Consider the following 72,089-nt stretch of genomic DNA (forward strand, 5'->3'; position numbering starts at 1 on the left):
AGTGTGAAAGTTCATATGTGCCATCTCACGGTATTTATAGACATTCCATATGGCATATTCCTAGCATATTCCTGGCATATTCTTGGAATATTCCTAGCATATTCCTGGCATATTCCTGGAATATTCCTAGCATATTCCTAGCATATTCCTGGAATATTCCTAGCATATTCCTAGCATATTCCTGGAATATTCCTAGCATATTCCTGGCATATTCCTGGAATATTCCTAGCATATTCCTAGCATATTCCTGGTATATTCCTGGAATATTCCTAGCATATTCCTAGGTTTTCTGCGTTGTCTGCGTTTTGCAGTGTAAGCACTGTGTCGCGTAGGAACCCACGGTACGCGCTTAAACTTGAAAAATAACGTTTTTAAGCGTTTCAATTTATTTTTCAACACGAACCTGATTAAAATAAAATTTTAATCATAACAGAATATTTGTGGGATTAAATATTATCCGGGCGGCAACCAACGTTCGTTTCGCAGTTTTGTCGTAATTAGTTCTGCACTTAAAGTGTGTTTCGGGTGCCTTTTAGTGCGTGTTTTAGCTTTCGTAACGACCATAAATTAAACCCTGATATGTACTCTTGGGTTTTAATGTACCTTTGTCGTAGGACCTACACCTAGGCCTCAATTCTAATGTCTGACTGCTTTCTGCAGTTCCGTTGACACAGTGTGTCTTACCGGTGAGTTTACTAATATTTCTGACGCAACGCTCTCGTTTTTGCATAAAGCAATATTTTGTAGTATACAACGTGCATGAATTCACTTGCTTAGCTTCTAATCAGTCAATGTTGACATTTAAGCTCATAATTGCAGTCATTAAATAATTAAAATGTACGGAAGTTACCGGTTTTGTGCCAGTTGTCACACGCCATGTACGCGCAGCAAGGGCAAACCCTAGTGCAAGCACAACAAAGTCCAGCAGCAACATCGATGCCAAGACAACTGCATTACAACTCTCCTCATCATGAGCGCGCGCCGTTTCATGTCCCTTCTGAGCATACAGGTAGATACCAGCATCGCCATCGCCAAGGCGACAAAGTGTCCATACCACACGTGACACGCGCATGGACACATGGAGATATCATGAAAGTCAACAAACTCAGTCTCACAGGCGAACTCCGATAAGTAGCCGCTAGGCCGCACAATATGAATGAGGAGTGAGACACTCACATTGATGAGTCAGACCCATCATATCAAGAGGGCGACAGTTCTTCAGTGTTTAGCCGTCTCCCCAAGAATCATCAGGCGTATACGCCACGGGCGTGCGCTGTGTATAACCCGTCGGCTGAGTATGATTACAGCTTGGTTTACATGCCAACAACAGCAATGGAGCAATCTAAGTTAATCTGTGAGATTGCCTTAGCAGCTTTGGAGAAGGCGAAGTTACCACCCACAATCGGCAAGAACAATGGTTTGACTGACCAGATGACCATATGAGAGTTTTTACAAGTGTTGGTGTAGTAGGAGGTTGGTGTTAGAATTATTAACGTACGGAAAATGGTTGCACATGATTCTCACAAAAACAGAGTGTTTATTTTCATTGTTATTTATTTGCTTTCAAAAAATATAAAAATCCAAAAAGATTTTCTTTTTTCTTTAAAATTATTAACGTACGGAAAATGGTTGTTCATGGAGGAATTGTTACCAATAGGGGGAGCTGGTGTTAGAATTTGAGTTCTAAATTTTTACTACTTGTCGGTTCTAGTGTGTTGGGAAAAAGTTTTGAGAGTTTGGTGTTGAGTTGAAAAATTGCTTAATCTGTAATACAGTTTTCACATCTCTTGATTAATAATAATTTGTTAAATTGTGTTGAAAAATTCTTATGGTTTCTCAAGATGTTTGTCTTGTATACAGATAGTTGCAATTTGTTCCTGTGAAGAAAAGTGAAGCAAAGCAAAGTGATGAGTTGTTGTGAAGTTTAGTGAAGAGGAGTCTGATTGGATGCATGGTATAAACCTCCTTTCTACCTTGCGGACAAAGTTTGAAGAGTTTGAATATTGCTATGCAAATGCTGAACTAGAGTTTACTCTAATGCTAACGGTTTTGAAGATTTGGTGATTGGATGCATCAACTTAGGGGGAGTCTGTTGCTGACAGAAGCTATTGAAGCTGAAGTTATCCAAAGACCAAAGACGATGAAAAGATAACATGAAGAATGCAAGGTGACTGAAGACAAAGTTGTTTTACGAAGCTATTGTCAAGGGGGAGTCTGTTGGTGCGTGTTTGTGACAACAACTTTTAGATTTGGGTCTTTTGATATCTTGTAATTAGTGGAACGATAAATGGTTAACGAGTTTAGCTTTGTATTAGTTAATCAATAGTGATTGGGCCAAACCAAACCCATATTGGGGGTATGGAGGGCGAATTGGGCCTTGCCCAATTCGAAGCCCACGTGGTGGAAACCCTAGCCCATGTTGCAAACTTGTGTTATATAAACAAGTCTTTGCATTAGGGTTTAGGCTAATCAGCATATTCACTAGAGACTAGAGAGAGATTTCGTGAGAGCTAAAGCTTGGACGAATGTGTGAGGTTAGAGATGTTGATTATAATCGTTTGATAGATAATCAAAAAGATCGATTTGTTGGTGATTTTTGTTTCTACTTATTTCTGTGACAATGTGATCTAGAGGATTTCGTACTCTAGATTAGATAGACAATTCTATCAAGATCCATATGACTAAAGGGACCTACAACGAGAGATTTCATTCTCACGCTAATCGTTTTTCTAAAAATAATCATCCAATAACTGATATGGCAGGACTTTAAAAATATAAAAATTTGTATATCTAAAATATATTCTAAGTATGTTTATATATATTTTCAAAAAAAATATATTCAAGACTTGGGTATTATATAAATACCATTTTTCACACAAAATCGAAGATTTTCTAGAGTATTTAAAAAAGTGAAGTTTATGAAAATGATGTTTTTAAAATAATCAATTCACCAACTCTTGCGTTTACCATTTAAAACATAAATTTAAACCATAATTACTATCCAATGACAATCTAACACAACCATCACCACACTTAGTAATTTTCTTGCAAATTTAAAAATACACATTTCATGTATCAAATTTACCATTTCAACATGTTAACATATCCATCATCCTAAATCATCATAAAATATATAGGTAAGTATGTTCATGCTATTTTCATGTTACAAACATTATCCAACAAGACCCATCATACATCATACCATTTTAGGGTTTTTTTAACATACTTTCAAGTTCAAAATTTCCCCATCAAACACATACATGCGTACAGTTTTGTATTATTGTATACATATATATTCACACATTTTTAAGTGAAAACAACTATAGAAACATCCCTAACAAGTATGATGATCATCATCATCCAACATATAAACATATGTAGTGTTTTACAACACTTTGATCTTACAACATCATCAAATACATCCCACGGCTTGCATATACACACAAACATCCATTTTGTTTCCACTTTAACACTTGTTTTGCAAATGCACATGAAAACATCCCACTTGGTGATACATCTTGCACAATTTAGACACGTTTTCAAGAATTAACTAAAGGAGTGTTAGTGACTACCACTAGACTAGTTAGGGAAGATACACAAGTGAAATGAATGGGGTTTTCCTTGGATTTTAAGGTGTTAGTTCCTTGTTATGCTCCAAGCTCCCTAATGACACCTCAAAATAGGGAGATTTAAGCTTGTTTTTGTGTGTTTAAGTGTTTGAAAGGTGGTGATATGGTGGAGCCATAGGGTGGTAATGTAGGTAAGAAGAGAGAGTTTTATCGTTTATTAACATTACTACATCTGAGTTTCACGCGTTATTGTTCATTTTGTCGTTAATTAACAAAATTGTCATGCCTTGGGGATGCTACCCCATCCGGAGCATTGTACCATTACACTTAGTCTAAGAGGTTATAATTGTAGGTCACACCCCAAAAACGTCACAGCGGAATATAAAACGTAGTGGTGAAGGAAGTTGGTGCCCATTTATACCTTATCGGACGATGCACTCATTTGTTGGACATTTTGACATATTTTAAAACATAAGTATTAAACATTACATTTTAAAGTCACGACACAACTACGTAAGTTAAGTTGTTTTGATCCTCGCGGATCTTATTACAAACGTCCCAGATAGTTTAAAAGTTGTCCAACATATTTAAACAAAACAACATGCATCATCAAACACAAGATACGCCATGATTTCCCGAAGCCGAACTCAAGTACCTGTAGAACACGTTAAAATCAAGTGTCAACACAAAGGAAGGTGAGTTCACATATTCACTTACAGACAATTTTTATTCCAAGGAAAACTTTCTGTTTTAGGTGTTTATTTGAAAACATCCATATAATTTTGAAAGTCCGTTTTACTTCCTTAATATGGGCCTCCCGTCGTAGTTTCATGAACCCGACAATATTGTTACTGCCCATGTTTTGTATATTAAGTTATTGCGTCAATTTTCAGACTCGTATGTTAGCTAGACGATATGAACTATATATTAACCATGCAGGGATAATCAATGCTAGACAATAAACAGAATCAAAATTCGTCGCTTGACTTGACACGGGGCGACCGGTCACGACGGGGTTGTCAACCTGATAGATCTACCAACAATTCCTCGCGTACATTACTTAAATGATTAAACGACATCATGGGCGCATGGTCCTATCTCAATGAACCATATGATGTCTGCCTCACATACAATATATATATCCTACTAATATGACAATTTAATACACGATGTTGTACGAATTCCCCTGTCACTCTATTATTGAGACCCAGTTTGGAATTCGTCCCCAACTGTACGGTCGTGTTTCGCTTAGGAAATACCGTACTTTCAATATTCATTAATCAAAAACGTTTTACTTCGAAACGTATGACTTATCAAATTTCATATATTTTCAACGAAAATATATAGTATATATTAAAAGGTATGTTTTATTTCAAAAACATTATTAAACCCTTTTATTGACGTGTTCTACCCCCAAAATATATACAAAGCAGTAAAAAGAGGGGTTTAGTGACACTCACCTTTGGGTGCGTATTTTAAATAGCGCAATCCCAGTGATGGATTTCTACACGTCCTATTATATATATAGGAATGATTTTAAATTAATAACACAAAAATCCTAAGTTTCTCTGTTTTCTTAGAATTATCACATAACCTTGAGATTATCTCAAAAGGTTGTTATTTTTGGATCATGTTGGCACGTTAATATATACATGAGTCCATATATATATTTTATGATTTTGAGACTTGAACGATTTTATTGGTGACCATTATTGTGTAAATCCGTTAACTTTCCCGTTTATACGCAATATATCTACGATTTGCGCGTCGTAATATATATACATAAATGTTCATATAATTTAACACCGAAACACGCAAAATATTGCTAACTTATCTGTTTTGTCATTTTAAAGCAAATATATATATAATATCATATATGTATCAAATTTCATACTCGACAAACAAGTTTCACGTCTAACACAAAATTTTCAGTGTTTCTACCGCACAAAACGTACATGCATACATGCGTAATCTAGATTTCTAACATCATGTTAAAAACTTAACATATTTACATATTCTTATGTTTAAATCACATAACACATCTTAACACATAAGGTTTACCCAAAATTTTACCCACACTAGTGTGCGTTGAAAAATGCGTATTTTAGCGATTCGGTAACGTTTTCGGGCGTCGGAAGTCACGTATGACCAACCAAACACCAAGTAAACTTAAAATTAGTTAAAATACTTATTTTTAAACTAAAGACATCAGTTTATATACTGATCTAAATCAGTTTTACAAAAATCACTCGAAAAGCCGATTTTTGACCGTTTTAACGCATAGTTTTGCGTTAAACGTTACTATAATCATCCCAACTCGAAACAGCTTGATATTTTAACACAATACATGTTATTTACTGATTAAAATAATAGTTATAATCATATTAGTGAAGTTTTTGTATAAGTCACATAAATCATGCGATTTCACGTATTTTACAACTTTTAATGCACCATGTACAACATGTAAAACTAACAAACATTATGACAAAGTTATAAGTCACTAAACACTTTAAAATAACTCCATTTTAGTGTTTATAATCTGCTCATAACTGATTTTACTCAATCATATTTAAATCACCTTTTTAAGATCATATATCATCATGCATGTCTAAGTATATGCATCTAATATGTTCATGTCACAACTTTATCATCTAATATGATTTCAATACATCAAAATCCTACTAAAATCTTATTCTTTCAAATATTATACATAACACTTTAATCTTTCAATCATCCATGTTCATTCATACTCAGATCCTTCACTTTTATGATTACACAATAACTTTGACATACATGAATACATATATACATATATATACGGCTCACATCTACATACATATGAACTTCCAAAAGTTCACTTTTCATCATATTCATCATAAATCACATGACCATTTTTAGAACATTCTTATATGATACTTTTTCAACACATGCATGTACTTATCTTTCAAGATTCAACTCAAATCAATCAAAGATATTTAAACAAAAATCAAAACACAACTAAACACATACCCCTACATAACTTTCGGCCATATACACATACATACACATACCCCTTTTTTATTTTGTTCAAAACTCATTTGTTTGAAAATTTCAAGTTAATGTTTAAATTTCAAGAATCAAGAGAAACTTTTACTATCATCTTTATCAATATGAATCAAGAACAATGTTTAATGAAATATGTTATACCTTCAAGAATTTAGATGGGTTTTTGATAAAAGATAGTGATATGAGACTTGGTTTTGCTTGATACTTGCTTGAAATCACTTCCAAACCCTCTTACAAGCTTAAAATCACTTTGATTAGCTCTTGATTCATCATGTTTTTATTTTGAAAATGATATGGTAGTGTGGTAAGGGGGTGTTCGGCCGAGAGTTGTTCAAGAGAGGAGAGGGAATGAAAATTTTGAATTGTGATCTTGGAATGTGGATGTATAGATGCATGCATTCAAGGATTAATCATCACCTCCATTTTCAAGAATGGACAAGTGTCAAAGGTACAAGAATCAAGGCTATTTGGGCAGCCATGGTGCCGCCACACATGCCCCCTCTCACACTAATTATGTATACACACACTTATATATATAAATTTAGGATCAAAACAGGTATTTTACTGACTACAAGGTATTTTATCTAGCGTTTTGATCCCGTTTCAGTGCGTTTTAAATTATTTTTATTATTCTATAAAAATAATCACTTAAAATTATTACTGAAATAATTACCAGTTGCCTTGACTGGCTGCGTTTACAGTATTTTGTTTAATTCGCGTAGTATCGCGCAGTACGCGCTCAAACTCGAAAAATAGAGTTTCTTAGCGTTTTAAATTATTTTTCCACACAGATATGATTAAAATTATTATTCTAATCATAACAGGCTATTTTTAGGATTTTAACACTGATCGGGTGGTCACCGACGTTCGTTTCGCATTTTAAACGTTACGCGATAAGCGTTAATTTTCTTGTTGCCAACATAATTTTTATGCACATCTAAAATTATCAACACATCAAATATCATATATTAACATCACAGTCAGTCACAAATAGTCATGTTACATGTTTACTACACAGATTACTATTGTCCGGTACGGTCTGAGAGGCCGGGTGTCACATTGTACTTACTTATTACTATGAGTTTTATATATGATAAGATTTTTAGACTTGTGGCATGACTTTAGTTATAACTTGTAACTCATAATTTAGTTAACGACCCCTAGTATCCTAAATTTTAGTTATATATTAGGTAGATAGACAACCCATCATATTTCAGTTTTATGTTAGGGAGCTGGAGTACTTAAAATTTCAATCCTTTTTTTACCGAACATGTTTGCACGTGTGGGGTGGGTCCACAACAATTTCACTGTAACATTAACGACATGACATCGTAACTTAGTGATGGTAAGATTACGATGTCTCCATCGACACTTGATAAGTACATTTACCATGTTTGTGACAACCCGTACCCTAGACTTAGCTTGTGTAACGTTATATGCTCACGAGAACTACGTTACTTGAACGAATACATGATATGTTATGTGTTACATGATTATGTGATTATATTGATTGATTGAATGAATGTTGCATGTTACGTGACTTAATGTGATTTCATATGTTACTAATTGAACCGATTAGTAAAACCTTTACAAGAACCCACTCGGTCCATATGGTTGGACTCGAGACCATGAGGTAGCCCAAGTGGGGAGTTTCGGCCCACTTCTCTTATACGTATATACATGCACACATCCTTAGGGTTTTGTTTACACACTTTGGCAAATCATACACACACATAACCCTAGCTCCTCTATCTCGTCTCTCTCTCTCTCTCGGCTTGTTTAGGAACCGACGGCACAAGGCCATCCGATCACCCTCTTGTTCGGATCACATCTCGTTACTTGTAACCGGTTAGTATGAATTCATGTTCGATTATATGTGATGCCATGATTGCTATCATTCTGTTATGTGATGTAACTAGGGTGTATGTTAGTAAAATTGATTGGTTGTTGATGTTGGATGCGGGTACTTATAACAGTGATGTTTGTTAATCGGATAACATGTACGGTTACGTTATATGCTCGACTTATTGATTGATTCGAACCGGTTGGTGTATGGTTATGGGCTGTCTTGAAATTGTTAATCAACACGTTTCTGCATGATTCGGTTTAGGCTGTTTGATGATCCGATTGATTGTTATCTAGGCTGTTTTGTTTAAGCATAGGAACATGTTTGAAGATTGTCATGAAACTGGTAATTTCAGTGTTTGATCTGTTTCCGAAACTGTTTGATCTAATTGCTGATATTACGGGATGTTAGTTGGAAACTGATAATTGATTATGTATGATTGCATGAAACATGGAAACTTGTTACAAAATTGATAGCACACACGGTTACGACTCGGCACCTCCAGTTGCGAGTCGAGACCCCATCAGCATCAACCGGAATCACGGTTGCGAGTCATGATTTCGACTCGTAACGAGACCATGCCAAACCGAGACCATGGTTGCGAGTCCCGGTTGCGACTCGTAATCAAACCATGACGAGCCGAGACCAGTCGTTGCGACTCGTAACCCCGTTGCGACTCGAGACCTGACTCGAGACCACCTAGTCTCGAAGGATATGCGTCTGTCGAGATCTCCCTTGTTGCGACTCGTAATCTCTGTTGCGAGTCGGGACCATGCACGTGCACATGATTGGACTTGCACACTGACACGAGCCCAATTAATTGGGCCGGATAATTGGACTTGTTTACATCGCTGCTTATTGGACTGCTTATCTGGTTGGTCTATTATTGTCATTGGGCCGGGTTATGTTTGGGCCGAATACTTAGATTGTTATCGGATTGCTGATACGTGTACATGTTTACCGTGATCCTTGCATGCTTGCAACGTGTTAACCTATGTGATACAGTATGTGTGCTATATACGAACCTGACTTATGTGATAACCCTGTTAGGACGTGGTTGATCATTTACTTGCTACCTGTACTCTTTGTGCATCTGCCGAGCAAACCAAGGTGAGTTCACACAGCCAAGGCATGGGGTTCCCAGGGTGGGAATGGGATTGAATAAACTATACGTACATACTTAGTTAACAGAACATAATGATATGAGTCCTCAGGGTGAGGGTGGTGAATGATAAGATACGGCTAGACTAGTATACCAATTGAACTGATCTTCGCATACACGCCAGGGGTTGGCCGCGATATTATGACTGATCTTCGCACACATGCCTTGGAAAGGCCGCGAACTATAGATACTAAAACTTCGCACACATGCCAGGGTGGCCGCGATACAAATATACATAGTCTAGAATACTTGAGAACTTTCCCCAATCTTCGCATACATGCCGAAATGGCCCGCGATACGAACCAATACTATACATGAACAATGAACGAACTAAAACAAGGCATGATTAGATGAACGAACGCGATGCTTGCTATACCATTTCTATTACTGAACTTACTTTCTGTGAACTCGCTCAACTAGTTGTTGACTCTCTGCTGCATGCCTTGCAGGACCTTAGGTACATTATGGAGCTTGCACAGGGAGGAGCAGGTCGTTGTGGGCAAAGGATCGTGAATGATAATTCAACACTTATGATAAAACATACATACTATTGTTTGGGTTAATTAAATGCTTCCGCTGTATATTACATGTTCAATATGATTGGTGGTTAGGATCCTGGTCATGTCACGCCTCCAAGCGGTGATACTCCGCGTGTGGATTTTGGGGGTGTGACAGATTGGTATCAGAGCCATTGGTTATAGGGAACTAGGTTTTAATATGGGAAAACGTTTTTATTAAAACCAGACTATAACCAGAACAGTGCTCTCAACGATCCACAACGACGCTTCGCTCCACGTGCAAGACTCGACATCTTAGGTAATAAGGTTTATGTTATTGCCTGTTTGCTAGAACTGCTTAGATCCTTGCTCGCATTATGTTTAGATACACATGACTTTGATTACATGAGAACACCTATGTGCTTACACTTTTCTGTCATCGCCCTACTCGCGAACCACTCTTGCTTACGTTACTTTTACCATGAAGATCATGTCTGGACGAATCAACATGACTCAAGCCCAGCTAGAGGCTCTCGTCCAAGCTCAAGTTGCTGCGGCACTTGCAGCTGCTCAAGCAGGTCAACCAGCGCAGCAAGTTTGCACCTTTAAGAATTTCATGGACTGTCGTCCAAATTCCTTCAGCGGCACAGAGGGGGCAGTGGGACTCCTCCACTGGTTTGAGAAGCTAGAATCCGTATTCGAAATGTGCGAGTGCCCTGAGGCTCGCAAGGTCAAGTTTGCCACTGGCACGCTAGAGGGAATAGCACTGACTTGGTGGAACGCCCAAGTTCAAATCTTAGGGTTGGCAGCTGCTAACGCCACACCCTGGAACGACTTTAAGGAACTCATCAAGCGTGAGTATTGCACGCGTGAAGATATTCACAAGCTGGAAGACGAGTTGTATAATCTAAGGATGGTGGGCTCTGAGATCGAAGCGTATACCAAACGGTCGAATGAGTTGGCCGTTCTGTGTCCAACTATGGTGGACCCTCCATACAAGCGCATTGAGTTGTATCTCAAGGGATTGGCGCCAGAAATTCAGAGCCACGTGACTTCGGCTAATCTCGAAAACATCCAGGAAATCCAACGCCTCGCTCATCGCATCACCGACCAGGCAGTGGATCAGAATAAACTGCCTAAGCGTGTCAACGCTACTGCTACAGTCACCCCAGCTGCTACTTCTGCTACACCCAACGACAACAAACGGAAATGGGATGGGGATTCCGATCAGTCTCAAGCACAGCAGCGCAGAACGAACGACTACCAGAACCCGAGTCAGCAATCATCTGGCAGTCAGGAGCAGGGTGGATACAGGGGAGTACACCCACTATGTAACAAGTGTAACAAGCACCACAGTGGAAGGTGTCGCAAGGAACGTTGCCAGAGATGTTTCAAGATAGGGCACGAAGCCAAAGATTGCAGGAGCTCACGACCTGCAAACCAGAATCAGCAACTTCCACCACCAGTTCCTCAGAACCCACAGCAGCAGCAGCAGCCACAGCGTGGAAATCGGGGATGTTTCCAGTGTGGGGCAGAAGGTCATTACAAGCGCGATTGCCCACAGTTGAACCAGAATCTGAACAACAATAATAACCAGGGCAATGGGAACAACAACAACAACAATGGCAACGAGGCAAGGGGTCGAGCTTTCATGCTAGGACAAGGAGACGCTGTTTGAACTCATAACTCGTTTTGGGATTTTCTTTATTATGTCTCTGTTACTCAAACAAAGTTTGGTTTGAACCTGATTCGTACTGGGTTTTATGGACTATTTTAGTTACTATACTTTGTGTTTGATATGATGGATGGTTTGATATTGTTTGAACGTACCTGCCGTATTTAAGGACCTTATGAACAGGGTGTGCAAACCCTACCTAGACAAGTTCGTCATAGTATTCGTGAAGTCCACTTCTTAGGCCATATAGTGAGCAAGGATGGGATCCGTGTCGATCCATCCAAGGTAGACTCGACCAGAAATCAGGCCTACACCACATACTACAGACGGTTTATGCAGGGATTTCTCAGAGATTGCTCAGCCACTTACGCTACTGACACAGAAGGGTGTCACCTATTGCTGGGAGAGCCCCAGGAGACTGCTTTCAGCGCGACAAGGTTATCGCTTTTGCTTCACGTTAACTTAAGATTCATAGACGCAACTACACAACGTACGACTTAGAGCTGGGAGCTGTCGTTTTCGCGCTTAAGATATGGCGACACTACCTGTACGGTACCAGGTGCACGATTTACACCGATCACAGGAGTCTCGAGCATATCCTTAGGCAGAAGGATTTGAACATGCGTCAACGACGATGGGTTGAACTACTTAGCGACTACGAATGCGCCATCAAGTACCATTCAGGCAAGGCCAAGGTTGTGGCGGACGCCCTCAGTCGGAGGGACACTCTACCTCAGCGCGTGCGAGCGCTACAGCTTACGATCCAGACTAGCCTGCCAGCACAGATACGAACTGCTCAGATAGAAGCACGGAAGCCCGAAAACGTCAAGGCTGAATGCCTTACGCGGCTCAAGACAACGATTAGGACAGAAGGCAGACGGCGCCTACTATGTAACGGGGCGTATTTAGGTCCCACTTTATGGCGGTCTACGCGAACTTGTGATGGATGAAGCTCACAAGCCTTACCACTCAGTACATCCAGGGTCGGATAGAACGTACTACGACATCAGCACTACTTATTGGTGGCCTAGTATGAAGGCCCACATCGCTACGTACGTTGGAAAATGCTTGACCTGTGTGGGAGTCAAGGTTGAATATCGGAAACCAACGGGCCTACTTCAGCAGCTTAAGATACCTCAGTGGAAATGGGAAGAAATTTCCATGGATTTCGTTACAGGCCTACCTCGATCCCAGCATGGGAACGATACCATATGGGTGATCGTGGATCGACTCACCAAGTCTGCACACTTCCTACCGATTAAGGAAACGGACAAGTTCTCCACTCTCGCAGACATCTATCTTAAAGAAGTTGTTATGAGGCACGGGGTGCCCACGTCCATCATTACGGATCGCGATGCACGATTCACGTCAGAACTTTGGCAAGCAAGGCACAAACCATTCGACTCACGATTAAACATGAGCACAATAGCATACAAGCCACTCCATTCAAGGCATTGTACGGGCGTAAATGCCGGTCACCTCTCTGTTGGGCAGAGGTGGGGGATAGTCAGATTACGGGTCCAGAGATTTTATGGACGCCACGGAAAAAGATTGCACAGATACGACAACGCATGGCGGCAGCACGCGACCGTCAGAAGGCCTACGCGGGCAAGCGTAGAAAGCCATTGGAATTTCAGGTCGGGGACCATTCGAGATCATAGAACGTACAGGCAGGATAGCCTATAGATTGAACCTACCAGCTGAACTCGGGGCAGTTCACAATGTCTTTCAGGTATCGAACTATCGACGAGCGGTTGCAGTTCGTCGGGAAACCAGTTGAAATCACGGACCAGGATGTGAAGGTCCTCAAACACAAGAGAATCCCTCTTGTTCGAGTTCGTTGGAACCCCAACGTGGCCCAGAGTACACCTGGGAACGCGAAGACAGGATGACAGAAAAGTACCCCAGTTATTCGAAACAAATACAACCACTACTGAGGCTGAAGCTACTACTTCGGAATTTCGGGACGAAATTCCAGATCAACGGGGGGAGGATGTGACACCCCAGGAAAAACCAGTGAACGATTAAACTTACCTAGCTTCCTCAGTGAGTGCATACCAAATTTCGGGACGAAATTTCCAATTAGTTGGGGATAATGTGACAACCCGTACCCTAGACTTAGCTTGTGTAACGTTATATGCTCACGAGAACTACGTTACTTGAACGAATACATGATATGTTATGTGTTACATGATTATGTGATTATATTGATTGATTGAATGAATGTTGCATGTTACGTGACTTAATGTGATTTCATATGTTACTAATTGAACCGATTAGTAAAACCTTTACAAGAACCCACTCGGTCCATATGGTTGGACTCGAGACCATGAGGTAGCCCAAGTGGGGAGTTTCGGCCCACTTCTCTTATACGTATATACATGCACACATCCTTAGGGTTTTGTTTACACACTTTGGCAAATCATACACACACATAACCCTAGCTCCTCTATCTCGTCTCTCTCTCTCTCTCGGCTTGTTTAGGAACCGACGGCACAAGGCCATCCGATCACCCTCTTGTTCGGATCACATCTCGTTACTTGTAACCGGTTAGTATGAATTCATGTTCGATTATATGTGATGCCATGATTGCTATCATTCTGTTATGTGATGTAACTAGGGTGTATGTTAGTAAAATTGATTGGTTGTTGATGTTGGATGCGGGTACTTATAACAGTGATGTTTGTTAATCGGATAACATGTACGGTTACGTTATATGCTCGACTTATTGATTGATTCGAACCGGTTGGTGTATGGTTATGGGCTGTCTTGAAATTGTTAATCAACACGTTTCTGCATGATTCGGTTTAGGCTGTTTGATGATCCGATTGATTGTTATCTAGGCTGTTTTGTTTAAGCATAGGAACATGTTTGAAGATTGTCATGAAACTGGTAATTTCAGTGTTTGATCTGTTTCCGAAACTGTTTGATCTAATTGCTGATATTACGGGATGTTAGTTGGAAACTGATAATTGATTATGTATGATTGCATGAAACATGGAAACTTGTTACAAAATTGATAGCACACACGGTTACGACTCGGCACCTCCAGTTGCGAGTCGAGACCCCATCAGCATCAACCGGAATCACGGTTGCGAGTCATGATTTCGACTCGTAACGAGACCATGCCAAACCGAGACCATGGTTGCGAGTCCCGGTTGCGACTCGTAATCAAACCATGACGAGCCGAGACCAGTCGTTGCGACTCGTAACCCCGTTGCGACTCGAGACCTGACTCGAGACCACCTAGTCTCGAAGGATATGCGTCTGTCGAGATCTCCCTTGTTGCGACTCGTAATCTCTGTTGCGAGTCGGGACCATGCACGTGCACATGATTGGACTTGCACACTGACACGAGCCCAATTAATTGGGCCGGATAATTGGACTTGTTTACATCGCTGCTTATTGGACTGCTTATCTGGTTGGTCTATTATTGTCATTGGGCCGGGTTATGTTTGGGCCGAATACTTAGATTGTTATCGGATTGCTGATACGTGTACATGTTTACCGTGATCCTTGCATGCTTGCAACGTGTTAACCTATGTGATACAGTATGTGTGCTATATACGAACCTGACTTATGTGATAACCCTGTTAGGACGTGGTTGATCATTTACTTGCTACCTGTACTCTTTGTGCATCTGCCGAGCAAACCAAGGTGAGTTCACACAGCCAAGGCATGGGGTTCCCAGGGTGGGAATGGGATTGAATAAACTATACGTACATACTTAGTTAACAGAACATAATGATATGAGTCCTCAGGGTGAGGGTGGTGAATGATAAGATACGGCTAGACTAGTATACCAATTGAACTGATCTTCGCATACACGCCAGGGGTTGGCCGCGATATTATGACTGATCTTCGCACACATGCCTTGGAAAGGCCGCGAACTATAGATACTAAAACTTCGCACACATGCCAGGGTGGCCGCGATACAAATATACATAGTCTAGAATACTTGAGAACTTTCCCCAATCTTCGCATACATGCCGAAATGGCCCGCGATACGAACCAATACTATACATGAACAATGAACGAACTAAAACAAGGCATGATTAGATGAACGAACGCGATGCTTGCTATACCATTTCTATTACTGAACTTACTTTCTGTGAACTCGCTCAACTAGTTGTTGACTCTCTGCTGCATGCCTTGCAGGACCTTAGGTACATTATGGAGCTTGCACAGGGAGGAGCAGGTCGTTGTGGGCAAAGGATCGTGAATGATAATTCAACACTTATGATAAAACATACATACTATTGTTTGGGTTAATTAAATGCTTCCGCTGTATATTACATGTTCAATATGATTGGTGGTTAGGATCCTGGTCATGTCACGCCTCCAAGCGGTGATACTCCGCGTGTGGATTTTGGGGGTGTGACAATGTTATTTTAACATTGGGAGGCGTATAGATCATTCTTTGCATGTGTATTTGATTGTTATTTTTTTTAAATATGTTTTGATTTTGGCAATGCATTAGGAGTTTTTGTAAATTGATGAGTCTATGGAACTTCATTTTGCAATTTAATTGAATGTTCATCTTAATCTTATTTACATATGAAACTAAACCCATTTAAGCTACATTGTACACTTATGGAAATGTTCATTTTATATGAGTAGATCAATAAACAAATGCAAAATATTCTCAAATAATCCTTTTTAGTTAATTTATAGTTCTCGTTTCATTGTCCACGACTAATGGTAAACGGATTTTAGCAAAACTCCCAAAGAGGCTAAGATCATGGTGCACAAAGGTTAACATCCATTACACATTTATAACTATGCACATTAGCAGGTAAACACGCAAATTGAAGTAATCATTACCGAAACGTCATGGGGTTGGGGAACTTAATTGTCTGGAAAATATAGACATGATTGGTGGAAGAGCTACCACCTGACGTGCTATGGGTACACCACATCACTACAAAAGAAAACAGCAAAGAAACCCTTTAGGCCATGTGTAGTCAAAAAGTCCCTTTGAGGGCGTTATGCGTCACGTGTCGCGACACGTCATACATGGGATTTATGGGCGTTATATCACTAGAGCCCGTAGTCATAAAGCCCCTACCTATCATTACCTTTTCTATTAATTATTTTCATTTCACACCCCTCTCCTCCATAAATGGCAACAACATTCCACACCGCGCAGAGAGATAAAGTCAAGCGACCATTCGAACCTGCATGGCAAGAGCAACAGATTATCTTCCCGGTAGTACGCGGGGGTCCACGCGCCACGCGCCCCGTCGTCATTACCGGTATTATCGGTCATTACGAAACAGAATACATATTCATCGAACCGGGAAGTACAGTTGATATCATTTACGAGCAATGCTTTAATCAGTTTGACGATGAAGATAAAGCGAGACTCGAGCCGGTCGACTATCTCTGTCAGGATTCTGCAACGAAATGGTCTTCCCACTAGGCCAAATCAGCTTTCCCGTCACGCTATCTGACGGGAAGCATTCAAGAACCATAAATGTCAATTTCATGGTAATGCCGGTAAAGTCAAGGCATGATGTTCTGATCGGGAGAGAGACCCAGGGTTAACTAAACATGGTAACCTCCACTCCCCACTCAGCAATCGGGTTCCCAACCGAGACGGGAGTGGCAATTATATATGTGAAGACGGAAGTAATGTCAGCAGAAGATGCACGCCCAACCAAAGCGGCAAAAGTTTCAACGACCGAACCAGAAAAGTGGGTTCTAAACCGCAAATACCTAGAGCAAACGGTGAAGATAGGCCACGCAATCTCACCAGACATCAGAACGCACCTCAAACAACTTTTGTTCAGGAACATGGACATTTTCGCCTGGACCCCGGCAGACATGACCGCTGTCCCACGCGATGTTACTGAACATTGTCTGAACACTTATCCCTCCGTTGAACCAAAAGTGCAAAGAAGGCGCAGCTTAGGGGCGGATAAGACTAAAGAGATGAATGAGTAAGTGTGTGAGTTGTTAAAAGCAGGAATCTTGAGAGAGGTGCGCTATCAGAGCTGGGTCGCGAACCCTGTCATGGTCGAGAAGTCAAATGGAGGATGGCGAATGTGTGTCGATTACACTGATCTCAACAAGGCATGCCCCAAAGACTGTTATTCATTGCCGGAGATCGACAAAAAGATAGACTATCTCGCACCATACAGGTGGAAATGTTTTCTGGACTGTTATAAAGGATACCACCAAGCCAGATGAAGCTGGAGGATGAAGACAAGACAAGACAGCTTTTCGAACCGACCTCGGAATCTTCTGTTACACAAAGATGCCGTTCGGCCTCAAAAACGCTGGCGCAACATACTAGCGTATGATGGATAAAATCTTTGCTGAAGATATTGGGAAACATATCGAGGTTTACATTGATGATCTCGTGATCAAAAGTCCCGAGGAAGACCAGATGTTAAAGGATATTGAGAAGACTTTCCACTCTTTGCGAAGCGTGAATATGAAGTTAAATCCAGCCAAATGTTCCTTTGGTGTGGAAGAGGGAAAAATTCTTGGGCTTCGTGGTCACAAATTGCGGTTTTAAAGTTAATCCAGAGAAAGTTCAAGCCATAGAGCGGATGCCGTCACCTCGAACAATAAAAGAAATGCAACGATTAGCCGGCCGCCTATCCGCGCTTAATCGATTTCTATCAAACCATGCTGCAAAATCATATCCTTTTATCAACATTCTGCGCAACTGCGTGAAAAAGCAAGAATTCAAGTGGACGCCGGAAGCAGAGGCTGCTTTCCAGCAAATGAAGGAGTGTTTGATTAAGCTCCCTACCTTGACTCAACCGTTTGAAAAAGAACCACTCATTCTGTACTTGCCTTCTTCGGACAAGGCAGTTGGGTCAGTATTGTTGGTTGAGAGAGATGGAGTTCAGACTCCAATTTACTAAGTCAGTAGGGTGCTTACAGATCCAGAAACGAGATATTCAACAATGGAGAAGTTAGTACTTGCGCTGCTACACGCCTCCAGGAGGCTGCGCAGATATTTTACAGGGCATGTAATCACGGTTCTCACTAACTTCCACATCGGCACAATTTTACAAAAACCAGAAACGTCAGTGTGACACCCCAGGAAAACCAGTAAACGATACAACTTACCTAGCTTCCTCAGTGAGTACGTACCAAATTTCAGGATGAAATTTCTTTCAAGTTGGGGATAATGTGACAACTCGTATTTTTGAACCGTCTCTTGTATTACGTGTTAACCTGTATGAACTCTATGTGATTACGTGATTCATGGTTTTAAGGGAATGCTATGTGTTATGTGAACTTGATTGATTAAATGAATGCGTTGTGATTATGCATGTATAATAAACCTAGTCGCACATCATGGTCCAATCGCACAAGCTCTTGGGCCGTACACTCTATCCTTGCTACACACCTCTCTCGGCCCAACATATCTTGTTTCGAAGGGCAACCCGTTAAGGAGCTCGGCCCACTTTTGTGTGCATAGAGGAACTATTAGGGGGTTTAGTCTCTCATTACTTACAAACATAAGAAATCACACAAACCCTAAGCTCTCTCTCTCTCTCACCCTTGTGCGACGGCAAGCATCCTCCTTCTACCGAAGCTTTTGCGATTCGGATAAATCTTTGCCCTTGTCTCTAACCGGTTAGTGTTACATCATTGTTTGGTTTTGGTTATGTTTGATGTTTGTTGATCGAGTAACTAGGTGTTATTTGATGTTGATGTTAATGTGTTATACTTGTAAATGTATGATGAGCAAGTCTATTAGATTACTATAAAATAGTGATGAATACTTTAATGTTGATATGGAACCGAATGGATATAAGATCATCGGCCGTATGTATGCAAATGATCGTTGTTTATGTAATCAAATTGGAATGATTAGGGTTGCATAATAGATATTGAAATCACTGATTCGGAGGATTCGTTGATTGCAGTTCTTGAGTTGATTATGATTAGGGTTGTATGATTATGCATAATTGCTGAATGAATTGTTGATTTGATCTGTTGTGAAACTGCCAAACTTGTTAGCAATTGTCACGGAATGATTGATGCTGTAAATTAGGAAGTTTGTTACATTCCTGATCTCGACACGGGTTGCGAGTCGAGAACCCTTAGTCTCGACTCGAGACCGCACCTCACACACAAAAACAGCACAACTCTAGACCATGGTGGCGGGTCCGGTTGCGACTCGAGACCGACTAGTCTCGACTAGTACATGATGACTCGAGACCTTCTTAGTCTCGACTCGAGATCTCTAGGCCAACAACTCGAGACCGCCTAGTCTCGACTCGAGATCTCTAGTCTCGACTCGAGACCACGAACACATGCACACTGATTTGGACTTGCACACTGTTACGGGCCCAAGTAATTGGGCCGCACTGTTGGGCTTTGTTTGTTTACGTGATGATACTGTTGAACTTGTGCTGTTGTTAAACTGCCATGATTATACGTGTATGCTATGATCGTTACTTGTGTACAATACGTGTAGAACATACGTGCACTACTTGAATACAAACCTAACTTGTATGGTAACCATGGTAGGATGTGGTTGACCACCATATAGCTTAATTGAACTTTTCTGTGTATCTGCCGAGCAAAACCAAGATGAGTTCACACTCTTACCAAGGCATGGGATTCCCAGGGTCGGGAATGGGTTGGAAGATTTCTTGTACTTAAGTTATTATCGGGATTACGTACTATGGGCCTCGGGAGAGGAGGGGATATTGATAGATACTGCTAGACTAGTGATACAAATACTTCTCTTCGCACACACGCCGGGAATGGCTGCGATAATAGAACTAGTCTTCGCACACATGCCTAGAATGGCTGCGAACTATACACTAAACTTCGCACACATGCCGGGTGGGCTGCGATACAAATATACCTAGTCTAGAATACTTGGGAAACTCCCACTAATCTTCGCACACATGTCTAGAGGGCTGCGATACAAATGCATACGATATATGGTTTACGAAACGAACATACGCTTTACCATTGTATCACAAACACTGAATAACCAACTGTGAACTCGCTCAACTAGTTGTTGACTCTCTGTTACGTGCCTTGCAGGACCTTAGGTATACATGGAGCTTGCACGGGAGGCGCAGTCGTTGTGGGCATGGATCATGGACGTTTTGATAAACACTTATGACAGTTGAAAAGTTAATAATTACGTTGGATTTTATACTATGCTTCCGCTACTTAAACTATGTTATTTGAACACCTTTCATATTATGGGTTGATATACGCTTACGTTTATTATTACTTATTATGTTCGATATGATTTGTGGCTTGATCCTGGTCATGTCACGCCTCCAAGCGGTGGTACTCCGCGTGTGGAATTTGGGGGTGTGACAGATTGGTATCAGAACTATTGGTTATAGAGAACTTGGTTTTAATAAGGGAGAAACGTTTTTATTAAAATCGGACTATAACCAGAACAGTGCTCTCAACGATCCACAACGACGCTTCGCTCCACGTGCAAGACTCAACATCCTAGGTAATATGGTTTATGTTTATATTGCCTACTTGCTAGATTACATAGAACTTTGCTCAGGTTATGCTTAGATACACATAACTACTATTGCTTGAGAACACTTGTGTGCTTACTCTCTTCTGTCATCGTACTTTTCGCGAACCTCTCTCTTACCTATGTTATCTTTGCTATGAAGATCATGTCTGGACGTATTAACATGACTCAAGCCCAGTTGACTCATTAACGAACAAGTTGCTGCGACACTTGCAGCCGCACAGGCAGGAGGTATATCCTGCAGTTGTAACTCACACTAGGATCTTTAGATCCTACACTTTTAGACCAACTCTTGTGTTTAACTTTGTCCTATTCGTACACAATAGGTCAACACGCACCGCCACCTGTTTGCACTTTCAAGAACTTTATGGACTGTCGTCCTAGTACGTTTAGTGGCACTGAAGGAGCAGTGGGACTCCTCCATTGGTTTGAGAAGCTCGAGTCGGTGTTTGAAATGTGTGAATTCCCTGAGGCTCGCAGGGTGAAATACGCCACTGGTACTCTGGAAGGAATTGCGCTGACTTGGTGGAACGCGCAAGTTCAGATTTTAGGGCTGGCAGCTGCTAACGCCACCCCTTGGAACGATTTTAAGGAACTGATCAAGCGAGAATACTGCACACGTGATGACATCCACAAGTTGGAGGTGGAACTCTATCATCTGAAAATGACGGGGTCGGAAATTGAAGCTTATACGAAACGGTAAAACGAGCTGGCCATCTTGTGTCCAACCATGGTGGACCCTCCAATCAAGCGCATTGAGTTGTATCTCAAGGGTCTAGCATCAGAAATTCAGAGCCATGTGACATCGGCTAACCTCGACAATATCCAAGACATTCAGCGTCTTGCTCATCGCCTCACGGATCAGGCAGTGGAACAGAACAAGCTGCCAAAACGTATCAGCGCAACTACTACCGCTACCACTTCTGCTACTCCTGCTACTCCTAATGACAACAAGCGAAAATGGGATGGGGATTCCAGCAAGGGTTCAGCTACCGTTCAGTCTCAAGCACAGCAGCAACGCAAGAATAGTGATTACCAGAGCCCGGGTCAGCAAACTTTTGGTGGTCAGGGGCAGGGTGGATATCGAGGAATTCACCCACTATGTAACAGGTGCAACAGACACCACAGTGGTCAGTGCCGCAAAGGCCGCTGTCAGAGATGTCTCAAGATAGGGCACGAAGCTAAAGATTGCAGGAGCTCACGACCTGCGAATCAGAACCAACAACAACCACCAGCGCCTCAAAACCAGCAGCAGCAGCAACAGCGAGGCAACAGGGGATGCTTTCAGTGTGGTGCTGAAGGCCATTTCAAGCGGGATTGCCCCCAGTTAAACCAGAATCGCAACAACAATAACAATCAGGGCAATGGGAACAAAAACAGTGGAAACAATAATGGTAATGAAGCTAGGGGACGTGCATTTGTGCTGGGGCAGGGAGAAGCAAGGAATGATCCCAACGTAGTCATGGGTAAGTTTCTTCTCGACGACTTTTATGTTACTCTATTGTTTGATTCGGGTGCGGATACAAGTTATATGTCACTAAAAGTTAGCCAAATGTTAAAACGTGCACCAACTCCCTTAAACACCAAGCATGTCGTAGAGTTAGCTAACGGTAAAAGTCTAGAAGCCACACACATAGTTCAGGGTTGTAATCTTATCCTCGCTGGTCAGACTTTCTCGATCGACCTCATTCCCATAGTTTTGGGTAGTTTCGACATCGTCATTGGAATGGACTGGTTATCCCAACAGCGCGCAGAGATCTTATGTAAGGAGAAGATCGTTCGTATTCCTCGTTCTGGTAAAGAACCTCTCGTGATTCAAGGCGACAAGAGTGGTGCTGTGGTAGGCATCATCTCCTTTCTAAAGGCTCAGAAGTGTTTGTGTAAGGGCCACACTGCCATTCTGGCACTTGTTACCGATGCATCAGCAAAAGAAAAGAAATTGGAAGATATTCCAGTTGTACGCGACTTTCCTCAGGTGTTCCCTGAAGATTTACCTGGTCTACCGCCTCATCGCCAGGTCGAATTCCAGATCGAACTAGATCCAGGAGCAGCACCCATAGCTCGAGCACCCTATCGCTTAGCTCCATCAGAGTTGGAAGAACTCTCTGCACAGCTACAAGAACTCTTAGATAAGGGATTTATCCGACCTAGCTCTTCGCCTTAGGGAGCTCTAGTGTTATTTGTGAAAAAGAAGGACGGTACCTTCCGCATGTGCATTGTTACCGTGAACTGAACAAGGTGACAGTGAAGAACCGCTATCCTCTTCCACGTATTGATGACTTATTCGATCAGTTGCAAGGGTCAAGCTACTACTCCAAGATAGACTTGAGGTCAGGTTATCATCAGCTGAGAGTCTGGGATGAGGACGTCTCCAAAACAGCATTCAGGACACGCTACGGCCATTACGAGTTTCTAGTCATGCCATTCGGTCTAACGAACGTGCCCGCAGTCTTTATGGATCTTATGAACAGGGTGTGCAAACCCTACTTTGACAAGTTTGTGATTGTTTTCATTGACGACATCCTGATCTACTCCAAGAGTCAGGAGGAACACGAGCAGCATTTACGACTTATCTTGGAACTCCTTCGAAAGGAACAACTGTACGCCAAGTTTTCAAAATGCGACTTCTGGCTTCGTGAAGTCCACTTTCTAGGCCACGTGGTAAACAAGGATGGGATCCATGTTGATCCATCCAAGGTAGATTCGATCAGGAACTGGCCTGCACCGCGTACACCAACGGAAATACGCCAATTCTTGGGTTTGGCAGGTTACTACAGGCGATTCATAAAAGATTTCTCAAAGATTGCACAGCCGCTTACGCTACTGACACAGAAGGGTGTCACTTACCGTTGGGGTAATTCTCAGGAAACCGTTTTTCAGCACCTAAAGGATAGGCTCTGCAGCGCACCTATTCTTTCATTGCCAGAGAGCACGGACGATTTTGTGGTCTATTGTGACGCATCGATACAGGGGCTTGGTTGTGTATTGATGCAACGGGATAAAGTTATTGCTTACGCTTCGCGCCAACTCAAGGTTCACAAACGGAACTACACGACGCACGATTTAGAGCTGGGAGCTGTTGTTTTCGCGCTCAAGATATGGCGACACTACCTGTACGATACCAAGTGCACTATCTACACCGATCACAGGAGTCTCGAGCATATCTTCAAGCAGAAGGAATTAAACATGCGTCAACGACGATGGGTTGAACTACTGAATGACTACGAATGTGCCATCAAGTACCATCCAGGCAAAGCCAATGTTGTGGCTGATGCCCTCAGTCGAAAAGACACTCTACCTAGATGCGTGCGAGCACTACAGCTTACTATTCAGTCTGGTCTTCCTGCACAGATACGAGATGCTCAGGTAGAAGCATTGAAACCAGAAAACGTAAGGGCTGAAGCCTTACGTGGCTCAAGGCAATGATTAGAACAGAAGGAAGACGGCGCCTACTACGTAACGGGGCGTATTTGGGTCCCACATTATGGAAACTTACGTGAGCTGGTAATGGACGAAGCTCATAAGTCTCGCTACTCGGTACATCCTGGTTCAGATAAGATGTACCACGACATCAGGACTACGTATTGGTGGCCTAGCATGAAGGCCCACATAGCAACTTACGTTGGCAAGTATTTGACTTGTGCGAGAGTCAAGACGGAATATCAGAAACCATTAGGCCTGCTTCAGCAACCCAAGATACCACAATGGAAATGGGAGGAAATTTCCATGGACTTTGTTACTGGCCTGCCTAGATCCCAGCGTGGGAACGATACTATTTGGGTGATCATGGATCGACTCACAAAGTCTGCTCACTTCTTGGCAATCAAAGAAACAGACAAGTTCTCCACATTAGCAGACATCTACTTGAAGGAAGTGGTCTCGAGGCACGGGGTGCCCACCTCTATCATTTCGGATCGCGATGCACGATTTACTTCGGAACTATGGCAAGCGATGCACAAATCTTTTGGCTCTCGATTAGACATGAGCACAGCTTATCACCCTCAGACGGATGGGCAGTCTGAGCGCACGATCCAAACCCTAGAAGACATGCTTCGAGCATGTGTTATTGATTTCGGCAACAGCTGGGAAAAGCATCTCCCTTTAGTGGAGTTTTCATACAATAACAGTTACCACACCAGCATTCAAGCCGCTCCATTCGAGGCATTGTACAGACGCAAATTCCGGTCACCTCTCTGTTGGGCAGAGGTAGGGGATAGTCAAATCACATGACCAGAAATGGTAGTTGACGCTACTGAACGGATTGCACAGATACGGCAACGCATGGCGGCGGCTCGTGACCGTCAGAAAAGTTACGCTAATAAGCGTAGGAAACCACTCGAATTCCAAGTTGGGGATCGAGTGCTACTCAAGGTTTCGCCCTGGAAAGGTGTAGTTCGTTTTGGCAAATGAGGAAAACTCAATCCGCGGTATGTTGGACCATTAGAGATCATAGAAAGAATAGGCAAGGTGGCCTACAAACTGAACCTGCCAGCAGAACTCGGTGCAGTTCACAACGTCTTTCACGTGTCGAATCTGAAGAAGTGTCTGTCAGATGAGACCCTCATAGTTCCTCTGAAGGAACTCACTATCGACGAACAGTTACATTTCATCGAGGAACCAGTCGAAATCACAGACCGGGATGTCAAGGTCCTCAAGAACACGAGAATCCCTCTTGTTCGAGTTCGTTGGAACTCCCGTCGTGGCCCAGAGTTCACCTGGGAACGAGAAGATCAAATAAAAGAAAAGTACCCCCAATTGTTCGCGAATAGTACAACCACTACTGAGGCTGAAGCTACCACGGAATTTCGGGACGAAATTCCAGATCAACGGGGGGAGGATGTGACACCCCAGGAAAACCAGTAAACGATACAACTTACCTAGCTTCCTCAGTGAGTACGTACCAAATTTCGGGACGAAATTTCTTTCAAGTTGGGGATAATGTGACAACTCGTATTTTTGAACCATCTCTTGTATTACGTGTTAACCTGTATGAACTCTATGTGATTACGTGATTCAAGGTTTTAAGGGAATGCTATGTGTTATGTGAACTTGATTGATTAAATGAATGCGTTTTGATTATGCATGTATAATAAACCTAGTCGCACATCATGGTCCGATCGCACAAGCTCTTGGGCCGTACACTCTATCCTTGCTACCCACCTCTCTCGGCCCAACATATCTTGTTTCGAAGGGCAGCCCGTTAAGGAGCTCGGCCCACTTTTGTGTGCATAGAGGAACCATTAGGGGGTTTAGTCTCTCATTACTTACAAACATAGGAAATCACACAAACCCTAAGCTCTCTCTCTCTCTCACCCTTGTGCGACGGCAAGCATCCTCCTTCTACCGAAGCTTTTGCGATTCGGATAAATCTTTGCCCTTGTCTCTAACCGGTTAGTGTTACATCATTGTTTGGTTTTGGTTATGTTTGATGTTTGTTGATCGAGTAACTAGGTGTTATATGATGTTGATGTTAATGTGTTATACTTGTAAATGCATGATGAGCAAGTCTATTAGATTACTATAAAATAGTGATGAATACTTTAAAGTTGATATGGAACCGAATGGATATAAGATCATCGGCCGTATGTATGCATATGATCGTTGTTTATGTAATCAAATTGGAATGATTAGGGTTGCATAATAGATATTGAAATCACTGATTCGGAGGATTCGTTGATTGCAGTTCTTGAGTTGATTATGATTAGGGTTGTATGTTTATGCATAATTGCTGAATGAATTGTTGTTTTGATCTGTTGTGAAACTGCCAAACTTGTTAGCAATTGTCACGGAATGATTGATGCTGTAAATTAGGAAGTTTGTTACATTCCCGATCTCGACACAGGTTGCGAGTCGAGAACCCTTAGTCTCGACTCGAGACCGCACCTCACACAAAAAAACAGCACAACTCGAGACCATGGTGGCGGGTCTGGTTGCGACTCGAGACCGACTAGTCTCGACTAGTACATGATGACTCGAGACCTTCTTAGTCTCGACTCGAGATCTCTAGGCCAACAACTCGAGACCGCCTAGTCTCGACTCGAGATCTCTAGTCTCGACTCGAGACCACGAACACATGCACACTGATTTGGACTTGCACACTGTTACGGGCCCAAGTAATTGGGCCGCACTGTTGGGCTTTGTTTGTTTACGTGATGATACTGTTGAACTTGTGCTGTTGTTGAACTGCCATGATTATACGTGTATGCTATGATCGTTACTTGTGTAAAATACGTGTAGAACATACGTGCACTACTTGAATACGAACCTAACTTGTATGGTAACCATGGTAGGACGTGGTTGACCACCATATAGCTTAATTGAACTTTTCTGTGTATTTGCCGAGCAAAACCAAGGTGAGTTCACACTCTTACCAAGGCATGGGATTCCCAGGGTCGGGAATGGGTTGGAAGATTTCTTGTACTTAAGTTATTATTGGGATTACGTACTATGGGCCTCGGGAGAGGAGGGGATATTGATAGATACTGCTAGACTAGTGATACAAATACTTCTCTTCGCACACACGCCGGGAATGGCTGCGATAATAGAACTAATCTTCGCACACATGCCTAGAATGGCTGCGAACTATACACTAAACTTCGCACACATGCCGGGTGGGCTGCGATACAAATATACCTAGTCTAGAATACTTGGGAAACTCCCACTAATCTTCGCACACATGCCTAGAGGGCTGCGATACAAATGCATACGATATATGGTTTAGGAAACGAACATACGCTTTACCATTCTATCACAAACACTGAATAACCAACTGTGAACTCGCTCAACTAGTTGTTGACTCTCTGTTACGTGCCTTGCAGGACCTTAGGTATACATGGAGCTTGCACGGGAGGCGCAGTTGTTGTGGGCATGGATCGTGGACGTTTTGATAAACACTTATGACAGTTGAAAACTTAATAATTACGTTGGATTTTATACTATGCTTCCGCTACTTAAACTATGTTATTTGAACACCTTTCATATTGTGGGTTGATATACGCTTACGTTTATTATTACTTATTATGTTCGATATGATTGTTGGCTTGATCCTGGTCATGTCACGCCTCCAAGCGGTGGTACTCCGCGTGTGGAATTTGGGGGTGTGACAGTCAGGTCGCCTAGCAAAATGGGCAATCGAGTTAGGGGGCCACAATATTCTCTACAGGCCGCGCCCAGCCATTAAAGGTCAAGTTCTAGCGGACTTCATCACAGAAGTCCTAGAGGATAAAATTAAAGATTGTGAAGTTGTGGATACTCCCATTATGGATACATCAGACGGATTGTGGTTGCTATACACTGATGGGGCCTCAAATGAAGATTGCGTAGGAGCCAAATTGCGCCTTGTTAGCCCTGAGAAACATGAATTTACATACGCCATCAAGTTGGATTTCAAGAATATCAACAATGAGGCGGAATATGAAGCATTCTTGGCAGGCCTGCGCCTCGCCATCAAGATGGGAGCCCAAAACTTACAAGCTCATGTTGACTCATTACTCATATCAAGACAAATCAACGGGTTGTATGATGCGAAATTTGAAGTTATGGCTTTGTACTTGGACTAGGCGAAAGAATTGCTTCAACAATTCAAGTCATACATGGTAGTTCATATCAATCGCTCAGAGAACAAACCAGCAGACGCCTTGAGCAAGCTCGCTTCAACGTCTTTTCAACATCTCGCCAAGGATGTAAGAATTGAAGTACTCAAAAACCCGTCGGTTTTGCTGCGACAAGTGGATGTGATCGAGATAGGGCAACCATCTTGGATGACCCCTATCATCCAGTACTTGAAAGAAGGAATACTCCCTGAAAACAAAGCGGAAGCTAGAAAGATACAGAACAAGGCTTTGTTCTATGAGATGAACGGTGGAATATTGTACCGAAGATCCTTCTTGGGGCCACTTTTGCGCTGTGTGGACCCCCAAGATGCAAGTTACTTAATCAGGGAGATTCATGAAGGAATCTGCGGCATCCATGCGGGCCCGCGCATGGTTGTTGCGAAGATAATGAACGCTGGATATTACTGGCCAGGGATGCACGTTGACGCCCTAAAGGAATTGCACAAATGCGACTCCTGTCAAAGGAACGCTCCGAAAACCCTGCGCCCAAAAAACGATTCCATCCCTGTGTCCATTGCCTGGCCCTTCCAGCAGTGGGGGATTGATATGGTGGGACCCTTCCCTGAAGCTCCTGGAGCTATGAAGTTCATAATTGTTGCCGTGGATTATTTCACAAAATGGGTGGAGGCCAAAGCACTCGCCTCAACTACTGCAATGATGGTGCGCATGTTCATTTGGGAACACATCATTTGTAGCTTTGGTCTCCCACTCAATATCGTAACAGACAATGGCACGAATTTTGCTTCTGAAGATCTCCAAAAATGGATGAAGGAGATTAATATTGAGCACACTTTCTCTTCCGTTGCGCACCCTCAAGGCAACGGCCAAGTAGAAAGTGTCAATAAGAGTATCGTCGAAGGGATAAAAGCCCGTCTGGGCACGAAGAGAAGAGGCTGGGTAGATGAGCTCCCGAGCATCCTGTGGGCTCATCGAACCATGCCGAAGACAAGCACTGGCAAAACCCCCTTTAGCATGGTCTATGACTCAGAGGCGGTTATCCCAGCTGAAATTGGCCTACCCTCGCCGCGCTTGACAGCAGTCAACACAATTGATAACGAGGCAGAGCGCCGTCTTAACTTGGACTTACTCGAAGAAAGGCGCGAAATAGCGAGAATCAAAGAAGCCAAGTACAAGACACAGCTAGAGAGGTACTATAATGCAAGAGTGCGCATTTGTACCTTCACTCCAGGAGAATACGTCTTCAGAGACGATGAAGCCTCCAATGCAGAACGCCCTGGGAAGCTAGCACCCAAGTGGGAAGGCCCATACTTGGTACATGAAGTGCTAGGAAAAGGGGCATACAAGCTGCGCACACTGGATGGATACATCATCCCGCGCACGTGGAACGCGCAACAACTACGCAACTTAACCAAAGTTTCTAACAACAATGAAATAATTGTAACTTGACAAAGGGAAACCAAACATAAACGTCATATTCAACAAGCGCAACCGCGCAATAGTTACATAGATACAAAACATCATCGGTTCAATTCAAAATAAGCGCGCCTGCGCAATGAGTTACATTTAACATCTAAAAAGAAAATTACAAGGCACAAAGCCTGTCAACGCTACCTACTCATAACCGTCACCACCATCATCATCGTCATGCTTATCATCATCGTCATGCTTATCACCATCACCATCACCATCGCCATTGCCATCACCATCACCATTATTTCTAGCTGGTTCTTCATCAGACAACTCCACGGTCTCTGGAGGGTCAAGAATCTGCTTTAAGCGTTGGCACCAGTCGTCATGCTCCAGTGCCTTTGCGACCAAATCCATCACAGGCAGTGATAGATGGTCATAAGTGTTGGTGCACTACATCTGTTGATTTCGTCTAGGATTGTCTAGGATCATGTCTATCATTACATTGTATAGTTTAGGGCTAGAAATACGAGAAAATACATGATTGGACTAATAGGTTCGCTGATAAGTCAAAGAGGTTCGCTTTTAGGGTTATAGATGAGAGGTCCGCTTTTGTGTCATCAGTGAGATTCGCTTTTATGGTCACTGGTCACAAAAGCGAACCAGATGCCCTATATATAGATGTCTCATGAGCGGATCTGTAACGAACGTGTTGATTTCCGCACCGAAGCTCTGCCGGTGTGACGTTTGAACTGTAAAAGCTGTTATATCAATAAATCAAGCAGTTAGAGTGAAGTGTGTGCTATTTCTACCTTTGTTTCTTATTATTCCGCATCTGAAACACGGGAGATTACCTCTGAACGACTCGTATAGGTCGGCGTACGATCCTACAATTGGTATCAGAGCCAAGGAGGAGGTTATCTGCAGAATATAGCTGATTTTCGACATTTCTTCTTACTTCTACACATTCTTTTCTTGATTCGGGAAGTTTTCACGGTCAGAATTGATTCAAAAGCTCACAGATTGTGTATTATCAATCAAAGGCAAACCCTTGAAAGTTTCAAGCAAAAATAAGGACGAGAAATGGGTCAAAACAGCTTCGTTTTGAGATTCGCTTTTAAGGACAGTTGAGAGGTCCGCTCCAAGGTGCTGTCTGGTCCGCTTTTAAGTACATTTTGAGACTTGGTCCGCTTGAGAGATCCGCTCGAAAGAAAATTTTCTGGTCCGCTTAAGAGATCCGCTTGAAAGACAATTTTCTGGTCCGCTTGGGAGATTCGCTCGAAGGGTCCGCTCGAGAGGTTGCTGTCTGGTCCGCTCGAAAGACTGTTTTTCTGGTCCGCTCGAATTGACCATTACCGGTTCGCTTTTGTGAACATTGCTGGTCCGCTTCTGTGACACTTGTCTGGTCCGCTTTTGTGTTCAAGTTTGGTTCACTTATAAGTCATTTGTCTTGGATATCGTGTCATCATGGATACTGAGTTCTACAATGCGTTTGCAACATCGTCATCACCAGCTGCGATTGCTCAAGCCATGAATCTAGAAAACGAAACGGGAACCACCCAGAAACCCCCGAAATTGATGAGTATCGAAGAATACTACGGGTGGAAGGATAGATTTGAAAACTGGGTTCAAGCAAATCAACTTAGATCATGGGAATGTATCTTGAAGAAGTATGTGTTACCGAGAACGGAGGTGAATGTTATCAAACAGATATCCGAATTCACAGATCAAGAACATGCAATGTACAGAGCGGAGAAAATGATGATCAGTTTATTGCAACAAGCGATTAAAGAAGATATATTCATTCTGTTAGAACACGACAAAACTGCTAAGTCAATATGGGATGCTCTTAAAGTCAAATTCGAGGGAAGTGAGAGTATGATTAAAAGCAAAAAGGCATTGCCTAAGAAAGAGTTTGATCTTTTTAGCAGCCTACCAGGAGAGGATACTAAGAAGCTGATTGAGAGATACTGTCACTTAGTGAGATCATTGACAATGATTGGTGTTGACAAAAGTCATGAAGAGTATGTGGATAAGTTGGCTGATGCGTTACCTCAGAAGGAGTGGGGAACGTATTTGATGATATTGAAAAACACGGGTGTTTATGACGGACTGACAGTTGGACAGTTTATCGAAAAATTAGAGGCTCAGAATCTGGAACAGCAAAAGATCATTAGGATGAATAGTCCGAGTGGTCAACAAGATGTGAAAATGTACTATAGGGGTAGCAGTCCAGCCACTGAGTCTGAGAGAAGTCCGAAAATTCAGACAGCATTCAGTGCTGGTGATTCTTCTGACAAAGCTGATCAGGGTTCAAACAATAGTAGCAGCGGGTTTTCATCATTTCCAAGTGTAAATCCTAAAGAGACAAACACAAGTTTTCAGTATCAGAGTACAAAAACAGGAAATGGATATGTGATTCAATGCAACATAGCTCTCAATCTTCCAGAAGTTCAAAGCTTCTCTGAAGACACTGCAAAAGACCACATGGCACTTCTGGGTTCTGTGTTGTTATCCTATGAAGGGCTTGTTGCTGGTCGGATCGGAAATCCTATGCTTACAAAGGAGGATTACAATCAGATAGACGCCGAAGAAATGGAACTCATGGATATTAAATGGTGTCTTGCAAGTGTTCTTCGACGTGCTGACAAGTTCAAAACAATTACCGGGAGAAATGACTTTCTTGATGCTCATGTATCTACTTTAGGTTTTGATAAATCTAAAGTTACTTGTTTTCGGTGCAGGGAGAAAGGCCATTTCAAGCGGGAGTGCAAGGGGAGAGAAGCTAGCGGAGCACAGAATCCATTTGGAAAAGATGATTACTACCGCAAAGCTATCTATCAACAAGTTGGTCAATCTCAAGAACCACAGACGGCTAATGGGAGAAAGATTGAAGATCCCAAGAGAGCATGTTTGGTAGATTTCAGCAGGAGTGATTACATATCATCTGAAGGCAAAGCAGCACGCATAATCGATCAAGATGATGAGAAACTACCAGAAGGTTTTAGTTGGGATATGTTTGTGGATGAGAAGGGAGAGTTTAAAGCTTTCATTGCCAAGATCGTCCGAGAGCCAGATCTATTTGCTACTTGGATGAAATCTATCGGGGAGAATGTGGCAAGTGAAGATGGAAAGTCTGTGTCATCTGATGAAAATTCAGAAAGTACCGATGAACTTTCTGAAAGATCTGGAGATATTTCAGAGGGTTCAGATGAGAGTTTATCGAGTTCTGATGAGAGTGTACAAAATGAGATTGTTTCAGAAAAGGAAGTTGTATTTGATCAAACACCGTCTGATTCTAGTGTATCAGATGCTGATTCTGAAAAATCTGTAGAGTTTGATCAATCACCGGTTGACAAAACCAGTGATGATGAAGAAGAAAAATATGTAAATGTTGCTGAATCTCATCTTTCTCCTAAAAATTTTCATGTTTATTTTGCAGATCGCATGGAGAAACTAAAGGAGAAAAGAGCTGCTCGAGAACAACAGAAAGAATCTGAAGATGATGTTCAGAATGTTAAAAGTGTTGCTGAAAAAATTACCGAGGTTGAGAAAGAAGAAGAAAAGGTGATCGGAGTAGAAAAGGTGATTGAAGTTGTGAAAACAATCGAGGTTGAGAAGATTGTTGAAGTCGTCAAGCCTTCTGAGAAGTGTTTGGAAGCTTGCAAGGAATGTGCAGCAAAAGACGACATTATAGCTGAGTACGAGAAGAAGAAGGAGCAGTTACTGTTCAACCTCAATTATGTGAAAGAATTATACGATGTCTTGAACAAAACAGTAACGGGTCTCCAAACTACAAACTCAGAAAGAGAACAGGCACTGACAATGATGAATGCAACTTTGATGTCAAAACAAAAAGCGATCAATTTCTTCATTGAAGAGAGTGCCAAATGGAAGCAAGAGTTGGAAACTGAAAAGATCGAAAATGAGAGAATTAGGCGGTTATTGTTAAGCTATTCTACTTCTGATTATCTCATTGATCGTGTTTACCCAACTGTTGCAGGATTGGAAGGTTTTCAAGACGAGAAGCCAAAGAAGAAGAAAGACTGTGGTAAGAAACCGACTGTTAGCTATAACAAGTGTCCGCCTCCAATTTGGGATGGGTATTCTCCTAGGAAACCAAACGAGGAGCAACTTGAGAAAGTAGTCAATATAAAGTTAAAAACCGACACAACTGACGTTTTACCAGATAACATTGATGTCACGTTTACCTCATCCGATACCGATCATGAGTCTGAGTTAATTAAAAAGGTGGTCGATCAGGTGTTGGATACTGATGAGGAGTCCGAGTCGAAATCTGAGTCTGGAGGGTCAAATTCATCAGTCAACAGTCCAAATTCATCGGTCAAACGGTCTTATAGTTTAGATTTTTTGTTATCAAAGTCAAATTTGAATGATGAAACATTCAAAGTTGTTTATACTTTGAATGGTTCTGACAAATTATATTACAACAAAGATTTTCCAATAATGAGTATTAAAACAGAATCCATTAACAAAACTTTCAAACTAATAGAGATTAACATTCCTGAATTGAAAGTTTTAAAAAAATTTGAAAAACCCAAAAAGTATACTTCTAGAGTTCAACAACGTCTAAACAAGAAAAAGGGTTACAATTCTGGTTCGGGTTTTCAAAAGAAACCTAACCAAAATCGTAGCTACAAAAAGAAAGGTTTAGGCTTTGTGCCACCAGAAAATTATAAAAATGATAAAAATTCTAAAACAAAAACAGAATTTGTGTCAGGTGGAAGCTCAGATGAAGAACAGAAGAAACCATTCTGGAGACAGTCAAACTAAGAGTTTCTTGCTGAGCGAAAGAAGAATGGAACTGAAGTGTTTTATCAAAGGGAGACTCGTACCTGTTACAGATGCAATGAAATTGGTCACATTGCATGGAATTGTTCTGCAAATGCAAAAACAAAACAGGGAGTTTCTCAGAAACTAAAAGAAAAAGTTGTTGATGTTGAACCACCAACCGATAGACTTAAATGTTTTGAAAATTCTAAATATGAGGTTGGTGAGTGTTCGGAAAAGAATTTTTACAAAAAGAAAGAAAAAGACAACCAAGTGTGGGTTGTTAAAAAGGTTGATGTGAATGTCGGCGATGAATCTGGTTCCACAAAGCCAGAAGAGCCACAAGTTGAGAAGAAAATTTTAGTGAATGATGAAGAGTTTCCGTCACTAAAATTTGAGGAAGTTAAGAAGAAAATTGGAAAAACTGAGATTTCAAATCAGTTTTACAAAGAAAAAGATGATTTTGATGTCGAGAAGACATTCAATGGGAATGTTAAAAAGATTTTTGGAAAGATGTTGAGTGGGAGAGCAAAGGGGGTCAAAGATTTTTACGCCACGAAAAAGGCTACATACAACCCTACTGCTCAAGAATTGAAATCCATCAAGTCTGAAAAGACTTGGATGGAAGTTTGTTTCCCATGATAGTCGAAGGACTACGCCGGAGATCCCAAGTTTATTTCGTGGATCAGGAATCGGCATCTTTCTAGTGTTTGAATAGTTTGTTTGAAAGAATTTGAATAGTGTTTTGGATTTTACAGGTTGAAGGACTACGCCGGAGTTTCCAGGTTGGTAAGTGCGAAGCAGGAATCGGCATCCTGATTGGTAAAATGGTGATGTAGACGTAACATTCCTACAAGTGGTATTGTGTGTTTTTACAATTGGTTTAGAGTTGCTTGATTGCAAATGGTAAATCAGGGACATTAAGTTGTACTTGATTTACTACATATGGGTAAAAGATAGACAAGATGATGAACCACATCCCCGTACTTAAAAATGATAAATCTACAAGTGGTTTTTATCAACAAAAACCCATTTTCCGGAAAAGTCATTTCGATTAAAAACAAACTTAAGTGTTTTGAAATCTAAATGAGAAAATTGTTTGTGATAGGGGGAGTTCTGATTGTTTATGCCAAGTGAATGGCGAATTGATGTGATTCGATGTCAGTTGTTAGTTTCTGTACAGTTTGTTTTGCATTTTATGTTTCAATTGGGTCAGAGTCTAGTTGTTTTCAAATTTTCTTTTGAAATGTGTTTGCATTTTAGGGGGAGTAGGGAAATTTCAGAAAATCCAAAAACATTTAAAAATTTGAAAAAGCCAAAAACATGATAAAAATCAAAAATGAGTTTCGTTGTGAAAAGAGGAAATGATAGTACATCAGTAGGCTGTCACAACATGCTAAAGAAATGTAAAGATAAAATGTGATAAACAATCTCACTGAGGACGTGCCAGTAGGTTTTTACACATTTAGTAAATTGTGACGAGATATAAACTAAATTTCAAACTTGCTTTTTCTGTGGGTTAACACAAACTTGGATATATAGGTAACCCCTGAAATCTTGTTTGAAAGGTCCCTTATTCTGAGATACTAGGTCTTTATGCTCAGTGATATCTGGGGTATTATCCCGGGACTTCTGCTGTATGGAAGTACTGACCTAGTCCCCGGATAATGCTTTTCGCAAAAGCTTGAAACATAGCTTCGCCCTCAGCATGCTGATGAAACAATAAAATTGATAGTCGCTGCTGTTGAAATAAAAAGATCCTCTAAAGGGGACCCACCAAAAGTCGAGCCGTCATCTCTCTGCTGAACGGAAGTTCTGACCTGAGCTCTCACGGTTTCGCATCTACCCCTATACAGATATCAGCTGTGGTATACTCACCTGTAAGACTGAATATTGGGATCTGGATACGGGAGTATATTCAAGTAGTGGGACACACGGATAAGTTTAAGTTCTTAAGACATTAATATCGTATCTCGGATCAATTGAACTTTGTGTGAAAATTTCAGTGGATCAATACACTGACAATCTAGGTGAATTGTTTAGAACTGAAAATGAAATCAAGCTTAACGGTGTTAGTGACATATCTCATAAACTGATATGATCCTCTTACACGAACTCACAAAAATATTGTATGTAAATATTTTCTTTACTGCATTACAGGGTTCTTTATTTCAAAATCCAAAAAGATTTCCAGTGTGTTTTAGCATAAATTTTAAAAAGTCAAAAAGATTTTCGACAACTGATGTTAAATAGCTGTTTTTCAAAATTCCAAGTGCTAAACATGATGAGCAGTATTTGAGGGGGAGTGTTTGTGTGAAATTAAATGTTTTCATAATATAACCTTTCATGTGGTTTATCAGAATTTGGATTTGGTTTTGGTTTGAGAGGGAGTCTGTGTTGGTGCACAGTTACATGTAAGTGTTGGTGCACGTAAAAGTGATAAAATTAGAAAATTTATTTCTGGGTTAAGAATGTGCAGGAAAGCCAGGTTTCGATTTTGGATCTGAAGATAGAGTGTCAGATTTCAATTCCTAAAGACCTCTGTTGGAGCCAGATTGATCGATCCTGAAAGCTTATGAAGAGTCCAGACAAAGATCCTGAAGAATAAAGAAATGCCAGTAAATCGAGAGGGGGAGTCTGAAGATAGAGAGAAAGAAAAGCCCAGAGACTGATCAAGACTGAAGATATGCAGTCACAGTTTTGGTGCTCAATAGTCGACTCCATCAACATCTGAGGGGGAGTCTGTTGGTGCACTACATCTGTTGATTTCGTCTAGGATTGTCTAGGATCATGTCTATCATTACATTGTATAGTTTAGGGCTAGAAATACGAGAAAATACATGATTGGACTAATAGGTTCGCTGATAAGTCAAAGAGGTTCGCTTTTAGGGTTATAGATGAGAGGTCCGCTTTTGTGTCATCAGTGAGATTCGCTTTTATGGTCACTGGTCACAAAAGCGAACCAGATGCCCTATATATAGATTTCTCATGAGCGGATCTGCAACGAACGTGTTGATTTCCGCACCGAAGCTCTTCCGGTGTGACGTTTGAACTGTAAAAGCTGTTATATCAATAAATCAAGCAGTTAGAGTGAAGTGTGTGCTATTTCTACCTTTGTTTCTTATTATTCCACATCTGAAACACGGGAGATTACCTCTGAACGACTCGTATAGGTCGGCGTACGATCCTACAATAAGCCTTTTCAGCGCGGGCTAATGCAGCATCAGCCTGATCGGTCACTGAGCAATGACTAACATCGAACTCTTGTCCTATTGCCTCTTCAACATGCTGCGCATACTCTAGATAACCTCCACGGTGACCAACCGCGCGTGAGGCATCTATGAGAGCAGCAGCAGCTCCATCCAGTTCTCCAGCATTCAGGATAGAGTTGGCAATCTACAGCAAAGACAATGGATAAGAAATAGGTTTTAACAAATAAAGCCTAAGTTAAGAAGAGAACCATACCAGAACTACTCCTCTGCCATGCATCCACTCAGCCTCGGCAACCAGCGTGTCAACGATGCCTTGAGCCTCAGAGTAATTGTTTTGCGCTACATTGAGGGCAGATGTACTTATGTCTCGCGCCTCCTCAGCTTTCTGCTTGGCCTCCTCAGCAGTGGCAGCTTTCACTCGTCCGGCCTCAAGATCGATTTCTAGGGACTCACTTTTGTCGGTTTTCTCTTGCAAACGACGTTTCAACTCTGCAATTTCAACGTCCTTAGCCACCAGGTCCTTGTCCTTACTGGATACCTGCGTTTTCAGCTCAGCCTGCAGAGAGAAAGACAGACTTAGATAATTTCACAAGCAAAAAAGCATAAAGGGAAGAAGGGTTAACACTGATCAGACCTCAACGCGTTCCTTATAGGTTCGCTCATCTTCAATCTTCCCTTTCAATTCAGTAACTTGAGCTTCAAGATCTGTGATTTTAGAGCGCGCAACATACATACGTTGATTGTCTTTTTGATATATCTTCTTCCACTCTGCGCGCTCCTTCGCTAAAAGATCTTCAACTCGAAGCTTACCCCTAAGGCCTTCACGACCCCACTCCTCTGATTTCTTATCAGAATCAAACTTAGCTTTCTCTTCAGCAAAGGCAGCTTTAGCCTTCTCATACTCCTTAACCTGCTTCAACAGGCGCTCATGATATTTTTCCCACTCAGCCCGCTCTTTAACCATCGTGCGCCACTCACGCACGATCTGGTGGTTGACGGCGCGAGTGTTGGCTTCTCCAACTACATACGCATGATACAAGCTGTCATGAGTTCACGCCCTTTGCCGGTTAACTTCCCCTGGAGGGAAGGAGTTCAAGAACCAGTCGCGGCAGGGTGCGAACTCCAGGAAGGTATCCTTCTACTTCAAACCCCATGGAGCTCGGTGGGGAGCATCGCCGCGAGCCTCCTCTGTGTAGGTTTTATAATAAATATCGCCCACAGTGTCATTAGGGCCGATGGGAGACTATGGTATAGACCCTCCAGCGCCACCAGAGCTCGCGCCACCTGCAACAGCAGTTTTTTCCTTGTTAATAGCAGAACCTGATCCCCCAGTAGTAGAAGTTACTTGAACAGTACGAACGGGGGCATCAGCCTGCGCAGGCTTAGTCGGCTTCTCAACCTCAGGTCCTTTCCTTTTCTCATGAAGGGGCTGGTCAAACCCCGTGATATGGACGACCTCCAGACCCTGCGTTTTTTCATGTGCAGTTGTAGCAGCAGGCCCGGTCTCCTTGGGATCATCAACAACAGGCTTTCCAGAAGCCTTCTTTTCTCCCCCTCCTCTTTCTCAGCAGCCTTGTCAACAGGCTTCTCAGCAGCCTTCTTTTTCTCCTTCTCAGCCTCCAACCCAGCGGTCTTGAAAGGCTTGATTGTAACCTTGGTCTTTTTCAGCGCAGGCTCTTGAGGGTCTTTGAGAACAACACCCTTCTTTTCAGGGGTCTTCTTTTTGGCCTTTGTAGAAACCAAGTGTTAACAAGAAGTGGCAACAAAGAACAAGGTAGTCAAGAAACTAACCGGGAGAAAATTTATATAGAGCGCGGAGGTTGCTCTGCTTCCCGATTACGGGAGCTCCACCAGCCTTCTGCGCCACAGAGGCACCAGCTGTGGTCTCCCTACTCCTTTTCCTGCTTATCAACTTCTCAGCAGGCTCTTCTTCTTCTGCCTCCTCCTCTTCATCTTCATCTATAGCGATGGAAGAAGGGGTAGCGCCAGCATCAGGGTTCCATGAACCCGCGCTCCCTGAGCTCTTTGAACCACCGGCTCCGGTTTTCTTCTCGCCTATACGCGATTAACCTTCGAGTGAGTCACTAGTAATAACGTAATCCTCTAAGTTACTCTGACGAAGGCGTAGAATACCTTTATCAGCAGCACCGGCAGTCGCGCGACTACTTCCACCTTTTTGGCTGGTCACATCAGCGTCGATAGTATTGATCTTTTTCTTCTTGGACTTTTTCTTCTTCTCCTCTGGGTCAATCCCGAGGTCGCGCAACACACCTGCAAAGATGTTATACCAGGAACTTAGCTCCCCATTTGAAGACCCCACAGACTCCTCGCTGGAAAGATAGACAATCTCTTTCCCAACAGAAGTTATAGTGCGCAAAGGCCGGGGGTTAGGTATATGCGCACCTTCGGTTGCAGTAGGTGGATTGGCAAAAGCTCCAACAACTGGATACATAAAGTGACCTCTAATCTCTTCATACCAATATTGCTCTCCTGCTTCCAGCGGGCGCACGCCCATGGACCCACCAAAGGTGGGGAAGACAGCTTGCCAAAGATGCGCTTCTACAATCGAAATCGTTAAGTTAAGCACAGAAAAAGTACAAAAAAAAAAAAACAGAAGCAAAGAAGTAATTAACCTCTATCTTGAAACTTCAAAATTGGAACTTCTTTGCTCTCCATCGGCCACTGATCACTCATCCGCGCCGCTACCAGAACGTTTTAACCAAAAACTCGATTAGGTGTAGGAGTGAGCTTCACATACCAACCCTCCTTCTTGGGAATCGCCAGCTCCTCCTTCTCGATCACTTCCGGCGGATGGAAGGTCATTGCAATCGGCATCACCTCCTCGCGAATGAAGAAGAACTTCTGTTTCCAGTCATGGAAACTCTTGGGTGGATTCAACAACATCTTCTTAGCAGCTCACCGATTACCGAAGGAATAGAACCCCATGTTCCTGATGAGCTGATAGAATACCTGGAATTTCTCCATTGTGGGCTCTATATCATGGGCCCGGCATAAAAACTCAAAATGTCTCACCCTAACCATGCCGGGTGGGCTCATTTGTGAAATATGAAACCCATAATACTGAAGTATATGGGCCATGAAGTTCGTCGCCGGCAAACGGAAGTTGACCTGTAAAAAGAAGTCCTCAAAGAGGGTAATATACCCCGGCGGTGCATCGGCGGCCGTCTGATTCTGGCCGGGGTATTGGGCATCCCACTCCGGTGGAAACCGGAAGCCCCTTGTGATCTGTTCGAACAACCCTAGGTCCCATTTCAGGACACGAAGTGGACCTTCTTCACCAGGGTTTTCTTCTTGAGGATTTTCTTCAGCCATGGAGATTTAAGAGAAACTTAGGAATCTTCTGGTAAAATATTAATATTTGAATATCTGCACTTGAGGATCTGCTACTGCTCCGTTGAAGGTGAGAAGATTCAAAGAGGGTTTGAAGACGAATAGAGAGGAAATATAACAACCGAAGGGAAGATTGTGATTTATTCTCTCCTACCATCGGCTATATATACTCATCGCATTTAATGCGATGGGTAAACATGCCGGATTCACCGTGCGCGTATCCAATCAGAGGACGCCACGTAAGGCAGGATTCTCGGGGTGACGGTTACCACGCACGCGTGGGCCTCACTCGCCTGACGGAAAGCCGAACCGTCAGGGACAACTTGATGAAAGCCGTGTCAGCAGTCAACTCAAACGTCGCCATCAACGACATTTACACCAACTTGTCAGAATTCAAAATTCGAGGGTTTTCCCGCCCAAAATTACTACAAACTCCATGCAGAAGTTACTCAGGCCGCGCAGCTCTGATGATTACTCAAGCCTGCGCACCTACCCCCAAAAGCGGTGAATCCTCATCAGCCAAATCCGGTAGCCGCGCCGTAGTAACTGGGAAGCAATTACACGCGCGCGCCTACCAAGATCAATCAAGCATTTTTCATAACTAGCACTTTCCTTTTTTCTAAGTCCAGAGCTCCAACCACTTACTTCGTGCATGGTGCAACACTGGACTATGGGGACTTGAAGGGGTATGGTCCCAAAAAGCTACGCAGACCTTCCGACAGGTCGCGCGGGGACCATACTTCTGATTTAACAAGCTGTTCAATCTCAGACTCGCGCGGGCTACTTCACCAAATACTGACCTCGTGCGAGGTCCAAACAAGAAAGAACACCGACTTCAACACTTACCATTCTGAATAAGAGCCTTCAACACCTATAATCCTACGCGGGCTACTTACGTGCTCAACAAGGGTAGCGCAGGGCTAAAGCGCAAGGCCAATTCAGAAGGTGCAAGTGGCAGAACAAAAGAGCCAATCAGCGTCCTCCAGGATATGCTCAATCGTGCTCCACGATCGTCTGACGTGCAGGAGACAGAGAGTACACAAGGACGCCTACGTGGCACCAATCAAGGGGCGACGACACCTGCCCCACGATCTCCACTAACCTGCTGATGGCAGAGGGACAACAAGGCCGACAACAGGACATAACAATCAATGACTTAAGCAAGTTAATCAATAAAGCGCAGCGGAAAATGAAAGAGTAATCAACAATAAACGAAACCTGTTAGGATCCGGTTACATATGAATAGGAGTACAGTGGTAAGATTATCTAACTACTAATGAGAAAGATATACCTCGGTTAATAACTAATCGGTTGACACACCAATGTTCAACAAACATGTGCTAGTTACACGAACTAATGGAACACGGGTATAACCCCGGGTAGCGGCGAAGGTGGTCGGTGGTATTAGCGCGACGACGGTGACCGGCGGTATTGGCGGCGCGGCTGCGGCGGTGGCCGGTTATGAGTGTTTTTAAGAGTTCTCTTGTGCAAAATATTCAATCCTAAACCCAACTCAATACATCTCTATATAGCGTATGGAGATCCATGCATGTTTGCCAAGTGACGGACATGCACATAGAAGTTGGACAAGTGGTTAGAAGAACATGCATGCGCGACAAGTGGTGAGATGAGCATGCATGCGCGATAAGTGGTGATGCAAGTGTGCATGCGCGACCAGTGGCGAGATGCAAGTGTGCATGTGCGATAAGTGGCGAGATGCAAGTGTGCATGTCTCACTCGGTCCATGTACCCGTCTCTCAGTTAATACCAGCAACAAATTTATTAATTAAGATAAACAAATTATTATTAATAACGAGTATTAATAATATAAACATGATCATGGTCATATATATAATTATGATCCGTTTCGTACATGTAACACCCCAAAATATGCTATTCATTTACTTATGCTACTTAAAGTGTATAACTTGTAAGAATTAACCAAGTTAAAAGAATGTGATATTAGTTAATAAGAAAGTAAGTTAGTGTGGTAATTATCAACACTTATAACCATTGGGGCTGAATTTGTAATGGTGACAAAAGTTTTATTACTACTAGAAAATTTACAAAACACCAACACACTGGTGGTGTTGGGGATCGATCAGAAGCAAAGACCAAGGGGAAACCCTAGTTTCCAAGGATTCTCAAGATTAGGAAGGAATTGAGAGCCCAAATCAATGCTAGAACTCGAATTTTCAACCATCTAAGCTTGAACATTAATAGGTAAGTCGAAAATCCTGTTTTGGTGAGTGATGAGAAGTGGGTCTTTAACCCAAACGTGAAATTAGGTGCAATTCTTATGCAAATGTAAGTTAGGAACTCATAATAGATTGATAATTATGCTTCATTTCGATTATTGAAAGGGTTAGGGTTTATACCCATTTGTTGTAAGACCTTCATGAACATGATGATTTCTATAATATGCTTACAATTGTGATTTGATGCATGATCATGTATGTGATAGATAAATTAGATGAGTTAGCATAAAATGAAAGAAAAGATGTGAATTTAATCGATTTTTGCTACACTAGGAAGTAAACAAAGAAAAATCCATGCTATGAGTACTTGTACATTATGCTTGTAAATATAATGCCCACCAAGTGTTTGATAAAATGCATAAGAGATGATTGATTATATGTGTAGTATGAAAAGAAAATGCTGAAATGATTTGAATTTGACTAAGTAAGCAAACGAATGTTATAATGTAGGCGTGAAGGAAGAAAGCGCTAACACTAGTAGGGGGGAAGGTGTACACGACCGAGGTATGTTCCGTTGCATATGAAAGTTTACTTTTATTTGTTAATAATTATATTGAACAATTTTTGTTATAATGTTTATACTATGTTGTAGTGATTACGGTGCTAGTAATTGAATAGCAAATCCCTTGCGGATTTGTTTATGCTAACGAAGAATTATGCTATGTTATGCTAGTCGACCGGTTCTAGTGAACAAGTCGGTCAAGAATAAGCTTCCATCCGTTTTGAACGGGTGGTTTTGAATGCTATGATAAATGCTAGAAGCTTAATCCGTTATGCGGATAGAAAGAAGAATTTATGTTGAAAGCAAATAACCCAATTAAACGGGTTGAATACGTATGCTTAACTCTCATTGAGAGTGTTTATGCCAAACCCAAGTACTTAGGTAGTCGAGTGCGTAAGAAAGATGAAAGCTTATATACGGATGGAACTAAAACGAAGGAGTTATAATTTAACAAGTATGATGACTAACTTTTAAAAATTTGTTGTTAAATGTAGGTACATCCTCGACTTAGGCGTATGGACGGCTTGAAACGTGCACACTTGGTTTACGCCCGCCTCACGCTTCCGTTATAAATTATTTTGAAATGGGTTAAGTTTTGGTCATATGAATTTAAACCTATGTTGTATATTAATATCTTTGTCGTTGGGTAAAAACTTAGTAGTTGAAGTCATGTCGTGTCTAATGTGAATTTTATCCGTTTTGGGTTTTGTCAAGAATGTAAAACGTTGAAGTTTATTGTGAAATACAGGTTGTTAATGGTTTCAAACGAATAGGTCATGCCGAAATTTCCAAATTTTTTCCATATACACTATGCTAGTTAATTAGGTAAGGTTATGGGGCGTAACAAGTTGGTATCAGAGCCTAGGTTTGAGGGATTCGAGCTGGAGTAATAGCGCTTGAACTCAAACCAATGGCTCGCTCGAAAGTGTGCTCGTTCTAAGATCGCCAACGAGGTAAAAATTTAAGTTTCGGTAACCGCAAGTATGCATAGTAAGCTTATAATGTAAATATTGATGATAAGTATTTGTGTAAGTGGTAAGGGAAGGCGAAAAGATGAATTCTAGGAACCATACGGCTGGAAACGGACCCGAAAAAGAGTAAAATGCTTAAAATTAAAAGCAGTAGCGTTTCAGCATTTCGACAAGCCATCGCCGACGCCGTCATTGTGCGTCGCCGACGCCCCCAAATGGCCGACGGCCTAACTCGCTGTCTACGGGCTTTTTCAGCCGACGGACGTTTACAGTAGCCGTCGCCGACGGACCTTCCGGCCGTCGCCGACGCCACACACAAATCTCAGATATTGTTTTGTTTTATTTTTCGTATTTTGAGTCTCCGAATTGTCCAAAGACCTATTAAACGCTCATGTAAGGGCCATATAAGGCCTAATAAGATATGTGAGACCACACGTAGTGGTTACAATGGAAGGAAAATTGTAAAAGATGAAAGTAAGGTGCCAAAAGACACGAACGAATGATAAAGTCTAGAATATAAGAATGTTAATATAGTAAAGTCGGACTAATGAATTATGATGTACTGAAAGCTTGTTGTAATGATGAATGTAAATGCTATTTTATAGATGGCTGATGCAAGAAACGCTAACGAAGATGATGACACGGCTCGTCAAGAAGTATTTAACAATAGGGTCGCAGAGGTAGCGGAAGAGGTTATGCAAGCTAATCTTCCACGATTAGCTCAAGAAGTAGAGAGTCGGGTGTTGGGAGTTGTTGATGCCATGATGGCAAGTAAAATCGAAGAGTTGAAAGAATTAATTGAAGGATCTAAAGGTAAAGGCAAAGAACAACGATGCACATATAAAGATTTCATGGCATGTAACCTACCACGTACGATGGTAAAATCGATCCAATAATGTGCCAAAGATGGATCTTAAGCATGGAGGCGGTGTTTAAACGAAGTCGGTGTGATAAGGCCGATCAAGTGATGTTCGCTACGGGACAACTCACCTTTCAAGCGAAAGATTGGTGGGATGCTTATAGTAAGGAGGTAGGTGAGGACAAACTTCAGACAATGACTTGGCAAGAATTTAAAGAACCCTTCATGAAGTACCATTGCCCTCAGTCAGCCATTGATAAGATTCAAGAAGATTTCTTACACCTCCGACAGAAAAACGAGACGATAAATGAGATATCTAGTATTTTCTTGGATAAGATGAAGTTTTGTGCGGAATTTGTGCAAACCAAAAGAATGAAGATCAATCGCTTTTACGGCATACTGAAGGCAGAATTCAGGGAATTCATCACTCCCTCGAAATGCGAGACCCTTGATGAGCTCATCAATCTAGCGCGGGATAGAGAAATAGAAATCAAGAGGCAAGAAGAACGTGGTGAAAAGAGACCAAATGAAAAGAGTGGAAGTTCGACTCCGACTAAAAAGGGGAAGTATCAAGAGCAAGGAAGAAAGGATAAGTCGAAGAGTGGTATCACGCCTTGCAAGACTTGTAGAAAACTTCATACGGGGGAATGCTTGTTAGGCAAAAAGGGATGCTATAAATGTGGTAAGGAAGGGCATTCGTCTTATCAATGTCCAAAAAGCCCGAATACTTGCTTCCATTGTTTTGAAAAAGGGCACATCAAATTGGAATGCCCAAAGCTCCAGCAAGAGTCAAAAAGGGAAGATAAGAAGCAGGAGGGTTCTAGGGCTAAAGGAAGGATGTTCCAAATTACATCCGAAGAAGCCAAGTCTCACCCGAATGTGGTTTCAGGTATCTTTCTATTAAACTCCATACCGGTTTATGTTTTGTTCGATACTGGAGCCACTATGTCATTTATTTCGAGTGAAATTGTACAACATCCATCATTTAAGATTGAACGAATGCCAATGCCCCTAGAAGTAGAAATAACCGATAGTAAGGTCTATATGATACATGAGATTTGTAGAAATTGCAAATTCACCATAGAAGATGAGGAATTCGATATTGACCTCATACCCATGGTTTTGGGGGAATTTAAAATGATAGTGGGAATGGATTGGTTGGCGCGACACCATGTAGAAATTAATTGTGAAAATAAGACCATGCTTGTCCAAGCTCCAAATGGAAGGCAATTGAGTATTCAAGGAGAAAGAAATGTGGAAACCAAATTGTGCACCCTTGTCCAAGCTTTCAAATACGTACTTAACGGGAATAGAGCATGCCTAGCTTATGTAATAGATACCCGACAAACCCTCCCGAGGCTTGGAGACGTTGAAGTCGTGAATGAATTTCCGGATGTATTCCCGGAAGAATTGCCGGGACTTCCTCCCGAAAGGGAGATAGAGTTTCGCATCGAATTAAATCCGGGTGCGAAGCCAGTTGCGAAGGCTCCCTATAGACTTGCTCCCACCGAGATGCGGGAATTAATGACACAATTACAAGATCTTCTAGATAAGGGCTTCATACGCCCAAGTGTGTCGCCTTGGGGAGCACCTGTCCTATTTGTTAAAAAGAAAGACGGGTCGATGCGTATGTGCATCGACTATAGAGAATTAAACAACCTGACCATAAAGAACCGCTACCCTTTACCTAGAATTGACGACCTTTTTGATCAATTACAAGGGGCGAGTTGGTTCTCTAAGATAGACCTGCGTTCGGGGTACCATCAAGTTAGAGTACGGGAAGAAGATATTCCAAAGACTGCGTTTAGAACCCGTTACGGGCACTATGAATTTCTACTCATGTCGTTTGGATTGACGAACGCGCCGGCTGCGTTTATGGATCTTATGAACCGGGTGTGCCGACCCATGTTAGACAAATCGGTAATTGTGTTCATAGATGATATCTTAGTCTATTCGCGAAGAAAAGCTGAGCATGTAAAGCATTTGCGTGAAGTACTCGAAATTCTCCGCAAGGAGAAACTTTACGCAAAATTTCCAAAATGCGCCTTCTGGCTTAGGGAGGTGCAGTTTCTGGGCCACGTGATCAATGCGGAAGGTGTTTTAGTGGATCCGTCAAAGATTGATGCCGTAATGAAATGGGTCTCCCCTAAGAGTCCGACTGAGATAAGAAGTTTTCTAGGCCTCGCGGGATACTACAGACGGTTCATACAGGATTTCTCGAAGATAGCTCTACCCTTAACCAGACTGACGAGAAAGAAAGAAAAGTTTGTATGGGGCAAGGAACAGGAAGAGGCCTTTCGTATACTAAAGGAGAAATTGTCGAGCCCTCCGGTCCTGACGTTGCCAGATGGGACTGAAGATCTGGTTGTTTATTCAGATGCTTCACAGCAGGGGTTAGGTTGTGTTTTGATGCAAAGGGGAAAGGTTATTGCATATGCTTCACGGCAACTAAAACCTCATGAGGTAAACTACCCAACACATGATCTGGAATTGACAGCGGTAGTGTTCGCCTTAAAAATTTGGAGACACTACCTATATGGTACGAAATGTACAATTTACTCGGATCATAAGAGCCTCAAGTATTTCTTTGAACAGAAAGACTTGAATATGAGGCAGCGAAGATGGTTAGAGCTGATTAAAGACTATGATTGCGATATCCTTTATCACCCGGGAAAAGGGAATGTAGTGGCGGACGCGCTAAGCCGGAAAGGGACTCCACTTTCAATTCGTGTGAAATCCATGAAAATGATAGTTACACCACATCTGCTTGAAATGATACGGGATTCCCAAAGAAAGTCGCTCGAAGCGGAAGATTTTAAGAAGGAAAGGTTAAAAGGTGTGGCCGATAAGCTAGAAGAAAACTCGACTGGACTCAAGATGAGGTTCGGCCGAATTTAGATACCACGATTTTGAGAAGTTAAGACTGCGTTACTTGAAGAAGCTCATAAGTCACGATATTCGGTTCACCCTGGGGCTACAAAGATGTATCGGGATTTGAAGGCCAATTATTGGTGGCCGGGCATGAAACGCGATATCGTCAAATATGTCACAAAATGCTTGACATGCTCCCAAGTGAAAGCGGAACATCAAAAGCCCTACGGAGAATCACAACCTTTAGAGATACCGGTATGGAAATGGGAGGAACTAACGATGAATTTAGTAACCAAGCTTCCAAGAACGAAGAAGGGGCACGATACAATATGGGTAATCGTAGATCGACTTACGAAAAGCGCTCACTTTCTACCCATTAAAGAAGCTTATCCTTCCGAGAAAATGGCGGAAATTTACATGAACAAGATTGTATCTCGACACGGGGTGCCCGTGTCGATTGTCTCTGATCAGGACACTAGATTTACTTCTCGTTACTGGCAAAGATTTCACAAGAGTGTGGGAACGAAACTACATATAAGTACCGCCTACCACCCTCAAACTGACAGCCAGTCAGAAAGAACCATCCAAACACTTGTTGATATGCTGAGGGCGTGTGCCTTAGATTTTGGGGGAAGTTGGGATGACCATTTACCACTAGTTGAATTTTCTTATAACAATAGTTACCACAGTGGTATTCAAATGGCACCTTACGAGTTATTATACGGAAGAAAATGTAGAACTCCCGTATGTTGGGGTGAAGTGGGGCAAAGAGAGCTTGCGCCAAGTGAATTAATAGCAGTAACAAATGAAAAGATCGAATTGATTAGAAATAGATTGAAAGCAGCCCAGGATCGACAAAAAGCTTATGCAGACAAGAGAAGGCGTCCTATTGAATTCCAAGTCGGAGATTTAGTTCTGCTGAAGGTGTCCCCATGGAAGGGTATAATCCGTTTTCACAAACGGGGTAAGTTAGGTCCTCGTTACATCGGACTGTTTAAAATTCTGGCTCGGGTTGGAAGGGTTGCATATCGATTAGAATTACCGCTTGCTCTAGACGGGATTCACAATACCTTCCACGTGTCGCAATTGAGGAAATGTCTTGCGGATGACACAACATTAGTACCTCTCAATGACATCGAGTTGGACGAGGGGTTGAATTATGTTGAAAGACCCATAGCCATTAAAGACTTCAAGGTGAAGAATCTCCGCAACAAAGCTGTTAGACAAGTGTTAGTACAATGGCAGCACCGGAAAGGTTCAGATCTTACATGGGAAGCAGAAGACGAAATGAGGAAACACTATCCTTTTCTTTTCGGTATGTCAGTATTTAAATTGGTTATGTGCTCAGGTTTCGGGGACGAAACCTCTTTTAAAGGGGGTAGACTTGTAACACCCCAAAATATGCTATTCATTTACTTATGCTACTTAAAGTGTATAACTTGTAAGAATTAACCAAGTTAAAAGAATGTGATATTAGTTAATAAGAAAGTAAGTTAGTGTGGTAATTATCAACACTTATAACCATAGGGGCTGAATTTGTAATTGTGACAAAAGTTTTATTACTACTAGAAAATTTACAAAAAACCAACACACTGGTGGTGTTGGGGATCGATCAGAAGCAAAGACCAAGGGGGAAACCCTAGTTTCCAAGGATTCTCAAGATTAGGAAGGAATTGAGAGCCCAAATCAATGCTAGAACCCGAATTTTCAACCATCTAAGCTTGAACATTAATAGGTAAGTCGAAAATCCTGTTTTGGTGAGTGATGAGAAGTGGGCTTTTAACCCAAACGTGAAATTAGGTGCAATTCTTGTGCAAATGTAAGTTAGGAACTCATAATAGATTGATAATTATGCTTGATTTCGATTATTGAAAGGGTTAGGGTTTATACCCATTTGTTGTAATACCTTCATGAACATGATGATTTCTATAATATGCTTACAATTGTGATTTGATGCATGATCATGTATGTGATAGATAAATTAGATGAGTTAGCATAAAATGAAAGAAAAGATGTGAATTTAATCGATTTTTGCTACACTAGGAAGTAAACAAAGAAAAATCCATGCTATGAGTACTTGTACATTATGCTTGTAAATATAATGCCCACCAAGTGTTTGATAAAATGCATAAGAGATGATTATATGTGTAGTATGAAAAGAAAATGCTGAAATGATTTGAATTTGACTAAGTAAGCAAACGAATGTTATAATGTAAGCGTGAAGGAAGAAAGCGCTAACACTAGTATGGCGGAAGGTGTACAAGACCGAGGTATGTTCCGTTGCATACGAAAGTTTACTTTTATTTGTTAATAATTATATTGAACAATTTTTGCTATAATGTTTATACTATGTTGTAGTGATTACGGTGCTAGTAATTGAATAGCAAATCCCTTGCGGATTTGTTTATGCTAACGAAGAATTATGCTATGTTATGCTAGTCGACCGGTTCTAGTGAACAAGTCGGTCAAGAATAAGCTTCCATCCGTTTTGAACGGGTGGTTTTGAATGCTATGATAAATGCTAGAAGCTTAATCCGTTATGCGGATAGAAAGAAGAATTTATGTTGAAAGCAAATAACCCGATTAAACGGGTTGAATACGTATGCTTAACTCTCATTGAGAGTGTTTATGCCAAACCCAAGTACTGGGGTAGTCGAGTGCGTAAGAAAGATGAAAGCTTATATACGGATGGAACTAAAACGAAGGAGTTATAATTTAACATGTATGATGACTAACTTTTAAAAATTTGTTGTTGAATGTAGGTAAATCCTTGACTTAGGCGTATGGACGGCTTGAAACGTGCACACTTGGTTTACGCCCGCCTCACGCTTCTGTTTAAATTATTTTGAAATGGGTTAAGTTTTGGTCATATGAATTTAAACCTATGTTGTATATTAATATCTTTGTCGTTGGGTAAAAACTTAGTAGTTGAAGTCATGTCGTGTCTAATGTGAATTTCATCCGTTTTGGGTTTTGTCAAGAATGTTAAACGTTGAAGTTTATTGTGAAAAACAGGTTGTTAATGGTTTCAAACGAATAGGTCATGCCGAAATTTCCAAAATTTTTCTATATACACTATGCTAGTTAATTAGGTAAAGTTATGGGGCGTAACAGTACATCATTCGTAATTACCAGTTAAACCAGTTAAGTCGATTTTGTTGAGTATGAAGCCACTTGATCAAGTGGACATCAGAATCTCTGATTACAGGATAAGAGGATAAGGGGCAGGGGCCATTATTCACTGATCTTGTTTTATTTCTACTTCTTTCTCTTTCTTCAATATCTATATAAGAGATTCATATGTATTGTAAACTTTGTATCTCACCCAAGCTAAATATAAACTTCTAGTTACCCGTGGACGTAGGTCAGTTTAGACCGAACCACGTAAATCTTTATGTTCTTGATTGTGGCAGATTGTGTGAGAGTAGAGTGTGTGTGGTCCGAGTTCGTGTGTGAGAGTGTTCGATCCTAACAACTGGTATCAGAGCTCAGGGCTCTTGATCAACTCACACGAACAGAAGAAGGAGGTCTACAGGAAAGAGAAGATACTGACCTGTGATACCGGAACTAGGGTTCCGGTCAGAAGCCGTCGCCGTCAGAATCACGGCCACCGCTGTCAGAATCGCGGCCACCGCCATCAGAATCACCTCCACCGCCATCAGAATCGCCTCCACCGCCATCAGAACCGTCTCCACCGCCATCAGAACCGCCTCCACCGCCATCAAAAACCGCCAGAACCGTCGCCGCCTCCGTTCTCTTCACCTTCGCGACTAGGGTTTGCTGACCCAGTAGCCGCCGTTACCTAGGGTTTTCGATCATTGCCTTTTCTGGTGTTGATTGCGTCCAGAAGAGGAGAAAAGAAGAAGGAGATTAGATTTGTTTTGTTCTGTGGGGAAGAAGGCACGTACCGTGCTTTACGTCTTTCTTTTTTTTTTGGTAGAGAATTGAGGTTTCTCAATTTGACCAAGGAGGCCCCTCAACTTTAAACAAAGAAGAAATTTGGGTTTAGTTCTTTTTATTTAATCCTTGGCAATAATAGCCAAATTTTTATTTGTCAAAGAACTAAATTTTTTTTGGGCATTAGGCAGAAGGTTTAAAATTTCAAGATGATTTTTTTGACCGATTAAACCAGCAAATTTTCAGAGTATCGTTTCATTGAAGATCAAAGAAACAGAACCGTAGACCAGTGCTTGTTTCAGTTGTTTCAGTTTGATTTTCGGTTTATTTTTTGATTTCAGTTTCGTTTAGTCGTGTTTGAGTTATCATGGCAGAAGACGGGAAGGTGCAAATCAACAAGTTTAACGGTACAGATTTTAGCTGGTGGAAGATGCAGATTGAGGCATTATTGGTTCAAAAAGATCTTGATATTGTGTTATCAGGAGTTAGACCAGAAAAGGTGGAACCAGCAGATTGGGAATCAAAAGATAGGAAAGTCAGGGCAGTTATTACATTGGCGTTATCAAAAACTTTGGCATTCAACATCATGAAGGAAACCACAACTAGTGGCATGATGTTAGCCCTATCTAACATGTACGAGAAGCCTTTGGCAGCTAATAAGGTTTTTCTGATTCGAGAGCTGGTGAATACTAGGATGAGGGAAGGCAGTTCAGTCACAGAGCACATCAACAAGTTGAATTCGATTTTGGCCAGACTTGTGTCAGTAGACATCAAATTCGAAGATGAAGTTCAAGCTTTGCTACTGTTGTCTTCTTTGCCAGACAGTTGGTCCGGAATTGGTACAGCAATTTCCAGTTCATCAGGTACCAGCGGATTTACTTTTGAAGGGATTCGTGATCTTATTCTGAGCGAGGACGTCAGAAGGAGAAGTTCGAGTGGATCATCGAGTGAATTACTGAATGTTGGCAGAGGAAGGAAGAATAACAGAGATAGTCGGAGCAGGAACACAAATAGGAGTCAGTCTAGGGCTCGAGGTGATGTAACCTGTTGGAACTGCAAAGAGGTAGGACATTTTAGGAATCAATGTCCAAATGAGAAGAAAGAAATCAACGCTGCATTAAACCACTCAGATGATGATGTTTTGATCTGTAGTGTGGAGAGCAGTGTGAATTCCTGGGTTATGGATTCAGGTGCTTCATTTCACGCTACCCACAGCAGTGAAGCACTGCGAAATCTGAAAGAAGGTGATTTTGGTAAGGTAAGACTGGCGAACGATGAGGTTCTTGATGTGACGAGCATGGGTGACTTAGATCTGAAGACTCTAGTCGGTTCATGGACTTTGATGGATGTCAGGGTGATTCCAAGATTAAAGAAACAGTTAATTTCTGTTGGGCAGTTGGATGAATAGGGGCACGAGGTTAAGTTCAGGAACAGACAGTGGAAGGTTCTAAGGGAAATCTAGTCGTAGCTCGAGGAAAGAAACGGGGTTCGCTGTATATGGCCAGTTTACCGTCCCAGTTCAGAAGAAGACCAAGATCCGGTTCACAGAATCTCGTGGGCATAAGAAGGTTTGGTTTGCAGGAGACAAACCCAGAGCCACAGGTCAGATTCAGGTTGAACATGCTAGGAAAGGTTCAGAGAAACCAGTCAGGGGTTTTCGTGACAGTGAGAGCACACGTAGTGCTTCAGTCAGAACTCCTAGACGACAGTGGGTTAAGAGAGCCTATACTCCAGCGGTGAAAGTCTCTCCAGTGAATTACCTGCTTATGATGGCAAGTGTTTGTTCTCAGGTTGTTCCATGATCGGGCAGTTCATGTCAGTGGGAGCCGATAAGAACAGAGAATGGGTCAGCGGCAGACTTAGCCATGACTGATGTGTTGAAGATAATGAAAGCTTCAACGGGCCTTCAGGATAATTGAAGAGAAGGCCGGGTAACTAGGAAGGAGCTAAGATCAAAAGGTTTTTTACAGAAATGCAGATGCACAGTTGAAGCACAGGTGAAGATTATCCCGTGGCTTCAAGTGGGAGATTGTTGAGTATGAAGCCACTTGATCAAGTGGATATCAGAATCTCTGATTACAGGATAAGAGGATAAGGGGCAGGGGCCATTATTCACTGATCTTGTTTTATTTCTACTTCTTTCTCTTTCTTCAATCTCTATATAAGAGATTCATATGTATTGTAAACTTTGTACGTCACCCAAGCTAAATATAAACTCCTAGTTACCCATGGACGTAGGTCAGTTTAGACTGAACCACGTAAATCCTTGTGTTCTTGATTGTGGCAGATTGTGTGAGAGCAGAGTGTGTGTGGTCCGAGTTCGTGTGTGAGAGTGTTCGATCTTAACAGATTGTAGTTCGTTGCCCACGTTGTAACTCTCACGGATCGTAACTTAGTCGACCGCATTAACTAATCGTAACGGTCCATTTTTCCATGCATGTAGTTCCCAAACTAATTGATAAATTGGCCCGCTTATGAATAAACAAAGAATCATATGGAATAGGCCAACAAAGCTATAATTGGTCTTGAGTAGATTAAAAAGCCCACAAACAAATCAATTATTTTGTGACATAAATTAAAGGGACATTCGCCTTCAAGTGAATATCCTAGAGGTTAAGTGTTGTGCTCTATCTATAATCAAAAAATTGGAACTTCAAATTCTGTAGAGCGTAGGTTGTGAACTTGTGATGTATTTATCATAGAAAATCTAGAAATTGTTGTTAAAAAAAACTTAGAGGGGCATTACTTGTAATATGTTGATATTATTACTATACAAGTCTTAAAATTTTTAAAATTAGAAGTTTAATCTTTACCTATAACGCTTTTGGTTCTCAATGCCAATTGACGTTAAATTTCTTGTGATTCTTTTATAAAGTGACATATTTATCGCATATATTTTAAAAAACAAAGTAATATAAAAAAGTAATAATTCCCTACAACAACCTTCTCTCCCATCTTTCTTCTCCATTCATCACACCAAGTCTCGGCGGCCCATAGTCCCCCGTCCACCTTAGTCACCATTCCAACGTCACCGTCACCTTATCTCCAGTCTCCTCGCCATAGCTGCAAAATCTGGTCCGCGCTGTCCCATGCACTTGAAAGAACCTCCTCCGTAATTTTCCCTGCACTAGACTCAAAATCAACTACATCCTAAGCCATCACCACCTGAATATTCAGCGAAGATGGAGATGAACTTGAGTCGATTGATCCAAGAACTTACTGAATAAAAGGATTTGAATGATTACGAAGAGAATATAATTTGCTTACTCGAGCATTAAGAGAAGGAGACAAAGGGGGAGCGATTAGGTTCCCTAGTAGATATGAGAATGGCATTACTGGGAGTGCCAAAACATTTGATCAAATAAGTGACATTCGATTACCAGAACATCAAATTCTAAATTGAAGCGTTTCATTCGACCGAAACTTCCATATCTTTTGTAGTTAAATAATCCACGGTTCAATCGATCAAATACGCAGAACCACATAATCATACATTCTAAGTTCACGGAGCACAACGACAAACCACAATGGTCGAGTCCTCATCCATCAAGTTGGTATCCACACATATTTCATAAATTTAGTTGTACCTAAATATTTACTAGTTAGTATCCACACATATTTCATATATTTAGTTGTACGTAAATATTTCCTGGTTGTTCGTCTGTGATGATCCAACAATTCCATAATCACTACTTGGAGGTTGTTCTATCCGCAAAACAACCAAGTTTTCTAATACACAACTAAACAACCTTAATTTTTTTTTCATATATACCAAAAATAACTTTTTAACCGCCATCCACTCCAATAATAAGACCATGTGTAGTGGTACACATGAATAATGACCCTATCCATCGGCGTTGTGCGCCATTGACAAGATTTAAAATTATGACTAAAATCATGATATAAACATATCACATGGATAATCCGTGTAATACATGTTATTTCTTACTGGAATTATCTAGAAAAAAGCGACTTTGTACGAGCACATGTATACGTCATATATGAACAAACATTTCAATAGAAAAACGAGTCACCAAATTTATAACTCTTTTGATCAAGACAAGTGACTTGACCTATAATATTGATGCAACATATTGTTGAGATTAAGTTTTGATTAAGACGATCATTATTGATAATAATTGATTTGAAGCAAGGCATCACAGAATGACAACATATTAGGTTTGTCACAAATGACAAGCATAATCATTGACTAGATTATCATTTCATAAGTACTATCAACTTCGTTACAAATATATGATTCATATCTTACCTCAAGTCTAATCTGAGTTAATGGTCGACCCTTTCAATCCAAGGATAAGCAACCTATTTTGTTTTCATCACACTATCGAACATATTTTTTTTTTTTTTTTTTTTTTTTTTTTTTTTTTTGAACGGCAAACACACTTTATATATATATATAAAGAGCCAGCAAGAAGCTGAGAACAACAAAACAAAAACCAGACAAAAACAAACAGACAAGGCCGAACTCCATTACATCGAATCTATTAAATCAAAAGAAATCCAGTTACCCCACTTCGGCTTCTTAATGGACGCCCGACAACACACCCAGGAGAAACTTTCCTCCTTGATCTGGTCCACAACCGCAGAAACAGGAAGGAAATTGTCCTCAAAAACTTTTTTATTTCTGGCAATCCAAATTCTCCAAACCGTAGCAATAGCAATCGAACATATTGACTTTAAATTGATTTACTGTTCATGAAGAAAGTCACAACACAAAATATTCACCAATTAGTCAGTCATAAAACAAAATATTCATCCTTATTTTTATCCTCAGAGGCCACATTTAATTCTATCTTGAGTGACCGTTAGCCCATTTTTATCTGAGTCATGTCATACTATACAATAATTAAAACCATAACTTTTCAATTGAGTGTCACAATAGGACTTTCTTATATTTGCTTTATCGAACAGTAACTTCATTTTTAAAATAATATATAGTTTTCTTAATATTATATTATTTGATATTATAATAGCTTATTATTCCATTCGCTTTTATGTTTTAACATATTTTTACCTTTCTGTTAATTTTTTAAAACCATGTTTCCTTTTTCATTTATTATTTGTTTAGTTAGTTCTTTTTATTATTGTTTCTGAATTATGTTTTCTTTATTAATTAGTTTGATATTTCTTTAATAAATTATGTTGGTTAATTTTTTCTAAGTACTGTGAATAGTGATTTATTTTTATAATTATTTATAGTTTTTAATATTTTAATATCATAATAGTTTATTAATTAAAATTTCTCTAATAACTTACGTTCGTTAATTTTTTTTTCTGAAAACTTAACTACGTAGTTGTGTTTAATTTTTTCCCTTAATATTTCAGTATAAGTTTTGATAAAAATGAAGTTGTATTCAAAATATAGTATTTATTTGGTGTCGTAAAACGGTATAATGATAAACTAAACCGATTCTGACAGTTTGACTTTCTAAACAATATGCTTTATTTTCAAAGAAGGTTTGTTTACTTTATAATTTGCTCTATTTCACTGCCAGGGGCGTACCCACCCTAAGCCAAGGGTGGGCGGGCGCACCCCATGAAATAATATTTTTTAGTGTTATTTTTCGCCGGAAATCCCGACCGCACCCCTTGGAATTTTTCACCCGCACCCCTTGAAAATTTTCAACCGCCTCACTTAGAAAAAAAATAATTATTAACCACTTATTCACTTAATTATTTAATCCAATCAAAGCCCAATCTGCAATCAATTTTTATTAACACAAGCCCAGACCCAACCTAAAGAAATTTGAACTAAATAAAATAACCCAAACCCATCCACCCATTCCATTTCCAAATCCCGCCCCCAAAAAAACTCCCAGCGAATTGACACCATTGCTCACGACCTGGTGGTATTTTTTACCAGAAAAACCAAAATTCCGGTTGAACCGACCCATATTACGTTAGAATTCCAATATAGAATTAGTATGGTTTTTTATTTATTTATTTATTTTGTTTTATGTGATGTGTAAGGGTTTAATCTTTTTATATTTTTTTGTTGTTCTAGACTTGTAGTTAAATGATTTTGTTGTTTTGTTTATAGCTTTGTTTGTTTAAATGATTAGTTACAAGTAATCAACATCTAATATTGGGGCTTGAATGTTTAAAAATATAATTGAAAGTTATGGGCTATGGTTGAACATGATTGTTTATTTTGTTTAAGTGTTTAGTGTTGTTTTATAAACTTATGGAGCAAATTATATGTGTTAGGAACAATGAGTAAGAATGTAATGAAGTTATGGCGTGTTTAGTATCTTTAGATGATATTTTGGATATATTTCAAAAAAAAAACTTGTAGGGTACAATTTTAAATACGTTTGTAATTTGTAATGACGTTTGACGTGTTTTTGATGATTCATAAATTTTAGTTTGATGTTCTTTTGTCTTACATGATCCGACCCGACCCGCTATTAACTGATATTTTTAAACAGCTAGGGGCCTAAAATCTTTGAAAATATTCCGCACCCTCAGGAAAAAATTCCTGGGTACGCCACTATTCACTGCAACGTGCGACTTTAACAAACCTAGTTGATTTTAAAAGCTTGAAGGGCGAGAAAAAAGGGAGATCAAAATATAAGAAACCCATAACGTTGGATATCTTACGTCCGTACCTAAGGGTAATGGATACCTCATGACCTCATCTATTATACCACAAAAGATTTTGACGTTTACCAACACAAATATATTGAATGAGTGTAAATTGTATTATAGAATTCTATGTACATAAATCATTCAAATTTTCGAACAAGATAAGAACAAATAACAAATAATTAGTTGGCATAGTCACATAATTCACACCTCTCTTGGGTCTACAAAAAGAGGTTTTGTTTGTGGGATTCTTGTCAATTCATTAAAACTTTCTCTCTCGTCACTTTTCAAGGCCTTTATGCACCACAAATCCTCTAAGCATGAAAGTAACCTCCAATGTGGGATGTGAGGTCTCACCCTTTCATCATAACTCCCCACCTCGGTCACCACCATCTTGCAATCTACATCCACCCTAGCCATGTTGTGCACATACTTACAAAGAGCCCTGACCATATTCCCGGACACCGGACCCTCATGGTGCACACCGTATAAGAAGTAGAACCCAAATGGCTCAAACATATTGCACAACAAAGCTGGCATGTTAAAGCATGCAAACACTTTATCAATCAGTTTTGACACCTTGGAGTACACCAAACACGAAACCGGGGCTTTCCCTATTCGTAATTTGAATATCCCTCCACTGTCCCAAACACTTAGCATCGCCCAATTCGTGGGAAATATACCATCTTGCCCAAACTGATCGCGCCCACCTTGGTCACATGCCACCCACGTGCCTAAACTCAATTTGTTTGTAAGTATTTTATCGATGTCCGCAGGGAAAAACTCTGTCAATCCCATATATCTTCGATATAAGTACTCAGCATTTTCTTCATTAATTTTGAAAATCTCGATTTTGGACGATATTTTGAGGGGTTGGGATCTCACAGGATGAACGAGGATCGCAGGCCTTCTGAATTTGACATAATGGAGTTTGTTTACAAAGAGATTCACCGAAGCATTGTTATCTTTCTCGGTTGCCATGTATGCATACTCGACTTGGTTCCCAATAAACCATTCCTCTAAATGCTGCACAAGGCTTAAACCGATGCCTTTACGTCGGTGAAGTGGTGAGACCCTTAGTCCTAAAATGTAGCCCACCTTGGCCAAATCTTTCATCGTCACCACTTTGATTGATCCTTGAATGGCACCAATCAACTCATGGTTCAACTCTGCAACCTAAAAAAAAAAGAGTTAAGTGTCATTTTAGTCCATATGGTTTGGGCCGGTTTAGTCCAAATGTTTCATTTTTCTCCTGTGGATCCAAAAAGTTTTTACCGTTCCATTTCACTCCATTGGGTTAACTTCATCCATTTTTTCTGTTAACGAGAAAGGCAATTCGATCATTTTATTATGTAATTCTGTTAACTAGAAGGACAATTCGGCCATATAAAATGACTGAATTGCCCTTCTCGTTAACAGAAAAAATAGATGAAGTTAACAAAGTAGACTAAAATGGCAACGGTGAAACCTTTTGGGAATCACAGACAAAAAATGAAACTTTTGAACTAAGCTGATAAAGTGACCCAAACCACAATAACTAAAATCTCATTCAACTCAAAAAAAAAAAAAAAAAAAAAAAAAAAAAACATGCAATAAGCTTTTGAGGTAGTGAACTAAAAACAAGATAGACACTGAATGTACAAGTTTACCAGCATGATGTACATTGGACTATTGCGGATTCTTGAAATGGGGTCACCCATGGTGTCAGTGAACAGAAAAACATGTTGTGATGGTCCTACTTCACATCTTCTTTCAAGTAGTTCAAGTCTTGCTCTATCAAGATCTCCATCATAGCTTCTTACCTTAAAATCCTCGAATGCCATTTTTGCAATTTACCCAAGAATCTTTATATAAAATAATAATATTTATATATGAATAAGAAAAAAAAGGCTATTTTTGTAATTTTGAGATTAGGCCAATAGAAAAAGAGACTAGGATATAAAGCTTGAAGATTTGGAGGGGCTAGGGGTTCTAGCAAATATAAGTACAAGTGTCTTGAAATCAAATGGGGTAAGGAGGAATTGATTTATAGGGATTTGAGGGGTATCCTTTCCTAGAACCATCACCATCATCATCATCAAACCCAAACATAAAGTTAAAATTACTTTATCTATTTTATATGTAGATTCTAACTAATAATATTATATTATATTATTATTTTTTTGAACGGCTAACTGATTTGCACGTGTAAATCCACCCTTTCGGAGCTATGTTCAAAGACCGACTAATCGACTATCGCTAGAAAGCGTAGCACACCCCTGATGCGCGATAACCCCATGGAATGGGTAAACCCTCGCCCCTCGTTGGACTCGAACCCGGATTGAATCCCGAGCCGAGCCTTCACCCGGATGTCACAACCACTGCGCTGGTTAAGATATTTTAATAGTCTTAATTTACATAAATAATCTAAAGAGTTAGTTTAAATTACAGACATATTAATTGTAACAGATTTGATCTCCAATTTTATATATACCTATGATACTTCAAGTAGATTACATTAATTAAGTAAATTATATACGTTTTTTTTTTAACGGTGGAATTCTATGATTTATAGAATAGAGCCAGCATATGCTGTAAAAACCCGAAAAGAGACATTACAAAAGCAAGCAAACAAACGAAACACTCCACGCCCACACACAACCCAACTTATTTAATAATATCTCTAACATTAAAATCCATCCATCTACCCCAATCTAACTTCTCTAATTTCGACCGACTCTTTAACCAGACGAATGATTCAGCTTTAACATGATCAACCACCCGGTGCTTTATAAAATAAAAAGACAATGAAAAAAGAGGTGGTAGACAAAAGGTGAATATAATGGTACATGTTTGTTTGTCTTTAGTGCAATACTATAATAACAACATAAATAAAATCAAAGGTTAGGAAGACCTTTGCCCCATTGACACGTCCAACCAACCTTTGATATTATGTCATTGTTTAATCTAATCTTTGATGTCCAACTTGTAACTTAATAAATAAATAAATGTATGTTGGGTTTTAATCAGGGTGTGATTTTGATATCACACGAACCCTGAACTCTATAGGTTTAGGGAAGGGAAAAATTTCTAAATCTGAAGGAAAAATTTAAAAGTCCAAACGTCCAATACGATAGCAAGATGAATATTTAGGTATAAAACAAGGTGCGAGATTAATAGAAATCTTTGTGCGCATTTAGATACACATATGATATTAGGTGACACATGTTTTAATTATTGGAAATATGCATACTCGTTTGTTTGTCCGATCTATATACCAAAATGTTTTGTTTATGATGACGGGGTAGCTCAAGACCAAATAAAATGACTTAAGTACATAAACGTCTGAAAGGTTAAATGGTTTAAAGGTTAAAAAGCTGTGAGGTGGCGAAAAGCAACGTGGAAACAGTAGCCAGTCACATCCAGGGGTTGCTTCACCAACCTACAGCCGCAAAAGCAACGCAGGTCTGCATAGCACACGCTATTATCCATGGGTCAAAAGGCTTCAACCCCCGAAAGGGCAAGCCCCTCGCTGCAAGCAAGGTCACTGGTCAAATGAATGCCTCTTTGAGAGATGTCTTCTTCTATATAATTGACACTTCATTTACTGAGTTGGGACATTCCGGACCAGGCCTGTTTCCTTAAAACTCTGGTCATTCATATCAGGTACTTGCTTCATGCAAGTTACTTCCTTTCACATCCAACACACACATATTCTATTTGCTCCTTCATCCGAATCTGAACACACTTCAGAGAAGGATCCTTAGCAAGCAACAAAAATAAACTAGTGAACCTCCTTCCACGTCTTGCAAACGTGGGGGGACCCCACGACCTGCGTTAGGCAAGGTTAAACCCTTTAACCCTTTTGCCTGACCACCCTCGCTACTATCCTTGGTCTATTATTTGTTGCATCAACAAGTTGGCGCCCACCGTGGGGCGACGCCGCTATTTCTCCTCAAAAAGACCTAGTAGTGTAGCTCTTCTCTCTCGAAATCACCATGTCTGAAAGTGGATCCCCGGGTGAAGTAAATCAGGTTCCAAACACTTCAACCCCGGGTAGCAGCCAAGCTCATGTGGCTATAACAACCTCTTTCTCAACTCCGAGGAGCACACCCGAGTTTCTGACCTTTAACACTCCGACTCCTTCCAGATCCGGAGTTCCTTCCCCTAATGTTGGCGTCCCTGACACTCCAACGCGTATCGAACTTACCCCCGAGGGTGTTGCCAACAATTTCCTTGAGTTGAGATCTCTCCTCAACCAGTATGTGAACAAAGAAAGGGATAAGGGAGTTAGGATTCGTCTAGACTATGATGAGCCTGAACCAACGCTGTCTCCCGGACCTCCCATTCCACCTTTTACAACCAGGAATGAGGCTAGCCCCAGTAATCCTCCAAACCCTGTTCCATATCTGTCTACAATGCCAAACCCTACGATACATTCTCTCTTTTCATCTCAACCAGTTATGAGTGGTGCTCCTCTGGGCCATGAGCTGACCCTAGATCAGCTCCTACAATCCCCAGTGACAAGCCTTCCAGCTTCTACAACAACTTCATGGGAGCAAGCCCTATCCGTGCTCCCCATGGCACGAAGCGCTGCTATGAGTACCCCCTTTGGAGTTAACTATTCAGTTGCACCCGGAAGCCTTCAAGGCTTCAACCCCATGTCCCAGATGATGACCCAGATGATAGCCAACTTCCCATGGCAGCACTTTATCAATCAAGTACTGGCCACTCAAGGAAACAACGGCAACGGCAATAACACGGGAGTAGGGGTTGAAGAAGATTTGGCTAAACCTTATAAGCCAAGTAACCTTTCATGCTTTTCACAGCAAATAGCCGATTATGATTTTCAAACGAAGATCAAGATGCCGTCCCACATCAGAACGTATGATGGGTCTGAGGACCAAGAGGACCATCTTCAAATCTTCACCGGTGCAGCAAGGATTGAGAAGTGGTCAAATGCTGAATGTTGTCTAATGTTCATGCAAACTCTTGTCGGATCGGCCAGAATCTGGTTCAATGATTTACCTGCTCGAAGCATTCGAAGCTTCGATGATCTTAGCAAGGGTTTTCTGGCCAACTTCTCCCAGCAAAGGCGATATGTCAAAGATGCAACAGTGATCTTTCAAATAAAACAACGTGACAATGAAAGTCTTCACGAGTTTATTGAACGATACAAGAAGGAAGGTCTGACATATGTAGGGGCAGATGAGAAAATGAGGGTAGCCGGTTTCATGAACGCTATCACCTCGAAATATCTCACAAGAGATTTCAACAAATCCCTGCCCAAGACCTTGGAAGAAGCTCTCGAAAGGGCAGAAGCCCATATCCGAGGAGAGGAGGCAGTTGATATTAAAGAGCAAAGGAAAAGAGGGTCTAGTTGGCGAAGCGACAACCTAGCCAGAGAGGGAACTATAACTCCTACGACAGACGACAGAAGGGTTCAGACCATCGAAGGTCGAAACCCTCCAACTAGGGAGAGAGGCATGAGTTTCACACCCCTCACAAAGACTCCTCAAGAAATCCTTGCCACGGAAGAAGTCAAGCAGAAATTTAGGCCTCCTAGGCCTCTCCCCAAAAGTAGGAAAAAAGAGAACTCCACACAGTATTGTGAGTTCCATGAAGAAAAGGGTCACCACACCAATGATTGCTTCCAGCTCATGAAAAGAATTGAAGAGGCTGTTAAGTACGGAGAACTCGATCATTTGGTAAAAGGGGTTCGGGACAAAATGGCTGAAGGAAAGGGTAAGGAAGTCAATATGGTGGACTCTGATGGAAGGGTTCCTCACAAAATACAACGGTTGGAAGCTTGGGAGCTTCAGTGTGTTTGCTTTCCCCCAACAGAAAAAGATCCTCTTTCAAGCCCTCTTGTGGTAGAAGCTACTGTGGGAACGTTGAAAACATATAGGGCATACATAGACACTGGGGCGGCCACTGAAATCATGTTCGAGAAATTCTTCAACCGTTTGAGTAATGAAGAACGTTCAAGGCTTCAACCCTCTGGAACCTCCATAAAAGGTATTGCCGATATCCCCCTCAAGCCTTTAGGGCAACTGACACTTGATGTTCGTTTCAGCGAAGGTCAGAAGGAAAGAATCCAACCACTCACCTTTGTGGTTATCAACATACCTTCAAACTATGATGTGATCACAGGAAGACCCGGAGCATTCTACATAGCCGTGTCTGTGGGACATGGCACAGTTAAATTTCCAACCGAGAGGGGGATAGCAACCCTTCAACCCTTTGAAGAAGCCTATCTGGTTGAAGGTGAAAGTTCCAGAAGTGAAGAAGACAAGTAAAGGCTAATCATAAATCCTAAGTACCCTGAACAGAGAATAAGGGTCAATCCAAGCCTTTCACAGGAAACACTCTCTTATCTTGAAAAGTTGTTAACACATTACATCGATGTCTTCGCTTGGTGTCCAGAGGATATGACAGGGATCCCCCAGAACATTGCTGAACATGAGTTAAGAATACCACCCTATGTTAAGCCCGTGGTTCAAAAGAAAAGAAGCTTAGCACCCGAGAGAAGCCTGGCTGCTTGCCAAGAGGTCGAGAAGCTCGTATCAGCCAACATTCTCCGAGAAGTCAAGTACCAATCATGGGTTGCAAACCCGGTTATGGTCAAGAAACCAGACAACTCTTAGAGGATGTGCATAGACTTCAAGGATCTCAACAAGGCTTGTCCTAAGGACTGCTATCCACTACCGGAAATCGATCTCAAGGTTGACTCGCTCACCGGTTACCCTTTCAAATGCTTTCTGGATGCTTACAAAGGGTATCACCAAATACTCATGAAAGAAGAAGACGAAGAGAAGACAGCATGCCACACTGATAAAGGAATCTTTTGCTACAAGAAGATGCCTTTTGGACTCAAGAACGCAGGAGCAACCTACCAACGTCTAGTAGACAAAGCCTTTGCAAGCCAAATTGGTAAAAACATGGAGGCATACGTTGATGACTTGGTGATCAAAAGCAAGACAGAGTATCAAATGCTTGACGACATTCAAGAAACTTTCAAGAATCTCAGAAAGGTTAACATGAAGCTTAACCCTGAAAAATGCTCATTTGGATTTGAAGAAGGAAAATTCTTGGGTCATATTGTTGGGAAGCAAAGCATCAAGGCTAACCCAAACAAAGTAAAAGCTGTCCTCGAAACCAAACCACCAAAAACCAAAAAGGAGGTGGAAAGCTTAAACGGGAAGCTTGCAGCCTTGAAGCGTTTCACCTCCAAGTTGGCAGAAAGGTCTCTACCCTTCTACAAAACACTCAAAAATTGTTCTGATAAGAAGGATTTCAAGTGGACTGATGAGGCTGAAGAAGCCTTCAACCAGATGAAACAACATCTTGCTTCCTTGCCAGACATTGCAGCTCCTGAAACGGGGAATTAATTTCAGTCTATCTATCAATTGCTGAAGAGGCCATAAGTGCAGTCCTCACCATCGAACGGGACACAGCTCAGGTACCCGTTTATTTCTTTAGCAAAACTTTAAAATTGGCTGAGACCAAATATCCTCCCCTTGAAAAGCTTGCCCTAGCCCTAGTTCAAACAGCTAGAAGCCTTCGAAGGTATTTCCAAGCACATCCTATACAAGTGGTCACTGACCAACCTATTAAGAATGTGCTTGAAAAATTAGAGAATTCGGGAAGGTTGGCAAAATGGGCAGTGGAACTAGGTGAACACAACATCACCTACGTCCCACGAAAAGCTATCAAAGCCCAAGTCTTGGCTGACTTCATCGTGGAAGTCCCGAACCAAATAATCACTGAAGTGAACACTACGACCACTGAACCTTCCAACCCTGAAGCCTGGAAGCTTTTTACCGACGGAGCTTCAAATGTGATGCTTGCCAGATTCATGCACCAATCCCAAAAAATCCCAAGCATGACGTTGTCCCAATAACCTCGGCATGGCCATTCCATAAATGGGGAATGGACATTGTTGGACCATTCCCCAAGCAAAGGAGGAGTAAAATTCTTGCTGGTGGCAATAGATTATTTCACCAAATGGCCCGAGGTTAAACCACTCTCAAAGATCATAGGCAAACAGGTCATCGACTTTGTTTGGGAAAGCATTATTTGCCGTTATGGATTGCCGGGAGTAATTGTCACCGACAATGGGAAGCAATTTGCTGAGAAGCCTTTCAGCGTTTGGTGCAAAGAGTACAGAATCAACCAAGTTTTTCAGCTCAGTGGCTTACCCGCAATCAAACGGCCAGGTTGAAAGGGCAAATCGAAGCATAGTGGAAGGTATCAAGATAAGATTGGGAAGATACGAAAGCAACTGGCTTGAAGAATTGCCTAGTGTTCTATGGGTAATTAGGACAACCGAAAAAACAAGCCACAAGAAAACACCTTATAGCTTGGTATTTGGATCCGAGGCTGTAATCCCCGCTGAAATAGGAGTTGTAACCCAACGAATTGTCAACATGGATCCCGAAACAAACCAAAAAGAGACGATGTTGAATTTACAACTCCTAGAGGAAGCCCGAGATCAAGCCACAATTCAAGAAGCCAAATACAAACAACGAATGGAAGCCTACTACGACAAGAAAGTCAAGAACGAACGTTTCAAGCCAGGGGACCTGGTCCTCAAAAACAATGAAGCTAGCAAAAAAGAAAATCAAGGAAAGCTTGGCCCGAAATGGGAGGGTCAATATACCATCCTCGAAGCTCACAAGGGGGGATCCTACAAGCTAGCAGATTCAGAAGGCAAAAGGCTTCCAAGGCATTGGAATGGCAAAACCCTGAGAAGGTTCCATGTTTAGACAGGAAAGTTTGGTTTGTATCAAAATGTATTTTGAACAACACTATGAATACCTTTTGTAAAGAGCAAGTATTGCTTGAATGAATGAAGTTGTTTTATCAAACTTGTCTTTCTATCCTAATATCAGGTTGAGAACCTAGCAAAAAACTCCATGGCAAGGGCCATGTAAGGGGATGAGCTCCCAGGCCACATCGCTCAATAGGTTCAAGGGTTGAACGAACCTATATAAGGGGTGAGTTCCTAAATCAATACAACTCCATGAGACTTATTAAGTCAAAGCAAAATTGTCTCATAGACAGGTCTGAACAACCTACACCAAATGTTCCTTAAGCCTTAGAAATACAACCAACAAACAGGCTTACGAAGTCAAATAAATAACAAAGAAATGATAAAATGGATAGGTGCTATGTCTTCTTGTTAAAAACACCAAGGCTAAGTGTTTGCAGCACTGAACCCTTTAAGGTGTAAAAAACATAAAGGCAACACAAACTCGACAAAGACAAAGTTACAAGAAGACGAAAATTATCAAAGGAAGGATACAAGCAAAAAGATTTTTTTTTTTTTTTTACAAAAAATACAAACCAAATCAAGTCATAAAGAGCCGTCAAGGCTTCAAGCCACCTACGTGACAACTCGAAACCCCGAAGGCTTCAACCTACCTACGGGTAGCCAAAAGGCTTGAAGGGTTAATGCCAACCAAACTGCCTTAACAAAACAAGCATAAGTATAAAAACACAACACAAAGAAAATAGTTAAACATCATACCATATCAAAGAAAGCCTTGAATGACTTTCAAATAAGAGTTAAGGCAAGTCCTAGTGACTTGCAAGTTTAGCTATTGTTCAAACGAACATACAGGCCTAAAACACAACCAAAAGGAACCTTAAGGGTTCCTGGAAACCTAATATTGTTCAAGTTAACATTACAAACCACGAATTGTTTTTGGGTGCTAAGAAAGCTATGAATCAAACATCCGCAGAGGACTTAGAAACCCCGGAACCTTCACCCTTCACCTTCTTTGCTTTTTTAGACTTCTTAGTCTTTGCATCCCCATCACCACCTACCACTGAAGCCTCCAAGCTTGCATCCTTTGGAACACCTTGTTCTGCTGAAAAAGTGTCATCACTATCACCCGAGTAGGACATTTTCCTTGAAAGGGAACCCAAGATTTCAGCACATACCTTTTCATTAAGGCCTTCCGGCTTCAAGTCCTGCAACACAGCAAGAGGCTTACCAAAACAAGCAGAAACTTGATGAATGTAAGGGTAGGTCAGCTTCTCCATCTGCTCAACAGAGCCTTTGAAAACATCGGAAGCCTCGGGACGAAACAAAGGAGACTTCTCCAAAGGTTGGCCGGATTCATGAAGCTTATAACCAGCGATGAGGCCTTGGTGTTTCCCCAGGTTGAGCACCTTAGTATAAACTTCACCAAGGGCAGAGTTAAACTCCTTGGAATGAAGAAGGTAAGTAACAACATGATGAAAACCCTGCTCAATTAACCATTGATTATCAAAGGTGGAACGAGCAACCGAAGCCTTCAACCCCTCCTTTTCCTCATCAAAAACCCGCTACTGAACAAATAAGGCTTCCCTATCAACTTTAAGCTTCAATCGATCAGCCTCAAAGCTTTTCTTCAAGTTACTCATCTCAATCTCATGCACCCTAGTAAGCTCACTAACCTTTTTGTCCCACGCCTCTTCCTTTTCGGCAAAACCAGCTATCTCCTTTTTCATCGCAGCCATGGAGGATTTCATTTTATCCTTCTTCTTAGAAAATTCTTCATATTCCTGCATCCTCTTACGAAAACGAGCAATCCCTTGAGGAAGCATAGAAGCAAGGTTACAGGTGCTCAAAATCATACGGGATAACATTAAGTTATCATCCATCCCAGCAATGGTATTGTGAACCGAAGGAGGAGTAAGATGACTCAGAGCATCTTCACAAACAGCAGCATCCTTAAAGCTGTCATCATTTTTCACCGACTAACCAGGCACATAAACCTCTTCGGGAACCAACCCTTCAATATCCCTGCTTGAAGAACCCTGAACAGGGGTCACAACAACCTTTTTGCTCGAAGCCTTCTTACCATGAACAACCAATCCCTTCTCCTTTTCAACACCTGCCTCAACACCTTGATCTTCATAAGCTTCAATATCATCACTCAAATCTACTGGTTCAGTAGAAGTGGATTGAGGAGCAGCCTTCAACAAACGGCGGTTAGATCGACGGGTTGAGGACTTGGGAGCACTAGGCTTAGAAAACCCTTTGACATTGGAAGTACTAATATAACCGGAACCCTTGAACCTTTGCTCAGCAGTTCTAACTACAACATTTTCACCAGGAACAGATGGAACATCCCCAAACACAACATCAGAGGTGTCGTCACTCTTAATGAAATCCAGAGCAGACATGACTGCAAATTACAAAACAAAAACATAAGACATAAGTTAAGAAAAAGCAAAGAGGGCAAAAAAGGAAAATGCATACCCATGCCACCTCTTATTAGAACCGGATCCCGATCGTCATTTCCCCAGATTTTACTAACCCCTAAAAGAACTAGTAAATGTTCAGGAAAGGGACGAACCCTCGAAGGGCACTCCCGGATGGCTTTGAGAAAAACATCATTCAACTCAGATTCAGAGGGCTCCGGATCATTGAGAATGGCATCTGGGTGCCTCCACACCATCTTAAATGGAACAATAGTATTGAAAACCCAGAAAAAATGATCCTTCCAAGTCCCAAGTGTTGTAACCATAGACGAAATAAGGCAAGAATTAACCTTGGATGTTTCAAAAGTGAACCAATCTCCATTTTTGGCCAAACGAAAAAACCGGCGAAAAAGCAACAATGAAGGATCATATCCAAGGGCACGACACAAAACCTCAAAATGTAAAACCCTAGCCATGCCCTTCGGATGAACTTGCCCAAAGGAAATCCAATAATACTCTAACAGATTCAAAACAAAAAGAGAAAAGGGATAGCGAAGATTCGAAAACTCAAAGTGGCGACAATAAAGAGCAATCGAACCAGGAGTCGGTTTATCAACAGGAACATCACAAGCAGGAGCAATGGGTTTACACTTTTTATCAATACCATATTCCACACAAAATAAGTCTACCTCTTCTTGTGTTAATCGGGAAAAGGATTTTGCTAAATCCTTACGAGCACCCATTTTCGAAATATACGAAGAATGTATGGAAAATGCAAAGGAAACTGAAACTAACCTTGGAGAAGAGGAAAGAAATCGCAGGAAGGAACTTGATGGAAATATGTAGAAAATGAAGGAACAAATGTAAATATAAAAAGAAAATAACCTAAATAGGGGTGATAATTGCAAACGGTAACTACTGCAAAAACCGCCACCCTATGAACTGCCACACATCAATCAAATCGATTGTCAGTTATTTAAAATTCAAAAATTAACTGCCTACAACCTTTCAAGCCTTCAAGCATCGAACCCTTGAAACCTTCAGGCAATAAAATACATGTACAAAAGTCAGACGTCTTTGAGTTCATTCCACAAAAACCTTTGACTTGGGGGGCTGATGACGGGGGTAGCCCAAGACCAAATAAAATGACTTAAGTACATAAACGTCCGAAAGGTTAAATGGTTCAAAGGTTAAAAAGCTGTGAGGTGGGGAAAAGCAACATGGAAACAGTAGCCAGTCACATCCAGGGATTGCTTCACCAACCTACAGCCGCAAAAGCAACGCAGGTCTGCAGAGCACACGCTATTATCCAGGGGTCAAAAGGCTTCAACCCC

The 72,089-nt window shown here is 41.3% G+C and overlaps 3 protein-coding genes across 3 annotated transcripts; 2 read left to right on the plus strand and 1 right to left on the minus strand.

The window, feature by feature from the left end:
- The first annotated feature begins 28,873 nt into the window (after positions 1-28,873).
- Positions 28,874-30,301, plus strand: LOC110888488. The gene is made up of 2 exons (XM_022136012.1): positions 28,874-29,765; positions 29,883-30,301. The coding sequence occupies exons 1-2, from the start codon at positions 28,874-28,876 to the stop codon at positions 30,299-30,301; spliced, it is 1,311 nt and encodes a 436-aa protein (XP_021991704.1).
- Positions 30,302-46,266: 15,965 nt separating this feature from the next.
- LOC110888487 lies at positions 46,267-52,861 on the plus strand. The gene is made up of 6 exons (XM_022136011.1): positions 46,267-47,776; positions 47,927-48,333; positions 48,418-48,669; positions 48,823-49,088; positions 49,905-50,400; positions 52,649-52,861. The coding sequence occupies exons 1-6, from the start codon at positions 46,267-46,269 to the stop codon at positions 52,859-52,861; spliced, it is 3,144 nt and encodes a 1,047-aa protein (XP_021991703.1).
- Positions 52,862-59,675: 6,814 nt separating this feature from the next.
- LOC110890609 (probable N-acetyltransferase HLS1-like) lies at positions 59,676-61,581 on the minus strand. The gene is made up of 2 exons (XM_022138220.2): positions 61,230-61,581; positions 59,676-60,756 (listed from the first exon to the last, which is right to left on the minus strand). The coding sequence occupies exons 1-2, from the start codon at positions 61,401-61,403 to the stop codon at positions 59,785-59,787; spliced, it is 1,146 nt and encodes a 381-aa protein (XP_021993912.1). The 5' UTR covers positions 61,404-61,581; the 3' UTR covers positions 59,676-59,784.
- Positions 61,582-72,089: the final 10,508 nt, after the last annotated feature.

This window comes from Helianthus annuus, chromosome 11 (assembly GCF_002127325.2).
Source record: "Helianthus annuus cultivar XRQ/B chromosome 11, HanXRQr2.0-SUNRISE, whole genome shotgun sequence".
Taxonomy (NCBI): Eukaryota; Viridiplantae; Streptophyta; class Magnoliopsida; order Asterales; family Asteraceae; genus Helianthus; species Helianthus annuus.

What these genes read in the sequence shown, in the direction of transcription:
- LOC110888488 (XM_022136012.1), top strand. Translation starts at nt 28,874, where the DNA reads ATGGTAGTTCATATCAATCGCTCAGAGAACAAACCAGCAGACGCCTTG. An exon ending in CGTCGAAGGGATAAAAGCCC is followed by an intron (nt 29,766 to 29,882) that starts GTCTGGGCACGA and finishes TCTATGACTCAG; the next exon opens with AGGCGGTTATCCCAGCTGAA.
- LOC110888487 (XM_022136011.1), top strand. Translation starts at nt 46,267, where the DNA reads ATGGAGGCGGTGTTTAAACGAAGTCGGTGTGATAAGGCCGATCAAGTG. An exon ending in TAAGGGCTTCATACGCCCAA is followed by an intron (nt 47,777 to 47,926) that starts GTGTGTCGCCTT and finishes ATCAATTACAAG; the next exon opens with GGGCGAGTTGGTTCTCTAAG. An exon ending in ATCCGTCAAAGATTGATGCC is followed by an intron (nt 48,334 to 48,417) that starts GTAATGAAATGG and finishes CGGTTCATACAG; the next exon opens with GATTTCTCGAAGATAGCTCT.
- LOC110890609 (XM_022138220.2), bottom strand. Translation starts at nt 61,403, where the DNA reads ATGGCATTCGAGGATTTTAAGGTAAGAAGCTATGATGGAGATCTTGAT. An exon ending in GTCCAATGTACATCATGCTG is followed by an intron (nt 60,757 to 61,229) that starts GTAAACTTGTAC and finishes TTTTTTTTTTAG; the next exon opens with GTTGCAGAGTTGAACCATGA.